This window comes from Corvus hawaiiensis, chromosome 13, assembly GCF_020740725.1.
Source record: "Corvus hawaiiensis isolate bCorHaw1 chromosome 13, bCorHaw1.pri.cur, whole genome shotgun sequence".
NCBI lineage: Eukaryota > Metazoa > Chordata > Aves > Passeriformes > Corvidae > Corvus > Corvus hawaiiensis.
In genome coordinates, this window is record NC_063225.1 from 12,207,478 (window position 1) to 12,277,028 (window position 69,551).

Sequence of the window (69,551 nt, forward strand, 5' to 3'; positions counted from 1 at the left end):
CCCCCGGCATTCAGTCCAAATTCCCGCCGGGGAGCCGGGGCCTGGCAGTCAGCGCCTCATTCCTGGCTCACCGTCCCAACCCCGCGACTCCAGACGCGGCAGGTGCCGGGCAAAGCGGGATCCCAACACCGGGAATTCTGCAGCGCATCCCTGTTTCCCCCTGCAGGCTCCTGTCCCCGCCCAGGACCCCTGGGGACACCGAGGGTGACGCGTGTTTGGTGCTGGCCCCACGGCGGCCGCCCCGCGTGGGAAAAGGGGAATGATTCTCCTCTGTCTCTCTGTCCCGGGAAGCAGCGTTGGGATTTTGGGAATGCTTGGAAGGGCCACCTGTCAGCCGGGGCACATCGGAGCCATCCCGAGCTGTCGGGGACACTCAGGAGCTGGGGACAAAAAGGGGGGACTCAGGGAATTGGGGGATGATCCCTTCCCTGTCCCAGCAGGGCGAGGAAACCGCGAGCTGAGGAATGCGGCAAAATGGGAGCGGGAAGGGAGAAATTAATAATTATCCAAAGCTCATCCCTATCACTGCTCATCAAAACATTCCCGAACTCCATCCCAGGCTCCTTTCTTCTTCGTGCCTCCAGTAAGTGCTTGAACATCCCTTTAAAAATTAAAGGAGGAGGGTTCTGGAAGAGATAAGGGATAATTGCCTGGCTTTGACTCCGGCATTGATGTGAAAATAGGATTGGAATTACTCACTCCGGTTGAAAGGTTAGTTGAAGGTTATTACAGGAAAATTGTTATTCATCCATTTTGCCTGTGCCGCTGGATAGCCCCAAAGATTAAATCCGGGGAGTGCATAATGACCCATCACGGCGGACAATGGTGGGAATAATCTCCAGAGGCTCCCGGGAGCGGCGCGAAGCCTTCCCTGAATAATTCATGGCTCAGCAGCCCTCCCTCCCTCCCCGGCAGATTACACGGGAGTTTTCTTTGGGAAGAGATCATTTAAAGGAGCTTTAAAAACCACCGCGCTTTTGAACGGAAGTGGAATTACCGGCAGCATTCCCGAGGTTTGTTTATGCCTTAATAAATCTCCTTTCCCGCTGACCTCCGTGCCATGGGAACAAAACGCCGCGGGATAAAGGGAGGCTTTGTTTGGGATGGAGCTGGAGGAGCTCCTGTGAGGCTTTTCCTGCTCCAGGCAGAGACAAATCGGAGCGGTTTGGTCACCTGGGAGCAGAAATTCCTGCTCGCCCAAGCCCTTGGCCCCCCGGACCGCTCCCCTCAGACCCTAAAATCCATCAGGAATTATTTCCTTCTTGCCAGGAGGGGATTGATGACGTTTCTCATCCCTGAGTTTCCCAAAGCCCCCTCTGGGCCCCGTCCTGCTGATCCAGCAGCGGTTTTATTCCCAGCTTCCGTCGTCCCTCAGGAGAGATCCGGGATGAGGAGGGTGTTCAGGACATCCCTGGATCCTGCTGGAAAACCAGGAACAAGCGTGGGATGTCACTTCCCTGCCTTCCCACTGCTCCTCTCGTTCCTCCAGCCCCTAAATCCCAGCCTGGTTAATCCTTTAATTTCATCTCCTGGAAGCGCTGTTATGCTTTAAAAGCTGATTGTTCGCTAAAAATCCCAGGATTTCTGGAGGTTTAGGGATGTGGGATACACATCCCTGGCATTGTTGGGAGCTGGGACAAAAATATCCTGGATAATAATTGATATTTACTAAACATGTCATCGTTATCAGATGGAAATTAAATCCTAATTAAAGCTTCTCTGGGCTTTTCCAGCCAGGAGGATGAGGAAGGTTGGCATTGCTGCAGCGGGATGAGCGGGGAATGGCCTGGATTGGGAATTTGGGGGGTTTATCTTGATTTTGGGCAAATTTATCTTCATTTTGGGCAGGTTTATCTTGATTTTGGACAGGTTTATCTTTTGAGCAGGTTCATCTTGATTTTGGATAGGTTTGTCCTAATTTTGGGGAGGTTTATCTTGATTTTGGGCAGGTTTGATTTTGGGTAAGTTTATCTTGATTTGGGTCAGGTTTGTGTTGACTTTGAACAGGTTTATCTTCATTTTGGGCAGGTTTATCTTCATTTTGGGCAGGTTTCTCTTCATTTTGGGCAGGTATGTCTTGATTTGAGCAGGTTTATCCTGATTTTGGGCAGGTTTATCTCGATTTTGAGCAGCTTTATCTTCATTTTGAGCAAGTTTGATTTTGGACAGGTTTATCTTGATTTGGGTCAGGCTTATCCTGATTTTGGGCAGGCTTATCCTGATTTCAGACAGGTTTATCCTGATTTTGAGCAGATTTTGGGGCTCTGAGCAAAGCTGGGAGCAGCGAGAGGCTGCAGATCCTGGAGGGAAGCGCACGCTGGAAGCTGAGGTTTTCTCCCAGCCTTTTCCTCCTCTTTCTCCATCATTTCCAGGCTTCCCCGCTCCATGTGGGAAGCTGGAGATGGCGATCACTCAGTGAGGTGAGCCAGAGCAAATGTTTGCCCGGTGATTCATTCCCGGTGATCCAGGGATGTGCCCGCGTTCCCGGGGGACAGCGAGCCTCGGGAAATGTTTCCCTTCCCCCCCGCAGGATCTGGGGGCTCCATGCGGGGGAAACGCTGAGGAAAGGCCCCGGAGCAGCGCCGGGACACGGCGTGGAGAGGGAAGGCTTGGACATAAAAGGAGGGGTGAAAGGGAAAAGGAGTCACTGTGCTGCCAGTGATGGAATTTCCCTGGATTTGTTCTGGCGCTGTGAGAGAGATCTGCAGGAAAATGTGTGGAAGGGATGTCGGCTCTGATTGTTCCCGCCCTGCGGATGAGGGGATGGCACTGGGGAGGAAAACTCCTGGAGTTCCTGTGGATCCAGTGGGTTGTGAGCTGTGTCCTCTGAAGGATGGGGGACTCCTTCCTGGTGCCACCGACCAGGGAACCACGGAGTCCTGGAATGGTTTGGGTGGGAAGGAGCTTAAAGCGCATCCCATTCCATGGCAGGGACACCTCCCACTATCCCAGCCTGCTCCAAGCCCCGGTCAGCCTGGCCTTGGACACTGCCAGGGATCCAGGGGCAGCCACAGCTGCTCTGGGAATTCCAGCCCAGCCCCTCCCCACCCTCCCAGGGAACAATTCCTTCCCAGTATCCCATCCATCCCTGCCCTCTGGCAGTGGGAAGCCATTCCCTGTGTCCCGTCCCTCCATGCCTTGTCCCCAGTCCCTCTCCAGCTCTCCTGGAGCCCCTTTAGGCCCTGGAAGGGGCTCTGAGCTCTCCCTGGATCCTTCTCTTCTCCAGGGGAACATTCCCAGCTCTCCCAGCCTGGCTCCAGAGGGGTTCCAACCCTCGGAGGAGCTGCGGGGCCTCCTCTGGAATTGCTCCAGCAGCTCCAGGTCCTGCTGATGTTGGGATGCAGAGCTGGAGCAGCTCCGCAGGCGGGGTCTCACCCGAGTGGTGACAATCCCCCCCCCGACCTCTCTGCCACCCCTGACAGGGAATTTTTTGTCCCTCTCTAACTCCAGAGGCTGAGCTCATTCCCAGCCTTCCCTGGGCTGTTCCCTGCAGGGAGCCCAGGCTGCCCCTGGCTCTTGGATCTGCCTTTTCCACTCCAAAGGGGAAATCCTGGAGAAGCTGCAGGGCTCTGTGCTGGAGTGTGGAGCTCAAGTGGCTCCTCCAGCCCTATCCCATCCCAGAATTAATGAGGAAGGATTTCCCGGGGGGCCGGAGCAGGTACGGAGCTGCTCCTCCCTCCCCTCCGAGGGAGAAGGGCTCATTAGAAATAATCCTGGAGTTGCAGGATGTGAGCGAGGACTTTTATGGATTTAACAGGAAGCTCCAACATCATTTTCCACTAAAGCTTGTGTCAATAAGTCATTTTTTAATTATAAGCTTTAATTATCAGCTAAGCTTGGCTTAATGATCTCTGGAGTGATTCCTCCTTCAGAAGCCCGGGAAGGAACTTCTCCTCCTTCCTTTGGAGCTGCTGCTGTTTTTTCCCAGCTTCTGGAAAATCCCACCCCCCCCCCGGTGCCTGTGTGTCGGATGGGATCCTAATGAAATCCAAGCCTCTCCTAAATCAGGGGCTGTCCAGAGGCGCATCCAAAGGCTGTGGCTGGGTTCCACCCCTGGCACAGGACACGAGCCAGGGGGTGATTTAGTGCAGCTCCGGGATCAGGTCACATTCCGAGCGTCCCTCGGAGCAGCTCAGGAGCGCTCAGGTGTCCTGAGAGTTATTCCGGGATTTGGGACATGTGGCAGTGCTGGGGGAATCCCAGGGAGAAGGGGCTGGATGGCTCCCAGCTCCCAGCAGCTCCTTGGGATCTAGCAGATCCCTCATTTTGCCTTTCTTTTGTCTGCCCTCCAGGATCCAGGGCGGGATCCTTCCCATCCTCCAGGGAATTATCCAAGCCTGGAGAAGGAGATGTGGAAAATCAGTGGAGTTGCTTTGGTGGAGATGGGGCTGCAGAAGCTCCCGTAGGGCTTTTCCTGCTCCAGGAAGAGACAAATTGGAGCGGTTTGGTCACCTGGGAGGAAAAGTTCCTGCTCTCCGAGCCCTTGGCCCCCCGGATCCCTCCCCAGCCCCCTCAAATCCATATAGGGCCTTCCCCACTGTCCCAGGAAACAATTCCTTCCCAGTATCCCATCCATCCCTGCCCTCTGGCACTGGGAAGCCATTCCCTGTGTCCTGTCCCTCCATCCCTTGTCCCCAATCCCTCTCCAGCTCTCCTGGAGCCCCTTTAGGCCCTGGAAGGGGCTCTGAGCTCTCCCTGGATCCTTCCCTTCTCCAGGTGAGCATTCCCAGCAGCTCTGGGGCCTCCTCTGGAATTGCTCCAGCAGCTCCACGTTTTCCTTGTGCTGAGGCTGGCCAGCGATGGGAGCAGAGGGATGCGGGGCTGGCAGGGGGGATGCTGGTTTTTCGGGATGTGCTCCCTTTCACTAATGGGTGTCCTCCAGCCAGGCGGGATATTGACTCCATGTCCTGAGGATTTCCGGGATGGCATTGGTGGGGAATTCCAGCTCCAGCCATCCCGGGGGCTCTGAGGGGCTTTTCTCTGTGCTTGATGATGTGGCTGAGAATTCCCCGCGAGGAGGGGGAAGCCGTAAATAAGGTTGGGTTTGGGATCAAAAGCCTTTGGAGTGGGAATGTTGTTAATCCCGAGCTTTCCAGAGGGGCTGCTCTGGAGAGGGGCTGGGGAGTCTGGGGGGGGGTCAGAGGCAGCTCCCAGCTTGGAGTGGGGATGGAGTGGGATGGGATGAATGGGATTGGGGGATGCACAGGGATAGGGGGATGTCTGGGATGAGAGAGGTGCAGGGAGCTGGGGGAATACTCAAGGATGGGATGCTTCCCTCAGCAAGGAAAGGGGTTCCTGCACGCCCTTCCCAGGGTAAACACTTCCCTGGAATGTCCCAGGCCAGGCTGGATGGGGCTTGGAGAGACCTGGGATAGTGGAAGGTGTCCCTGCCCCTGGGACGAGATCAGGGGTGGCTCCAGGATGATTCCAAGGATGCACATGGAGGTGTGGAGGGGAGGAGGGATCGCTGGGAATCCCTCCAGGGAGCTGCCCATGCATCTGGAGGGTTGGAAATGCAGGTGGTCCTGAGTGTCCAGGAATGTCCCTCTAGCAGGGACAGATCCCAGCACCAGCTCCATCGGCTCCCGGCTCCGTCAGATCAGGGCTGGGAATGACAGCGGAGTTCGGGAGCAGGAGTTAACAAGCAGGGAAAAGAGGAGATAAATGGCTCTGGAATGCTCCGGCCCATTCATCCCAGCCACACTCAGTGTACCATGGATGATTCCTGACGGGACTGAGCTGGGAATTGAGCTGTGCTCTGACCTGTGCCTTGGGAAATCCATCGTGTCTGCCGAGCATCCCGGGATCTTCCTGCAGGAACGATGCCTCTCCTCAGGCTGGATCACTCCCTGCAGGAGACAGATCCCAGGGCATTGTCCTGGTGCTTCTTGGCCTCTGCTCCTGGGGTGTCCCAGTGCATCCAGCATGGATCTGGAGTGTGCATCCCACAGGGATCCATAGTGTGCATCCAGCATGGATCCAGAGTGTGCATCCAGCATGGATCCAGAGTGTGCATCCCACAGGGATCCGGAATGTGCATCCCACAGGGATCCCGAGTGTGCATCCAGCATGGATCTGGAATGTGCATCCCACATGGATCCGGAGTGTGCATCCAGCATGGATCCGGAGTGTGCATCCCACAGGGATCCGGAATGTGCATCCCACAGGGATCCCGAGTGTGCATCCCACAGGGATCCGGAATGTGCATCCCACATGGATCCCGAGTGTGCATCCCACAGGGATCCGGAATGTGCATCCCACATGGATCCCGAGTGTGCATCCCACAGGGATCCAGAGTGTGCATCCAGCATGGATCTGGAATGTGCATCCCACAGGGATCCGGAATGTACATCCCACATGGATCCAGAGTGTGCATCCAGCATGGATCTGGAGTGTGCATCCCACAGGGATCCGGAATGTGCATCCCACATGGATCCCGAGTGTGCATCCCACAGGGATCCGGAATGTGCATCCCACAGGGATCCAGAGTGTGCATCCCACATGGATCCCGAGTGTGCATCCCACAGGGATCCGGAATGTGCATCCCACAGGGATCCAGAGTGTGCATCCAGCATGGATCCGGAGTGTGCATCCAGCATGGATCCAGAGTGTGCATCCCACATGTGCTCTCATTCCAATGGATGCATCCAACACACGTGTCCAGCGTGGGCAGCCATGGGAATCCAGTGCAAGCTCCCAGTCCATGCATCCAACCTGTGCATCCAAGGGATGTATCCAACGTGTGCATCCAATGGATTTATCCAAAGTGTGCATCCAGGGGATGTATCCAACGTGTGCATCCAATGGATTTATCCAAAGTGTGCATCCAGGGGATGTATCCAACGTGTGCATCCAATGGGTGTATCCAACCTGTGCATCCAAGGAATGTATCCAACGTGTGCATCCAATGGATTTATCCAAAGTGTGCATCCAAAGGGTGTATACAAAGTGTGTGTCCAAGGGATGTATCCAACTTGTGCATCCAATGGATACATCCAACACGTGCATCCAGTGCATGGAACCAATGGATGCATCCCACCTGTGTGTCCAACACATGCATCCCACCCATGTTCCAGCATGGAATCCAAGCCCTGCATCCCACCCGGAGCACACCCCAGTGCAGGGTCCAACAACATTCCCCCCCCATCCACAGGCAGGGAATTGCTGCCCTCCTGCCGTTTCCAACCTGCCTCCCACCTTTCTGTGCCCGGATTTCCTCCCTGGCTGCTCTGGAGGAGGATTTCCCATCCTTCGGCAGGGTCACGCAGAGGATAACGGCATTCCAGCCGCTCCGGGACGGATGGGGCTGCTGGAGCAGAGCTTCCGTGCCATTTATCCTCTGGATTTCCCTCCTCTGGATTCATCGACAGCACTGATAGGTTTTCTAAATTCTTTCTCTTCCATAAAAAATATTGGACGGCTGCATTGACAGAGCCCCGGGTGTCAGAGGACAAGGAAATATTTCCAAATGGTTTCTCTGGCAGCTGGGAATTCCAGCTCCTGTCGCTTATTGATCTCTAATTGTTTCCAGTAGGAGCGGGAGACAGGAAGATCAATAGGGATGGGAGGGAGTTAAAACCCTCCCGGTGCACTTAACTGTGGTTAGGAACCACTGGAATTCATCTTCCCGGGATTTCCAGTTGTAATTGGAACATTGGGATTGCTTCATGTGCTGGATTCTGTGCAGAGCATTAATTCCCTTCCCAATCTCGCTCCTCACTTGGTCCTGGGGCCCAGGGCGGCCTCGTGGTTCTCCAGCTGCCCTTCTCCACTGCGTTAGAAATTCAGGATCCCCAAACCGGGGGAAATTTTAAAGGAGCAGGAGGATTCTGGCAGCTGGAACTCCGCGAGAAAGAAGGGACAGATAAGTTGAGTGAGGAGAGCCGCTGACACACCAAGATACGGGAGAGGATGCAGGAATGATGAGAGTGGACATCTGGAAAAACCTTGGAGAGGCCAGGAGAGAGGCCTGGGGACCGAGCTGGATTTTCCCGCAGGGAGGTGCCGAGGCTGGGAAGGACAGGGATGCTCTGGGTGATTTTGGGGGTGGTGACCAGGTGACCGCCACGGAGCCGGTCCCCTCCTGGCCACCAGCGTTTCCCTGGGAATTGTGCTCCCCCGGGAGCTCCTCTGGCCAGTGGCGGTGGCGCAGGTGCCGATGGCGCGCGCATTCCCGACGGAAGCTCCCAGCTCCCGGCGCTGCTGTCACCGGGAATCACGGCCCAGCCCTAATCTGTCATTAGCGCGTTCAGCACTAATTGCTGGCAGGGTGCCACACGCCTGTTTTCCCGTTTTAACAAAACATTTATGCATGGAAGATTTAATGCCAGGTATCAAGCATATCATTGTAAATTTACCACCAATTAAACCTAATTAAAATAATTAAATGGCTGCGGAGTCACAATGTGAATGAAAATCACATTTCCTCTCGTGTGCTCGCCCCTCTCCTCGCTGGCCTCGCTCTGGCTTCCTGACACAAATATTTTCCCATTTGGATGCAGGAAGAGGGGATTTCATCCCAACCATAATGCTGGGATTTGGGGGGAAGTTTTTCAATTCCAGGACCTCTGGAAATTTTCCTTTCTGGGGATGAAGGATGGCCAATTTGACAAATCTGTTCCTCGGAGCTTTTGCATATTCATCCCTGCTCAGGTTTTTAATCAAAGCTGCTGCCGGAGCCTCTGCACCACAAATACCTGGGCCATGAATAATGGATGGGATGGGAGGGAGTGGGGGGGAGTGGGATGGAGTGGGATGGGATGGGATGGGATGGGATGGGATGGGGTGGGATGGGATGGGATGGGATGGGGTGGGATGGGATGGGATGGCGTGGGATGGGATGGGATGGCATGGCATGGCATGGGGTGGCATGGCATGGCATGGCATGGCATGGCATGGCATGGCATGGCATGGCATGCGATGAGATGGGATGGCATGGGATGGGATGGCGTGGGATGGGGTTGGGATGCAGGGGGGGAGGGAAGGAGGGAATCTGAAAGGGAGAAGGAGGGAAGGAGAACGGCTGGCCAGGAGTAGGAGGGAGGGAAGGAGAGAGGGAAGGAGGAAGGGAGGGAGCGAGGGAGGGAAGGAGGAGCCCGGCTGCCCGTCCCCATTCCCCGCGGCCGCTGTCCCTGTGTGGTCCCAGCCCGGGCTCACAATGGGCTCAAAGCCCCTTTGTGCTCTGGCTGCGGCCGCGCCGCATTTTAGGCTCAGCTCATTCAAGACCAGCCTGGCAAAGCTCCGATTAACCTTTGCTTTCCCAGGCACGGCCTCATTCTCCCTCGCGGCAGGGTACTGGCACCCTCGGCCCGCCGGGAAGGGCCCGGGAAGGGGCTGGGAAGGGCCGAGAAGGGGTTTGGGTCCCGTCGGATTGGCGCTATTGCTGTGCCCTCTAATTCTAAATAAAGTCCCCACAGCTCCTGGTCAGGGCACCAGGATGGGATCCAGGCACGACCCACTCCAGCAGGACTGGGATCTCCCGGGATACAGCGTGGAAGGAAGCGCCACGTGTTTAACCCTTCTCCCGCCTCGGGCTGCCAAGGAAAAGTGAGGAAGAGGACAGGTGGGACAGAGCTGGGATTTGGGGACAGGCACAGACCTGCGCTCCATGGGCACCCCAAGCGTGGGAATTCTTCCCTGTGCCCTCTGGGATCGCGGGAACACCCAAAGTGCTGCTGCCCCTTCCTCTCCTTCTGCTCCGTGGGTCCCGAGCTGAGGGGACCTTGCTCCTTTTTTATCCCAGGGACGAACATCATCCTCCCGCCATGCCATCATCATCCTCCCGCCATGCCATCATCATCATCCTCCCGCCATGTCGTCATCATCATCCTCCCGCCATGCCATCATCGTCATCCTCCCGCCATGCCATCATCGTCATCCTCCCGCCATGCCATCATCATCCTCCCGCCATGCCATCATCATCATCCTCCTGCCATGACGTCATCATCATCCTCCCACCATCCCATCAGCAGCATCACCATCATCCTGCTGTGACATCATCCTCACACCATGACATCATCACCATAATCATCCTTCTGTAACAGCATGTTATCATCACCATCATCATCCCACCGTGACATCATCATCCTGCCATGACATCATCATCCAGCTGTGACATCATCATCGTTATCATCATCATCGTTATCATCACCATCATCATCATCATCACCATCATCATCATCCTGCCGTGACATCATCATTGTTATCATCATCATCGTTATCATCACTGTTATCATCATCATCATCCTGCCATGACATCATCATCATAATCATCCTCATCCTCCCACCATGACATCATCATCATCCTGCTGTGACATCATTATCATCATCATCCTCGTCCTCCACCATGACATCATCATCCTGCTGTGACATCATTCTCACACTATGACATCACCCCCCAACAACATCCTCCTGCCATGACATCATTCTCCACCATTACATCCTCCTGCCGTGACATCATCCTCCCGCCATGACATCATCCTCCCATGACATCCTCTTGCTGTGACATCATCCTCCCGCCATGACATCATCCTACACCACAACATCACCCTCCTGCTGTGACATCATCTCCCCACCGTGACATCATCACCCTCCTGCCATGACATCATCCTTCATTTCCCATCCCCCAGTTTCTGGGAATCACAACCTTCCCAAACAACACCACCACAGGAGGCCCTGCCCAGGTGTTCCCAGGTGTTCCCAGGTGTTTCCAGCTGTGCCCGGCGGTGCCCCCTGCCCCCTCTTTGTCCCCGTGCCCCCTGCAGCTCCAGCTGCTCCCCCTGGATCAAACACTGGCTTTTCCACGGAATACCCTTTTTTCCGGGAATTGAATCCTTTCGCGTTCCCGAATCCTTGGGCAAACAGAGCCGTTTGTCTCCGTGTTTGCTCATTTCATCCCAAATATTTGCCTGCCAAGCAAACGCCGTCTCCCGGGATGTGTTATTAATGGGATAATTAGGCAGCCGCTAATGAAAAGGATTCCTGGGAATTATGGCAGGATTTGTTTTGGCATTTGGAGGCTGGAGTGCTCCAATCTACCTGAGAGTTAATTAGTTAATTAGTGCTGCTGGAGCACACCTGGAAAAATAGGGCAGCTAATGAACCCTACGGGTTATTTTTCAGGAGCCTGTGGAATGCGTTTTTCCATGGGATATTTGGGAAGAAAACAAAATCCTCCTTCTTGCCATAGGCTGGGAGGGGGGTGGGGTGGAATCATTGGGAAAGGCTCCAATCCCGGTGATTTGGGGTGTCCTGATCCTTTTGGGGTTCCTCTGGTGTCACTTCGGGGGTTTGGCGGGGAGCAGTGGGAACGGCCGTGGATTTTCTGGATCTTTCCTGGTTATGTAACCCCTGCCCGGCTCCCACTGGGCCCCGGGTGCCACTGCTGGTGACAAACCCGCGTGGGGCTGGCCTGCGATGATTAATTAGGAAATTACATTTATATAACCCCTAATCCCCGTTTGGGCCTCACCAGGCCAGCGCACGGCTCGGGAATTACATCCCAGATTAGCTCCGAGCCCGAGAAAACCCCGGGCTGGAATTACTGCCAGGCACACATCGGCAAATTGGACCAATCCGGGGGAAAACGGCCAAAATTCGGCTTTTTGGGGTTTTATTTCCCTTAATTCCCTCCTTGCGCGGGGCCTCCGAGGGGTGAGAGCTCCGCGCAGCCGGAGCTGATTCCGGCTGAACGTGGCCTTCGGTTTTCCCAACAAAATTGCTTTTATCCTTCCCAACATGTGTTCCCAAAGATTACAGGGCTGTAATCCCGCATGGCCCAGTCAGGGGGGGCTTTGGGAGAGTGCTGGGAACGGCGGCGCTGGAATTTCCCCCCCCCTGGCTGGGGCAGGATTGGGAATCCTGGTTATTGAATTAGAAAGAACCTTAAGGGATAAAGGATCGGGAAGGAGGGATTGGAATGCTTGGGGGGATTTGGGGGAGCCAGGCGGTCACAACAAATCATTTTTAGTGTTTTCGTGGATTTGGGGTTTTGTTTTTGGAGGGTTGATTGGAAAATAGGCCGTGGCTCCGGATTGATCCGGATCCTGTCGTTATAAAGGACATGTTTTCCCTGGAATTATGGGGGAAAATTCGCGAGGAAGCCTCGAGGCTTTGGGAATGTTCCATTAAGGGACAAAGAGCCCTGCATGGGTTCCCTGCTCTGAGGAAATTTTGGGATAAATCAGTCCTGGAAGGCACAGAGAATGGAGCGTATCCTTCGGAATGTCCATCAGGAGGGGGTGAAATTCCTAATAAGATTTGGGATAGCAAGGAAAGGACTCGAATCCTATAAACTCCCTCTGCTCCAGGGAGGTTGGGATGATCCAGCAAGGCTGGAGCTGCACCCTCCTCATCCTTCCCAGTGATGGGATCTGGCAGGATTTGGATTAATTCCAGATCTGGGATTTGCCGGAGTGGGGAATTGCAGATCCTAAGGATTCCATTGTCTGGGATAACTTCTGCTGTCCTGGGATAACTTCTGCTGCTCTGGAATGATTTCTGCTGTCCCGGGATAATTCCAGCTGTCCCAGGATGATTCCTGCTGCCCTGGGACAATTCCTGCTGCCCTGGGACAACTCCTGCTGCCCTGGGACAATCCCTGCTGTCCCGGGACAATTCCCGCTCTCCCGGGATAATTCCTGCTGTCCCGGGATAATTCCCGCTGTTCCGCTCCCTAAGAGGATAGTGCGGATTAAATGAAATTGTGAGACACGCTCTACAAATTCCAGCCCAAATCTGATTTTCCCCTGGGAATTAGGGTTAAAACACTGGGAACGGGAAACTTTGCCCTTGGCTACTCCAGAGGGTGCATTCCCAAAGGTGCCATGCAGGATTGGCTCTGGATTCCCGGCTGCTTCCTTGGTGTTTTCATTCCCGGTGTTCCAAAATAAATCCCAAATACCCTTTGGCTGCTCTGGATCCTGGAGGCCTTCGTGCCATGTCCTGGATCCTGCTGGTGGGATAATTCTCCTGCAGCGTTATGGATCCAACCTGGAATGTTGTTGTACAGCTGGAAAATCTCCTCCATTTCCCTGGGATCTGCTGGGGTTGCTTTCCACCTTCTCTTTTGCTCCGTGGGTATTGGGAAAGGATATCCCAACCCATTCAGTGTCCCTCCCCGCCTCCAGAGCCTCAGGATCACCGGGAGCAGCCCCTGGATGTGGGAGCAGGATGGGAGCGACGGATCCAGCAGCAGGATTTGCTCCAGGTGTTTTCCCTCTGCTTTCCTTTGCATTCCAGGAATGGATCAAACTCCAGATAAAACCAGGAAGGTGATGCCAGCTCCCACTTCTGCCTCTGGAAAACAATCCCAGCCTGGGAGCGCAGCTGGGAATCTGGGATGGGGAGAGAGGGATCCCAGCCACTTCCAGGGGGGAATCCTGCACATTCCCTCCATGGAATCCTCCAAAGGGCATCGCAGAGAGATCCAGGGCCAGGGGGGAAAAGCTCCATCCATGGAAGTTTTGTGTTGGAGTTGAATTCCTGGTGCTCAATGGCTGGCCCCGGATCCCTTCCCAAACTCCCAGGCAGCCCCAGGGCCGCTGTTTTTCTGGACAGTTCATGGAGAGGCCGGATTCCTCCCCCATTTCCCGATTTTGGGAAGGGTTTCCACGTCAGCCAAGGAGTTGTGCTTTGATCCCACAACTGCAGAGGCTCCGAGAATGGAAAACAAATGGAAGCAGGCTGGGAATGTTTAAAGGGAAACATTCTGTGAATGAGCCAGCCACGAGCACAGCCAGGCCTATCCCGCGGTGCTCGGAGCAATTTTGGGATATCAGACACCAATGGGATCAGCAAATCCCCCCAGATTCCCTGATCCCACAAACCCCTCACAGGGAGACGGGGTTGGGTTTTGTGGCTGGTTTTGCCCTGTCAGGACCCAAATCCTTTCAAATTCCCCTTAAAACATGAGTGATTGGAATCTGCCCATGAACGCAGCTCCGCAGGGACACCTCCCACTATCCCTGGCTGCTCCAGCCTGGCCTTGGACACTGCCAGGGATCCAGGGGCAGCCACAGCTCCCCTGGGAATTCCAGCCTATCCCAGCCCCTCCCCACCCTCCCAGGGAAGGAGTCCTTCCCAAAATCCCAGCTATCCCTGCCCTCCGGGAAGATGGGAATAAACCCCTGGGAGCTTCCCCATACACAGGCCCACCATTCCCTTTGGTCTCCAGGATTTTCCCCTCCATCCCTGGAAAAACGCCTTTTTGTGAGCCCATATTCCACAGCAGTGACGGCGTTTCCTAGCTCTGGTTTTCCCCCCTGCCAAACAGAGTAAGGAGATTATCCTGCTGCAAATCCGATGGAAAAGATTCCCTTCAAAGTCGCTGATAGAGCTCAATAAATAACGAGCTCCAGGGCTGCTTCCCAGAGATACCAGACCATAAAAAACATTTAAATGTTGTTATTTGAAGTTAAAAACCCCAAAACAGCACCTCCAGCAAACCCCGGGGTTTCCCTCGGTTTTGGGGCAGATCCCAAATGATGGGTCCAGGTTTATCCCCCTCCTCTGGAGGGTGGGCAAAAAAAAAACGTGGTTTAGGGAGCCCATGGGGGTGATTGGGGGTGCTGGGAGCTCCGGACCTGGAGTCCCACAGGAGGAAGAGGAAGAGAAGGAGGAGGAGGAGGAGGAGGAGGAGGAGGAGGAGGAGGAGGAGGAGGAGGAGGAGGAGGAGGAGGAGGAGAAGTGACAAAGAGGAGGAAGAGGAGGAAGAGGAGGAGGAAGAGAAGGAGGATGAGTGACAAGGGCACAGGGCGCTCAGCAGAATTTGGGATCAGCCCCGGCCAGAGCAGGAATCTCCGCTCGGACGCCGGCAGAGGCCACAGGGACACTGCGGGCCCGGGGCCACCCAGCTCGGGGCTGCTTGCCCGGATAATCGATACCCTCCCTCCTTCCGACGTGCAGGAAACGGGGCTTTGGGGCGCCTTTTCCCTTTGTTTTGGCTGTTCCTTTCCCGGGAGGCCGCAGCTCCATTGGAAGCCCGGGGGATTTATGGCCTCTCCAGTTTTATTGTTGATCCAGATCTTTATCTGCCCCGGGCTCATAACTGACATTTAAATTACACTGCAAACAATGAATCAATATTTATGGATTCGCACGCCAATACGAGTTGTCCCGGGATTCTGGCTCCCGGCAAACGGGACAATGAGGTCAAGGTCAAGGCTTTGTCTAATGAGGGGTCGGCACAGACAGGAGCTGCCAGCCGGGTATTGACTTCCTAATAGGAATGCATTTATGGCCGGCATTTAGCCCATGGATTGAGCTGCTGCCTCGTTCTCCCATTCCTGCCATTTTCCCGCTGATAATTGGGGATAATTTCAAGCCCCGAGTCCAGAGTGGTTCCCCCTGCCTGGAAAAACCCGGGAGAAACACCGAGCTCCTCACAGCCCCCTAGTTTTCCATGAGGAAAGGCCCCGAGCTCCTTGGAGGAGGATCAGCACTTGGGAAATTCATCCTGGACTCTGAGAATCCAGAGGAGCCAGGATCAATCCTGAACTCCTTAAAAACTTCCTGGGTTAAAGCCAGGATTATCCCTGCACCCCTTAAATCCTTCCTGGCTGGAGTCAGGATCATTCGTGCACCCCTTAAACCCTCTCTGGGTCGGATTTGGGATCATCCCTGCACCCCTTAAACCCTTCCTGAGTTTCAGCTTCCAATGAGATCTTGCTCCCTTTTCCTACCTGGAATCAGGAGTCAAGGTGGCCAAAAAAACCCCATGGATTTTTTAAAATTATTATTATTACTTTTTAAAGGATTTTTAGGCCCTGTTCCTGTCTAATTCCAGCAGTGTGGATGTGGCACTTGGGGACGTGCCCCAGTGGTGGCCCCGACAGTGCTGGGGGAACAGTTGGAATCGAGGATCTCAGAGGGCTCTTCCAGCTCAAATAATTCCCCAATTCCGTGATTTTAACGATTCTTTATAGCGTCAGGTCCCTGCTGCTCGCTGCCTGTCCCAATTCCCACCGCCGCCTGTCCCTTGTCCCCTCTCATCCCTGGTGGATGGGGGGGACAAACCTGCGCCGGGAGAGCAATTCCCAGCGATTTGACTCCTGGCAGAGCCACGGGCAATGCTCCCCTGGGATTTTACCCCGCAGTCCCTGCCGAGCTGCACCCCGAGTGGGAAATGGGGGAAAAGGGGGATTTAGGGTGGGGGGGGGGGGGGGGGTGTGTTTTGGCGCTGTTTTTGAAGCCGAGTTTATGCCCCTCGTTAAAACCCAGCTGAAAACTTGCAGGGCTGAACGAGTCCCGTCCTCCCGGCCGCGTTTATTTACATTACAATAATCCCGAGCCTGCGAATTGTGTCAATTATTCTTTCCTCGGGGCGAGCCGAGCGTTCTTTGTTCCTCACTGGTTTACAAAAGTGAAATATAGGTGAGGTTTCGGACCTTTTAATCCCCCGATGTAATTACTGCTCCCCGCAGACTCGGCCGCGTTTCGGCGGCGCTGCCGGGCCCAGATTAGACACACAAAGTCCCTGCTCTCCATCAAAGGCTTCCTTATCTGCCCGAGACAGCCAAACAACAAACGAGCCCCAAATCTCGCCGGCCCCGCTGTTTATTTGACCAGGCCCGAAATAAATAAACCGGCCGCAGCCAAACAGGCGCTTTCCCTGAGAACGGGGGCTCGGCAGGCGCCTGGGTGGGAATTTCCAGGAGCGTGAAGAGGGCCCGGGACTACAGTGGGGCTTTTGAAGTGCTTTTTCCACGTTTTAGGAGCCCCAAATGAGGATGAAACTAAAATGACACGAAGAAATAATCCCCCATTCAGCCCTGAAAGGATTATTCTAATTACTTTGATTATTAAAGATCAGACAGATTTTTTTTTTTTCCCTTCTTCTTTTTTTTTTTTTTTTTTTTTTTCCCTGCCAGCACAAGTAAACCAAGCCCGAAATCCAAATCCTCGCTGGGAATTGAGGAACGTCTTAAGTAAACAGCGGGAACAAACGGGCTGTGTGAGGACCCGCAGGGTCCGGCAGCCGGCGCGGGGGGGCCCCTTTGTGCCGGCCTCAATGGGGGCTGAACGCCCCCCGCCCCCGGCCCGAGCGAGGGGCCGCGTCTCGCCGCTTTCAGATGCAAATGCGGGGGGCTCGCCTTTATCCGCGCTCCGAGCTGCCGGAGTCAAGCTGCGCCCGCCTGAATGAACCGGGAATTTATGCTTTAGTGGGATCGGGGTGGGTTTTTCCCCGCTGCCTGCGCCGGGAGGGGCCGCGCAGATGGTGCCGCCGACCCCCTCTTTATCAGCCGCGATTCGTTTAAGGAGTCTGTTTGTTTCTGCTGATGAGGGCTGTTAATTTGCACAGCGGTCTCATTAGGCCTAAACCACCAATTAATTTCTTTTGTTCTCATTAAACGGCTGATTCCGAAACATTTCGGCAGCCACAATGGATGGCTCCGAGCCGCAGCCCCGGCATCCTCCCCGCCAGTCCTGGCAGCGCTCCTGGAGCCCCGGCAGCCGGCCCAGCAGCCCCGGCGTCCTCCGCAACACCCTGGCACCGGCCCCAGCAGCCCCGGATCTTCCCTGGCTACCTCAGCATCCACCCCAGATCTTCCTGGGTACCCAAACATCCTCCCCAGCCACCCCAGATCTTCCCTGGGTCCCCAACATCCTCCCCAGCAGCCCAGACATCCTCCCCAAAAACCCTGGCACTGGTCCCAGCAGCCCCAAACCTTCCCTGGGCGCCTCAACATCCACCCCCGATCTTCCCTGGGTTCCTCAGCATCCAGCCCAAGTCTTCCCCGGGTACCTCAGCATCCTCTCCCACCATCACAGCATCTTCCTTGACTACTCTGCATCCTCTTCAGCAGCCCCAGCATCTTCTCCAGGTAGCCCAGCACCCTCCTGACAGCCCTGGCCCCTTCCCCTGGCATCGTTCCCAGCCCTGCCATCCTCCCCCGGAGCCCCAGCACCTTCCCCGGGTACCCCGGCATCCTTCCCAGGGATCCCAGCATCTTCCCCAGCAGCCCCAGCATCCTCCCAACAGCTCTGCCAGCTTCCCCAGCAGCCCCAGCAGCTTCCCCAGCAGCTTCCCCGGCAATCCTGGCATCTTCCCCGGCCACCCCAGCCTCCTCCCCGGCCTCGGTGGGTGCCACTCCCACATCCCGGCTGCCCTCCCTGCTCTCCGGCCTGATCCCTGCCTGGAAATCCGGGCATCACACGCATCCATCCTGCGCACAGCTGCCACACCGAGCTGGAAAAGGAGGATCCCTGGATCCTGGAGCACGGGGATGAGCTTGCCAGGCAAGCCCCGAGCTCTCCCCTTCAAGTCAAAACCAAGATTTGGGGTTTTTTTGCTCTCTGTTCCGCTCTTTTCCCCGCTCAGGGGCGTGCCCGGGCCGGCAGGAGCTGGTGCCTCGTGTTTTCCAGCCTGGCCACGCAATTCGCAGCCGCTTTGAAGAGTCCTCGACTGTCCCTGAGCGATTTAATGCCCCAAAGTGTCGCCTTTTGTCCGGGAATGCCGCTGGGGCGAGCACTTAGCCCCGCTTGACATTCCTGCGGCTCCGCCGCGCTTTGGGAATTAAACAGCCGAGGGGAGGCTCCGGACCGGGCTCGTCCTGGACCGAAAAATTCCCAATCCAAGCCCCACCAGTTGGGATAACCTTTTTGCCGTGGCCTCACACCAGAACCCGCTGCAATCCAAGCCCTGGGCTCGCTCCGGGGCTCTCCGGGTGCTGCCGGGATTAGTTTTCCCTGGATTCCAGCACATTCCAGCTCCTTTAAAGGCCGGGTGGGAGCACAGGGAGGCTGTGCCCCCTCCTGTCCCCTCCCAGCAGCGGCCGCGGGGCAGGGGGAGCTGGGCCCCGTTTTTCCACAGCGATTTTTCACTTTCTTTCACCTCCGCTCTTCCCGGTGTCAGGAATTCCCGTCCTCTGCTGCCCGGGCCTTGCTCCTTCCCAGCAGATCCAGGGGCTGGGAAATGAAAGAGGAGGAAAGGTGACACTTCCCTGTCCCCTCCCGAGCCCGGGGTGTCCTCGCTGGCCTCGCCCTGGGCGCAGTCCCTGGGTTTGGGTGTTGGTTTTACAGTCACGGCTGCGTTTGGGGATGTGCAGGAGTGGTGGACAAGGAGAACACAGAGGTGCTCCGAGGGCTGGAATTCCTCTGGAGCCAGGCTGGGAGAGCTGGGAATGTTCACCTGGAGAAGGGAAGGCTCCAGGGAGAGCTCAGAGCCCCTTCCAGGGCCTAAAGGGGCTCCAGGAGAGCTGGAGAGGGACTGGGGACAAGGCATGGAGGGACAGGACACAGGGAATGGCTTCCCAGTGCCAGAGGGCAGGGATGGATGGGATATTGGGAAGGAATTGTTCCCTGGGAGGGTGGGGAGGGGCTGGGCTGGAATTCCCAGAGCAGCTGTGGCTGCCCCTGGATCCCTGGAAGTGTCCAAGGCCAGCCTGGAGCAGGCTGGGATAGTGGGAGGTGTCCCTGCCCTTGGAACGGGATGAGCTTTAAGGTCCCTCCCAACCCAAACCATCCCAGGATTCTGTGATAAGCAATAAATCCAAGCCCTGTCCATGGAGCCTGGAATCCTCTGGGAATGCTCCCAAGGACTCCCAGCTCCAAAGCCAGTGCAGGCAGCGCAGTGAGCGAGGGGTCCTCAGCGTCCTCCCAGCGCTGCTTGGAAGCGGGAATTGCTGGAACAGGTTGGGATAATGTTCATTGGTCTTCATTAGGGCAGGAAAGCCGGGAAGGAGCCATAGTGTGGCCCCACAAGGGGCCCTTTCCAAGGATCACTGGGCCTTTCTGCCGGGAATGGAGACAAATGGGAAGTGCTCCGAGATGGGGATGGCACTGCCCCTGCTCCCTGTCCATGGAAAACCCTCCCTGCCCATGGAAACCCCACCCTGCCCATGGAAAACCCTCCCTGCCCATGGAAAACCCTCCCCGTCCGGGACCTGGGGGACGTGCAGGTGGCAGCGCCCTGCTGGGGTTCCCTGGGCACAGCTCTGTCCCCAGCAGCTCCTTCCCGAGGTGGAGATCTTGGAAATGGGCATTTGGGGGATCCTTGGGAGCAGGCAGGCATCTGGGAAAGGGGGACTTGGGGAGGATGTTTGGGAGCAGGCAGGGATCTGGGAAAGGGGAACTTGGGGAGGATGTTTAGGGGCAGGCAGGGATCTGAGAAATGAGGATTTGGGGGGAGTTTGGGAGCAGGCAGGGATCTGGGACATGGGGATTTGGGGATGTTTGGGGGCAGGGACACGCAGGGACTGGCTCATCCCAGCCTGGAGCTGCTCTGCCCCCGTGTCCCTGTGGGATCTTGGGGGTGGGTGGGCTCCTGGACACGCAGGGATATTCCCTGTCCCCCGATGAGGACTGGGAATGCTGCTGCCCCCAGCTCCCGATGCACTGCTGGGGAGATCCTTGGATTCCGAGTCTCGGGCAGGTTCTAGAAGTGTCTCTGGGGATTTGCTGGTGTTTTCTAAATTCCATGAAAAATTTATAGTCAGGACAGAAAGAAAAAAGGGGGAAGGGAAAAAAAACCCACCCGGGCTGTTCTCAGCTGAGCCTCTCCATAAATTACCGGGATTTGCTTCCCAGGGTGGTCCGGGAGTGCGTGCCAGGCCCGCCTGTGTTCCAAGGGGGAGGATCCCGAGGTGAAGTGTTGGGAAAGGGGTGGGGAAAGCTGCTTATTTAAGGAAGGGCTGGAGAAAGCCAGGAGAGGTCCTTGTGCCTGCTGCAGCTCCAGGCAGCTCCAGGCTCGGGAATTCCAGGCTGGGATGTGGTTAATCCCAGTGCCCTCCACTCGTGTGCAGAGCTGGGGAATGCTCGGAGGAATTTTTGAGCTGCTTTTGGGGATTGTGGGGAGCCAGCCAAGGGGATGGAGCTGGAGAGGGATCCGCAGACAGACCTGTGGAGCAGCACCGGGACCAGACCACTCTGAGCCCTGGCCTGGGACATTCCAGGGATCCAGCGGCAGCCACAGCTGCTCTGGGAATTCCAGCCCAGCCCCTCCCAGGGAGCAATTCCTTCCCAATATCCCATCCATCCCTGCCCTCTGGCACTGGGAAGCCATTCCCTGTGTCCTGTCCCTCCATGCCTTGTCCCCAGTCCCTCTCCAGCTCTCCTGGAGCCCCTTTAGGCCCTGGAAGGGGCTCTGAGCTCTCCCTGGAGTTTATCCCGGGAGGAGCTGGGCTGGGTGGGAGCCCAGCATGAGAACCCTGGGCCTGCCCAGATTTTGCTCCCACAGATGTTTTGGGCTCTCTTTCCAGGAAATTCCCTGTTTTCAGATCCCTTTAGCTCCTGTGGAAGAGTCCAGGGCAGTGGTGGCTTCCTGCCGTGTCCAGCAGTGATCCAGAGGGCACAGCCAGTGCCAGGGGTGCTGTGCCATGGAATCCGGGCTGTGCCATGAGATCCTGGCTGATCCAAGCCATTCCCTGCCCCGCAGGTCAGGCGGGGGCTCCCAAACCTGTGCCTGGAGCAGGAGCACGGGCACAGCTCCATCCTCACGGACTCATCCCTGCTGCACCTTTTCCCCTTTCCATCCATTCCCAGAGCCCAGCCGTGGGAGAAGGGATGTGCTGGGAACCGAGCAGCACCCTGGGAGGCTGTCCCATCCCTCCTGTCCAGAGGGGGATTCGAGGGATCCGAGCTCTTTTTCCCAAAAAGAAGGGGCTAGGCACAGGAGAGGGACCCGACCCTGGCCATGATCCCACGGGAAGGGCAGTGCCACCAGAAGCAGCTCCCTGTCCCCCCACCGAGGTACCTGAGACGGAGCCACCCCCATCCAGGAGCACCCGGAGCACTGCAGGGATGTGTCCCCCACGCTGGGGTCCCAGGGAGGAACATTCCCGGTCTCTCCCTGCCCTGCAGCATTCCCAGGGGGTGCCGCGTTTATCCCCAGGGAAGGCGTCAGGCCACAAGTGCGGAGCTCCAAATCCTCCCCAGGGAGCATTAATGGATTACCGCAATCCCCGGCATGTTCTGGTTACACAACAAAAATTGGGATAATATCCCGACTCCCGGCGGCAGAGCGGGGTGGAGCGGCTCCGGCACCGCCTCGAGAGCGGCCCAGCTGCCACAGGGCACTTCCAGCTGCCGGGAATGCACTTGGATGCCTGGGGAAGAGCTCCTGGATTCCCAGGGAGGGGAAAGCGTCCCCAAATCCCGGCCCTGCGCTGTCTGTGCGCGATCCCGGTCCCGCCGGGAATGCTGTGCCCGGAGTCCTGCCAGAGGCAAAGCCGCGGGGAAGGCGGTGGGAGAGCCGGAACCATCAGCAGGTCGGGCTTAGCCCGTCTGGGGTTTAAATGAGGCATTAATTAACCCCCCGCAGGTGCTGTGGGACCACCCCAGGAAATCCCGGTTATCCATCAGCCTGTGTTCTCCTCCTTCAGCATTCCAGGTGTGCCCAGGGCCCATGGAGCAGCTCCTGGGGTGGCACGAGGTGCTGCCCGCGCTGCCACGTGTCCCACAGTGTCGCTGTCCCCATCCCGTCCCAGCTCGTGTCCAGCTTTGAAAAGGTTTGTGTGGGATTCCCAACAGCGGGAGAACCCGGAGCTGCTGGAGCAATTCCAGAGGAGGCCCCGGAGCTGCTCCGAGGGCTGGAAACCCTCTGGAGCCAGCCTGGGAGAGCTGGGAATGTTCCCTTGGAGAAGAGAAGGCTCCAGAGAGAGCTCAGAGCCCCTTCCAGGGCCTAAAGGGGCTCCAGGAGAGCTGGAGAGGGACTGAGATGGAGGGGCTGGATGCTGGGCTGGGATGCTCCGTTCCCTCCCGGCCCTGCCGGCTCCCGAGGGAAGCTCTGCCCTTCCACCCTCCATCCGCTGCATTCCCAGCCTCCCCAAACCGATGGATCCACTGATCCCTTCGGTCCTGGCCCTTTGCTGCCAGTCCGGAATATTCCGTGTCCATCCCTGCACATCCAAGGGGAAGCAGAGGGGACACGGTGCCAGCGCTGTGCCACCGCCTCTGCCACCAGCACCTCGAGTGAGGAGCGCTCTGGGTGCTCTCCCAGCCTGAAATGCACAGAAAGTTTTATGGAAGCATAAAAATCTCCAAAATCCCATTAAAGCCCAGCTGCCCCTGCAGCACTGTAATGCCATTTTTTATCTTTTCTGATTAACACAAAACTGGGATAAACCCAGCCCTGAGCCCCGGGAGCACCCCACAAACCCGGGGACACCCTGGGGGCTCAGCCCTGGCACAAACCCAGCCCTGAGCCCCGGGAGCGCCCCACAAACCCGGGGACACTCGGGGCCCAGCCCCACAGGGTGACCCAGGCACACACAGCCCTGGGGTTGGATTTTCCAGGCAGGGCCAAGCTCAGCCGGATTCCTGCGGGCTCTGGTGCTCCTCGGCTTTCCCGAGGATAACAAGGCGCCTGTGTGCTCCCAATTTTTGTTTGGGGCTGGAGCTGGCTCCGGAGGGAAGTGTTGTGTGAGGGTGTTGTGGAAAAGCCTTGGCTCCATCTGGGAGCTGTCAGGAAAAGGCTGAGCTCAATCACACGTTGTTATGAATAGCAGCGTTTGAGCCTTTAAAACCTTCGCTTTTTTCCTTCTCTTTTTATTTTTTTCCCTTTTTTTTTCTCCCCTTCTTTTTTCAATTTTTTTCCCCCCCTCCTCCAAGGTAAATTCCAGCCGGGATCAACACTCCCCAGGAATTCCCCCGGAGGAAGTTGGCTGTTCACCAACTCATCTTGTAATAAAAAAAAAGTAATAATAAAAAAAGATTCATTATTCCTGTTGAGCCGAGATGAAACAATTCCCTGGAATTAACGAGGCTCATTTTGGCCAGCCAAGGTTTTGCTCCAATGAAAGTTTTTATTGTTACTCAGAAAAGCCAAAAAACCCCAAAGCACCCCCAGGGGAGAGGGGGGGGGTGATAACGGGGCTGCATTTGGGGCTCTCTCTGGGCTGTCCGAGGGCTGCCCCCAAACCCATCCCGACCAGCCCAGCATTCCCAAATCCTGGATGGGGAGCGCCACGGGGCTTTTCCCAGGCAGAAATCAGAGATGCTCCGGGCTCAGCAGGGTGAGGGGTGGCTCGTCCCACATTGGTGGGGACAGAGTTGGGGATTTAAGGCAAATCCAGCCCCTCCCCCCCGAGCAGGTCTGACCGTGGGACAAGAGCCTGGAATGTCAGGGGCTGGTGGGGACAGCCCTGGGAACAGGAGTAGGACTGACAGGGACGGGAATCCAGGGAAATGGGGGATTTCAGTAGGTGGATCATGGAATCCTGGAATGGTTTGGGTTGGAAGGGACATGAAATGATATCCAGGCCCATGGGCAGGGACACCTCCCACTGTCCCAGCCTGCTCCAAGCCCTGTCCAGCCTGGCCTTGGGCACTGCCAGGGATCCAGGGGCAGCCACAGCTTCTCTGGGCACCCTGTGCCAGGGCCTCACCCCCTCCCAGGGAACAATTCCTTCCCAATATCCCATCCATCCCTGCCCTCTGGCAGTGGGAAGCCATTCCCTGTGTCCTGTCCCACATCCCTTGTCCCAGGCCCCAGTGTCACCGGCCCCTCCTGCCATGGCACCCCGTGCCAGCCCCAGGACGGGTTTTTCCAGCGCAGGGCTCCGCAGGGCTGGGATTTGTGCTGCTGGGCTGTTTTGCTTTCCGCCTTGGCTCCGCTTGTTGCTGGCTTTTTTTTTTTTTTCCAGCGGGGAATTAAGCCAAATGAGTTTTTATCCGTTGCTGCCGCTTTCCAGCGGGATCCAGGGAAGCACCAGCGCCGGGAAGAGGAGCACGATGAACATCTGAAGGCAGCCGCCGGTTTCTGCGAGCCTTCGGAAGCGATGCCACCCTCGGAGCAGCGAACAAAGCGCGAGCAGGGGCCGCCCTTCAGCACCGGAGCCTCCCCGCGCACAATGGCCCGGCACAATCACTCATTATAACTCAATTACTGTAATTAAAACGGGTGCGAGGCAGAGGCAGAGCCGCCGAAGGGAGCGGTGCCAGCAGAATCCGCACTCGGCGGCAGCAGCCAGCGACAGCAGCAGCTGAGGGTGTCCCCGAGAGCCGCCGCCATCTGTTCCCAGCCCGCGGTGGCACCCTGGCAACCGCACGGCTGCGGTGGGAAGGGCCGGGAAGGGGCTGGGAAGGACTTCGATGGGGCTGGGAAGGGCTGGGAACGCCCCGCGGTGGGTGGGTGCTGCTCTGCGAACCCCGAAGGGTGAAGTCCTCCACGGGATAACAGAGCCCGGGATAACCGGGGGAAGGGGGATCCCGTTATCCCGGATTCTGTGGTGGGCAGGGATATCCCGTTATCCCGGATTCCGTGGTGGGCAGACGCCGTGGGCGTGCCTAGGGCACAGCTGGATGGGCTCTGCTTTGTTCCTGGAGTGGACACGGCTCAGCCTGGCACAGGACGCACAGCAGGGAACGGGACACACAGCAGGACATGGGATGGCATGGGACACACAGCAGGACATGGGATGGCATGGGACACACAGCAGGACATGGGACACACAGCAGGGCATGGGATGGGATGGCATGGGACACACAGCACGGCATGGGACACACAGCAGGACATGGGACACACAGCACGGCACGGGACACACAGCACGGCACGGGACACACAGCAGGACACAGCCCAGCACGGCTCTGCCGCCCCTGCCCCTTTCCCAGTGCCCCCTTCAGGGACAGAGACCCAGCATGGGAAAAGCGGTTCTGATGCTCCAGGATCAAATCCCTGCCTGCTCCGTGGGAGCCCTTCCATGCAGGAATTCCACGCTCACGGAAGGAAATCACAGACAAAAAGTGGGCAATGCCACAGAAGGTGCCACCTTCACATCCTCAGGCTCTTGGGGGAATCAGTTCCCGCTCGGTTTTCCAGCTGTTTCCAGCTCTGCCTTCCTGGCCTGGCAGCGTGGGCCAAACCCGACCTGACAGCACCTTTAAAAAGCCCTCATGAATTTATCATTTGAAAATCCAGCGTGGGGGCTGGGAATGACTGAATTACAGAATCTGGGAGCTGGCTGACACAAATGGGAATGGGAGAGCCCAACACCCCTCCCCAGCACTTGGAAAAGCCGGAGTCCAACCCCATGGACTGCCAAGGGCAGCAGTTTCCTGGGAAGGGTTGGAAGCGTGGCCAGAGCCGCTCAGGTGCCAAAGGGGCGGCGCGGGGGGTCCTGGGGGTCCCTTCCCCTTCCCTTCGCTCTCCCAATCTTCCAACAAAGGATTCCTTGCAATTCCTATCTTCTAATGGTCCCCTGCGTCAGCCCCTGGCGGCGTGCAGCCTCCAGCCCCAGGGAAACGCAACCCGAGCGCTCCCCTGCCCATTACCGGGAAGCCGAGCGGGCAGAGCGCCGCTGCCGCCCTTCATCCCTCCCTGGCAGCAGGTCCTGTCGTGTCCAATCCATCACGGGAGCCCCGCAGGACCCTACAGCTGTCCTAGCTCACGGCAGGGCTTTGTCTCCAGCAGGGTGCCGGGCCGGCAGCTCGGGAATGCCGGGGCTCGCATCCCGGGGCTCGGGAGCTGCCTGATCCCGGTCCTGAAGCAGCCCGCGGGCAGGGTGCCCCAATCCCAGCCCTTTCCCTGCATCCCCAAATCCTGGCAGGAGCAGAACTAAAGCTGCTGGGTGCTGCCTTGGAGCTGGGAAAGGGAGGGAAGTGGTTTGGGATGAGCCCATCCCACGGGATGGGGGAGAGGCCAAGGGATGAGAACTCCTCCCATGCATCCTGGGCTCCATCCCCGCTCCAGCATCCCCCCCCCAGCTCGGGGATCCCTGTCACGGGTGTCCTGTGCCCCCCAACCCTCCCCCGCTCCTGCCTTTCCCCCCACCTCCGTGAAATTCTGTGGATCAGAGGGTTCAGAGACACTTTGCTTGCGGTTGAGCTTCAGTACATTGACTTTTTATTCTTTTTTTTCGCTTTTTGGCCCTTTTTTACAAAAACCAGTGGTAGTTATTAACAGCTGTACAGATTCTGCTACATACTTTGGTGTGAAGTCGAGAGCCTGGCTCCGGGAGCTCCACCAGCTCCGCAACATGCAATTCCTGCACCTCAGTCCTGCCATTCGGGGAGGAAAACGAAGCAGCCCAGCTGCAGCCCTGGGAGCCTGGGGGACACGAGCTGGGGGTGACCCCAGGGACAGGGCGGAGCCCCCCAGCCCTTCCCAACACAGCCCATCCGTGCAGAGCAGGATGCTCCGAAGGCCACGGAGCCGGGAATGCTGTGCCCAGGGTCAGGGTGCAGAAAGGGGCAGAGCTGCCCCCACAGATCCCAAGACCGACCCCAAAACACCCCTGGGACATCCCTGGACCCCTCCAAGGCTCTGCTGGCCCCAGGGCCAGGGGCAGAGCCGTCAATCTGAGCCAAACCACCCCAAAACGCCTTTCCCTAAAAGCAGCTTTAGAGACCTCGGCTTCTCCTTTCTTGGATCATCAATGCCCCAAACTGATCCCATCCTCCCACCGAGCCACCCTGGGCCTGGAACATTCCCTCATTTCAGCTCCGAACCCTCTCGTTTTGACGGGAAAACCAGGAGTTCCCAGGAGATCTCTCCTCCTTCCCAGCCCAGCTCCTCTGTCTGCCCCGGGAGCAGCCGGAGGGATGGGATGGATCCCTGAGGGATGGGATGGAGGCTCCTGGGAGGGCTGCAATTCCAGGTCCCACCTCTCCATCCTCGTCTCCAAACCATTCTCCCCTCAACCCTAAACTTTTTTTTTCTCCTTTTGGACCAGATCCAACTCGCCAAAAATAATCCATAAAAATGCGGTATAAAAATCCTCTGCCGTGTGCTACAACACAGGTGAGCACTGCTGCTACACAAATACTTTTATTTTCCCGTTAGGTCTTCGTGGGTTTTTTGTCTCTTTTTTTTTTTTTTCTTTTTTTTTTTTGTCCTTTTCAGAACCCTTTAGTACAAAAGGCCTGTGGGGGGAGGGAGTTGCTCCATAAAACCAGAAGACACAAGACCATAAAGCCCACAAGGACCACAAGCAGCCCCCCCACCACACACAAACCCTACTTGTTAGTAAACTTTTTTGCTTTTAAAAAAAAACTGTATTTTTTTTTGTCTTTTTTTTTTTTTTCAAGGTTATCAATTCTAATTCTTTACTTTCATTTGAATACAAAACACGTAAGTTTGCTATTATCTTTCGTGGCTCCCTGAGCTGAATTTTCTAAGCTTTCTTTGAAATCACTCCTCATTTGCTTCTGTCCGAAGACCAAGAAGGGCTTGCGTGGGCTTCCCCTTTTCTTCAAACATCCAAGCACGGAAAAAAAATAAGGATAAATCCATAAATCCATCTATAAAAAACAAACCCCAAGGTGATTGTGTCGATGTCCCGTCAGTAGCTGAGGATCCGAGCGATTCCCCACCATCACTAACACACAACGCACGACAGGAGGAACAACTTTTCACCAGTGGACATCTCTGCTCAGCCTGGATGGCAAAGTCCCCACGGACACTTCCAGAGGGGGTGGGAAAAGGGGGGGAAAAAAAAAAACAACCAACCAAAAAAAAAAACCAAAAACCAACCAAAAAACCCCCAGAATAAAATTGCCACCACCAAAACCATCAGTGGAATACAATTACAGCAGACAAAAATACACAGCTAAGTGTACCGGGAGGGTCCCCCCTTCCCACGCTATTTCCTAGTCCAGTATTTACATTTTTCACAAGTCTTATGTGGGATGCACAAAAAAAAAGTCCCAATAAAAAAGGAGTCCTTGATAGTGCCACCAAAGCCAGACGGAGAGAACCGGAAAACCAAAAAAAAAACCAAAAAAAAAAAAATCCAAAGAAACCCCAAAACCCTAAAACCAAATAAGAATCCGTTTAGGGCTTCCATGTGTGCCAGAGTTGCTGATCTCCAAATAAATCCGAGTGTGGCGGATGCCGGGCGGAGCGATGCCAGGCGGAGCTGGGCCGGGCCCGGGGCCTCCCCTCGGCATTCCCAGAGCATTCCCGAGTGCTGCCGGGGCCGGGAGCTGCCGGCCCGTCCGGAAATCCCAGGCTCAGTAGATGACCTCGTAGACTGTGGCCTTCTTGTCCCCAGAGCCCGTGACGATGTACTTGTCATCCGCGGAGATGTCACAGCTCAGCACGGACGAGGATTCCTTGGACTGGGAAAAGCAGGAGGGGGAAAAAGTCCATCAGGCTGGGTTTCCAGGATCTCCCAGCAGCATCCACACTGGGGGCATCACCACATCCCTCACCCTGATACCGACCCGGCCATCCCAGAGCATCTCCCCTCTCTCCAGGATAACGCGGAATGGGAATCTGGGAGAAGCCCCCATCCCGCACCCTTCCCAAGGTCTCCTACCTGGAAGATGCTCGCTCCGTAGGGCGTCCTCCAGGCGTTGAGCAGGTTGTCCTTCCCCGTGCTCACAAACCACTTCCCTGTGCCGGGAAATCGGGATCAGCAGCCGAACGCTGCCGGTGCCACCTCCCCGCCCCACAGATCCCAGGGCTGACCTTTCCCTGCCCCACAGGCTGCTTAACCTCAGAGATTTGGGAGAAGTGGGAAAACCTGGAGGTTCCCTGGGGAGTCCTGCCCAGCCCCGCTCTGCTGGGACGATCCAGGTGCTGCTTCCCACCTCCGGCGGTGCCCGGGGCTGTCTGCAGCACAGCCGGGATGGGTTTATGGGGATAAACCCCAACTGCAGCATCCATGGGCTGGATCCTGCTGGAATTATCCATGCTCAGCCCCCCACCACTGCATTGAGCACCATCCCTTCCTGCAGCTTGTGGGCATCCCTGTTTCCCATCCCTGGAAGTGTCCAAGGCCAGGCTGGACAGGGCTTGGAGCAACCTGGGATAGTGGGAGCTGTCCCAAGGGGGTGGAATGGGATGAGCTTGAAGGCTCCTTCCAACCCCAAATATTCCATGATTCCACGATCCCCATCCATGAGCGGGGGGTCTGGGGGGTTCTATTGGGAGCTGTCCCAAGGGGGTAGAATGGGATGAGCTTTGAGGTCTCTCCCAGCCTAAACCATTCCATGATTCCATGATCCCCATCCCTGCCGGAGCTCCGGGTGGGAGCTCCTTACCGCAGTAGGCGAATTTGAGGGAGAGGACGCAGCTCTCGTGCAGGTGCAGCTGGTACTTGTCGGGCTTGGTGTGGTGCAGCACCTCCACGTTGCTGCTCTCCATGCCCACCGCCAGCCACTCGCCCGTCGGGCAGTATCCCAGGGAAAAGATCTGCAGCGGGAAGCGGGATACAGGGACATCAGCGGGAATTCACCGCCTGCTCCGCCCACAGCACCCCGCAGAAGGTTGGGATGAGAGGTCCTCGAGGTGCTTCCCAACCCAACCATTCTGGGATCCAGCCATTGCTGGCAAGCCCCAGATGGACGGAGCAGGCTGGGAGAGGCACATCCATAGGTTTCGATGGCTCCATCCCCATGGATATTGCTGCCCTTGCCGAACGGACATAAGGTCCCAGCTCGGCCCCTCCGGATCAGGGAGGCCCTGCTGGAGGAGGCAGGATCCTGATCCCTGCTCCCATCCCACCCTCAGGGCACCCCGAGAACCCTGTCATATCCACAGGCATCCCATGGGAAGAGCTACTTCCCTAATGGCAGCCTAATCCTGCAGGAGCTGGAACAAGATCCAGGGAGCCCCACAGTTCCAGCAGTCCCGGGTCACACCGAAACCAGCGGGAACAGCCACACTCGGAGATCACAGAGCCCTTTTCCCCACAGGAAAAGCCCCTTCCTGCAGTGGGCATGAGCCAGTGGCTGAGCGGGACTCCCTGTTTTCCATGGGGATAAATCCTGTGCCAGCCCATTCCCGGGGCGGTACCTGGGAGGTGAAGTCGTGCTGCTGCAGCTGCCGCCCTTCCCGCAGGTCCCAGGAACGCACCGTGTTATCCAGGCCCCCCGTCCACAACTTGGTACCATCGTGGGAGATGTCTATGCAGCTGGCCCCATCCGTGTGGCCTTGGAATTGCCTTGGGAGCAGAAAAAATGATGGAATTCTGCAAGGGGAGTGGCTAGGAAAAGCATGGAGTTGGGTTCAAGGTACTCAGAGACTATGTTTAGGTGGCTCATCCACACCAAAGATTCCTGGAAATCCATCCAGGAGCATCCTGTGCTGAGGAGCACCAGCCTGGCCAAGGGTTGGGCTGGTTTAGGGATGAGCACCAGGAGATGGTGCAGCATCACCAGAGGGAGTTCCTGGCACCAGCCCAGAGGAACTGTGGCTGCCCCATCCCTGGAATGTTCAAGGCTGGGCTGGATGGGGCTTGCAGCCACTGGGGAGAGTGGAAGGTGGAGGAAAGGGATGTCGATGGGGGAAAGAGGGAAGAGAGAGAAATGGGGTGGGGAAAGAGGAAAAGGGACATCAACGGAGGAAGAGGAAAAGGGACCATGATGGGGAAAAGAGGAAAAGTCAGTCCTTTGCTGACAAAAGGAAGAGGAAAAGGGATGTGACAGGGTAAAAATGACCTTTAAGGCCCTTCCCACCCCAGCCCACGATCCCCAAGGTCCTCACACCCAACCCCCCGGCAGGACACCGGCTGGGGGCTCACCTGACGAGGGTCTGGTTGTGCAGGTCCCACACGGCGATGTTGCCGTCGCTGCAGCACGAGAAGCACACCTTGGCGTCGGGGCTGATGGCCAGCGCATAGCACGCGGGCGCCGACGACGTCAGCTCGGCCTTGATGCGCGGCGTGGGCGACGCCAGGTCCCAGATGGTCAAAGTGCTGGCCTCGCCCCCCACGATCAGCGTGCGGCCGTCCGGCAGCAGCTTGCAGGAGCGGATGTAGTTATCCCTGTTCTGGGGACGGAAGGGACGGTGAGGGGCCGCGGGGGACGGGAGGGAGGAGTTGAGGAGGGGGGAGATGGTGATGGATGGGGAAGAGGGTAGAGGGAAGGGGTGTTAAAGGGGGAGAGGAGAAGGGATGTTGAGAGGGAAGAGGAAAAGGAGCGCACAGGGGGAAGAAAAAAAGAGGGCAAAGGATGGGGAAAGAGGAAAAGGGATGTTGACAGAGGGAAGAGGAAGAGGGACATTTAAGGGGGGAAAAGAGAGATAATGGGAAGAGGAAACAGGGAAGAGGAAAAAGACAATAATGGAGGACAAAGAGTTGGTAATGGGAAAAAGAGAGACAGGATGTTAAGGGGGGAAGAGGAAAGGGAGGGCAATGGGGGAAAGAGGAAACATAGATGGCGATGTGGGGAAGAGATGTTGATGTTAATGGGGAGAAGGTGATGAATGCCATTAGAAGTGGGTGGAGGAGGGGACACAGCACTGGGGACAGCAGCAGCCGCACCCCAGCTCCGGCCACAGCCAGCCCCTCACCAGGCAGTCCAGCTGGGAGATGGGGCTCTTGCTGCCGGGCTGGCTGATGTCCCAGATCTTGACGCAGCCCTTGCCGCCGGTGTAGACGTGGCGGGTGGGGTTGCTGATGGTGACGGCGCACACCACCTCGCCGTGGCTCAGCGTGTTGATCTGCCGCGCGTGCCGCGGGATGCCGGGCCCCGCCAGCGCGTCGTGGGGAAACGGCACCGGCTGCATCTGCCCGTCCGCGCTCACGTGGAACGAGTAGGCCCTACCAGGGTGGGAAAGGGCTCATCTCCAGGGACAGAGCTCGTGGGGACAGCCTGCTGTCACATCGTGTCCCCAGCGCCAGCCCTGGGTGAAGCCCTCCCTCGTCTCCCTCCCGGCCACTCGTCCCCTCCGATCCCACAGAAATCCAAGCGGGGCTTACGGTTTCCCTCCGGGGATGGACGCCAGGCTGGAGGGTAGGCCCGGGGCTCGCATGGCGGGGTGTGGGTCAAACCCGACCTGCCAAGAGATGCACGGACACGGGTGAGGCCAGACCGGGGCTGGGAACAGCACACAGCTTCCCATCCATGACCCCCTGGGGACTTTGGGGCACTTTTCCCTTGCTGCTCAAAGCCAATCGGTATTTCCCCCTGGCAGGAAGGGGAAACAGCCAAAGGTCTTGGGTCTGCAGGAACCAGGCTGGACACGCTCCCTCTCCCCATGTTATTCCCAAGCCCCCAGGGATGGGATCAGCCACATTGGGCGCAGCACCAATGGCAGCGCTTGACTCCTTGTTTTGCCTTAAAACAGGAGTTTAGTGAGAGGAATGAGAAGGGGGCCGAAGAATGGGTAAGGGGCTGAGGAATGGGAAGGAGAAACCCCGATCCAGTGGCACATCCATGTCATCCCTGAGGAAGCATCTCCACCCCCCTTCAACGGTGGCCATTTCAAACTACAGCTGGCTTTGAGAAGGAGCCTCAACCTCCCAGCCCCCCAAAGCCCCCCAAGCCCTCCCCCCAGCGAGAAAGGAGCTAAAAGTGCTACGTACAGCTCCAAAGCTCACCATTGGTGACCGGCCGTAGGCGGCGGCGGCAGCGGCGGCCGCGCTCATCTGCGGGGGGAGGTTGTGCAGCCCCGCGTAGGCGCCGGGGCTCGTCAGGGACCCGTTCATCTCGTGGTGCCCCATCATGGCAAAGGGCGCTGCGTAGGAGCCCGCGATGGAGATGGGCGTCCGCAGGGCCGAGGCTGCGGAGAGACGGACACGGTCAGGGCACGGAGCGTGGGCAGGGCCGGGACATGGGCAGGGCCAGGACACGGTCAGGGCACGGAGCATGGGCAGGGAGCGGGACATGGGCAGAGCACACAGCATGGGCAGGGCCAGGACATGGGCAGGGCACGGAGCATGGGCAGGGCACAGAGCATGGGCAGGGCTGGGACATGGGCAGGGCTGGGACATGGGCAGGGCACGGAGCATGGGCAGGGCTGGGACATGGGCAGGGCACACAGCATGGGCAGGGCCCGGACATGGGCAGGGCACGGAGCATGGGCAGGGCTGGGACATGGGCAGGGCACGGAGCATGGGCAGGGCACGGAGCATGGGCAGGGCTGAGACATGGGCAGGGCACGGAGCATGGGCAGGGCTGGGACATGGGCAGGGCACAGAGCATGGGCAGGGCACGGAGCATGGGCAGGGCACGGAGCATGGGCAGGGCACGGAGCATGGGCAGGGCTGGGACATGGGCAGGGCTGGGACATGGGCAGGGCTGGGACACGGGCAGGGCTGGGACATGGGCAGGGCTGGGACACGGGCAGGGCACACAGCATGGGCAGGGAGAGGGACACGGGCAGGGAGAGGGACACGGGCAGGGAGCAGACGCAGAAACACCCCACGCCACAAGAGTCCAATCCCTGACCCAGCACCACCTTGTCCCCAACCCAGAGCACTGAGTGCCACATCCAGGCCTTCCCTGGGCAACTCCAGAGATGGCCTGGGCAGCCCCTCCCAAGGCCTGACCACCCCTTCCATGAACAAATTCCTGCTGATGTCCAAGCTGGACTTCCTCTGGCCCAGCTTGAGGCTGTGTCCCTTCATCCCAGCCCTGCTCACCCTGTGACTGGACCTCCCTCCTCATGCCATCATCTGGATTACGTCCCCAGAAACCTGATCCCCCCTCCCCATCCCACTGACAGGGACGAGCTGAAGCTGTGCTGGGGACAGTGGTGACACCGCGGTGACACCGGTACCCACCCAGGGGGTCCATGCCGCTGGGTTTGCCGGGCATGGGCCGCAGCCCCGGGGTGCTGCTGGTGCCCGGGGTGGGAGCGTCGTTCCTGGGTGTCGGAGTGTTGGACTTGAGGCCAGGCGTGGAGGATTTGTCGTTCTGGGGAGAGAAGGGATGGAAAATACGGGATGAGCTCAAACTGCCGGGATCCAGAGTCCCCGCCCCGGTGACCCCACAGAAGGGACGTACGTGGCCCAGGTCCTTGGTCTTGGAGGAGGGAGTGCTGCTGGAGGAGGCCACCGAGGCCGGGCTGTTGGGAGCATCCCCCTTCTTCAGCCCGCGGGCTTTGTCCAGGCCGTTCTCTGGGGGGGAATGGGCCGGGCTCACCCGGGGGGTGGCGGGGTCCTGTGGGATGGGAAAAGCATTGGAACTCCCACAGTGGGAAGGGCTCCCTCCAGCTCCTCCTTCAGGCCGGTGTTGGGAAGCCCCTAAGGAATCGCTTCCCACATCCCAAACCCACACCGTGAGCCACCCAGGGCTCACCTCGTTGGAGACATCGACCACCAGGTCATCGCTCTTGTCACCATCGCTGTCCTGGAACAGAAAATGTGTCACACCCCACAGAGAGCTCCAAAAACTGGGGGGGATCCGCCCCCTGAGGAGCCAAACCACCCCAAGAGCAGCCTAAGGACACTCAGGCTGGAGATCAGGGACAATTCCTTCATAGAAAAAGTGGTCAGGCATTGGAAGGGGCTGCCCAGGGCAGGGATGGAGTCAGTCAGGGAAGCAGACATAGCACTGGGGACATGGATTATGGTGGCCTTGGCAATGCTGGGGGATGGCTGGACTCCATGGTCTCAAAGGGCTTTTCCAGCCTGAATGATTCCATGGTTTCTATGCCCCAGCTCACCCACACCACGTCTGGAAAATATCACCCACATCCCACTTTCTCCCCCCAAATCCTGCCCCAAGGTGTCCCCGTGGCCACTGCAGCCCGTCCCTGTCACTCACATATCGGCTCATGCTGTCCTTCTCTTCCGCTTTCCGCTTCTTGGAGTCAATGCTGTAATCCGTGGAGCTCCGGTGCTTCTCGCTGGCCCGCAGGCTCTCCGAGGGGGACACGGAATTATTCTGTGGAGATGGGAAAAGCTTTGAAGGGGGAACAGAAGGAAACAGGACTCCACGAGCAGCAGGTCCCAAGGGGACACACACACGCAGCCGTGTCCCCGCAGTGGGATGAGACCCCGTAGTCCCTGCCATGCCACAGGATCCAGGGGACAGGATCCAACACCAGCCTCGCTGAGGGCCCTGGGAATGCTGTGAGGACGCCCAGGGACACGTGAGCCCCTTTGCTGCAACAGCAGGAAAATGCAGGAGGGGGTTGTTTATAAAAACATCCGGGAAAACCCCCAGTGCTGGGAACGGCAGAGCCCAGCGCCCGTGGCACAGCTCTGCTCGGGGGAATTCTGTCCTTGCTTCAAGCAGCGAAGCCCAGGACATGCTGGCATCCCCAGGAAAGCTCCAGAGCCCAGGGGAGCCGCATCCAGGAGGAGCAAAGGAATGGCTGCATCCCGGCCCTGGAGCCAAAGGACAGCCACAAAATGTCCCGGAAAACCCACATGACCAGGAATGGCAGAGTCTGTGCCTGTGGCACAGGGGGAATTCTGCCCTTGCTTCAAGCAGCAAAGGCAAGGAGATGCCCGCATTCCCAGGAAATGCTGGAAGCAAACATGGCAGCACAATGAGGAGGATGCCTGGTCCCAGTTCTGCATTGCCCGCAGCACAGCCCCGATCCCGCACCACCCTCAGCACAAGGCTGATCCCGCACTGCCCTCAGCACAGGGCTGATCCCGCACTGCCCTCAGCACAGCCCCGATCCTGCACTGCCCCGATCCCACACCCCCCTTAGCACGGCCCCGATCCCGCATCGCCCTCAGCACGGCCCCGGTCCCGCATTGCCCCGATCCCGCACCGCCCTCAGCACGGCCCCGATCCCACACCCCCCTCAGCACGGCCCCGATCCCGCATCGCCCTCAGCACAGGGCTGATCCCGCACTGCCCTCAGCACGGCCCCGATCCCGCATCGCCCTCAGCACAGGGCTGATCCCGCACCACCCTCAGCACAGCCCTGATCCCGCACTGCCCTCAGCACGGCCCCGATCCCGCACTGCCCTCAGCACAGGGCTGATCCCGCATCGCCCTCAGCACGGCCCCGATCCCGCACCGCCCTCAGCACAGCCCTGATCCCGCACTGCCCTCAGCACAGCCCCGATCCCGCACCGCCCTCAGCACAGCCCCGATCCCGCACCCCCCTCAGCACAGGGCTGATCCCGCACTGCCCTCAGCACGGCCCCGATCCCGCACCGCCCTCAGCACAGGGCTGATCCCGCACCGCCCTCAGCACGGCCCCGATCCCGCACCGCCCTCAGCACAGGGCTGATCCCGCACCCCCCTCAGCACAGGGCTGATCCCGCACCGCCCTCAGCACAGCCCTGATCCCGCACTGCCCTCAGCACAGCCCTGATCCCGCACTGCCCTCAGCACGGCCCCGATCCCGCACCGCCCTCAGCACAGGGCTGATCCCGCACCGCCCTCAGCACGGCCCCGATCCCGCACCGCCCTCAGCACAGGGCTGATCCCGCACTGCCCTCAGCACGGCCCCGATCCCGCACCGCCCTCAGCACAGCCCTGATCCCGCACTGCCCTCAGCACAGCCCCGATCCCGCACCGCCCTCAGCACAGCCCCGATCCCGCACCCCCCTCAGCACAGGGCTGATCCCGCACCCCCCTCAGCACAGGGCTGATCCCGCACCGCCCTCAGCACAGCCCCGATCCCGCACTGCCCTCAGCACGGCCCCGATCCCGCACCGCCCTCAGCACAGGGCTGATCCCGCACTGCCCTCAGCACAGCCCCGATCCCGCACCGCCCTCAGCACAGGGCTGATCCCGCACTGCCCTCAGCACAGGGCTGATCCCGTACCGCCCTCAGCACGGCCCCGATCCCGCACTGCCCTCAGCACAGCCCCGATCCCGCACCGCCCTCAGCACAGCCCCGATCCCGCACCGCCCTCAGCACGGCCCCGATCCCGCACTGCCCTCAGCACAGCCCCGATCCCGCACCGCCCTCAGCACGGCCCCGATCCCGCACCGCCCTCAGCACGGCCCCGATCCCGCATTGCCCTCAGCACGGCCCCGGTCCCGCACTGCCCTCAGCACGGCCCCGATCCCGCACCCCCCTCAGCACAGCCCCTTCCCTCCCCTCAGCCCCTGGGAGCAGCAGCAGGAGCACTCCCCGCTCCCGAGCCTGCCAGCCCCGCTAAGCAGCGCCGTTGCTGAGCTGCGCCCGCCTTTCTTCCCCGGCTGAAAAGGAGAACCAAAGCAGTTCATGTTTCTGCTCGGTCCCCACTAAGCAGCTTTGGATAACACGGAGCTCTTTCTTCCCAGGCAGTCATGCTGAAAACCCTCGCAGCTCCCAGAGAATCATGTCAGGCATTTAGAGGCATCGATCCATTCAGCCCCGCTCCTGGCCTGCTGCCAAGGAACTAAATATTTTTTATTGCACAGGCAAAGGCTGGGGAAAATATGAATGACTAACGCTGATTATCGCACACATTAAACCTCCACGGGGAATACCCCGGCTCACAGTTTATGGATTGGGAAGCTGCCCGGCTCTGACGGCCCCCTGCCCGCCGGAGGAGCGGGTTAATGATGCCCAATTCCCCTCTGCCTCCCCCCTCGCAGAGCACTTCCCTTCCCTGCTCTCCAAAGGGCCGTTTGTGGGCTCGGGGCTGGCAGGAAATCGCTGCAGAGCCACAGCTCAGCCGGGCTTTGTCCTGGCAGCTTTTCACACGGAATGCTGGGCTTGGGAAAGACCTCCGGGATCACCGAGTGGGACCTGGGAGCCAGCCCCACCTTGTCACCAGCGCAGAGCGCTGAGGGACACATCCAGGCCTTCCTTGGACACCTCCACTGCCTCCCTGGGCTGCCCCTTCCGACGTTTAACAGCCCTTTCCACAGAGAAATCCCTTCCACGTCCCATTTTGCCTGCACACCGGGGTGGGAGGTTCTGGCTCAGCCCCATTCCATCAGCAGGGCAGCCCACGCCTGGCTCCTGCCACCCCCAATATCCCCTCCATCCCCACTCCCAGGGAATCCATCACCCACGGGCAGCCTCCGGAGTGTCGGAGCCCTCCAAAATCCAGGTTTTGGATTTTGGTTAGGAACTGCTTGAGCTTCCAAGTCCTGCTTAACACGGAGTAATAACCAAACCCATCCCAGATGAGATGACCCCAGATAATGGGAGAGTGACCAGGAATAAACCAGCTTCCCTGACCACCCAAGGATTCCGGGTCTGACCGCGCTCATTCAGTCAAAATGACGGAATTTCCCAAGGCTCTGCCACCAACACAAGGATTGAAATCAAATTTCCAAACCACCACGGAGAAGGCGACTCCACTCATCCCAGCACAGGTCTTCCAGGCAGGATGAGGAATTGTATTGCCTGGTTTATTATTTAGTAAGGCCTGTGCCAAAGGCAGCCCCGGAGCTCCCAGCCACCAGGTGGGTTTTTCAAGGATAAATAAAACTCAGCCGCGCGGCCACCAGAAAATGGGAGCAAAAGGAAGGAATGGGACTTACTGCACTTGAGTCTCGCTCTTCAGGAGATGCCGGGGCAGAGGGGAGGGGACAGCCGAAATAAAGAGACAGGAAAATAAAGCAAGTTAGGGTAAGTCTTAAACCAGAAAAATAAACCCAGAACCTCCTCATGCTCTTAACTCAAACCCCTTAAACTCAAGCCCTGTCTGGCTTTAAAATCTCCCTCCATCCATCTCTCCCATCCAATTCCTGTCCCTTCCTTCCTGTCCATGTGAGTTATCCAGCCAAACATTTTCCAGCTGGAAATGCCCTGAATCCAAAGGGAATGGCAGCAGCCTCAGGTGCCTGTTCCTGAAGCCACCCACCAGTCCTGGGTGCACAGCTCCACATCCAAGGTGTGGCTCAGCCATTCATTTGTCCCCAAACAGCCCTGTCTTCCCTGGAATCTCTGGCCATCCGAATCCATGCAGGAAAAGGAATGGAACTCGGTAACTCCTACCAATAGTTTTGTCTCACTGCTTTTTTTTTCCCCCACCCCAAATCCCCCAGCAGAGCCCAACAGCTTGGACAGGCTGTGGGAACCTGCCCTGCCAACGGGAACACAGAGGGGAAATATCCCAAACCCTCCTGTGCTGGTGGACAGGGGGATCTGCCAGGACAATGCTGAACACTGCTGGCTTGCACCTGCAATCACAGATCCTTTGGTCCTCTGAAAGATGGTCGGATCCCTAATAATGGGAAAAACCACCAAGTTCCTGGTGCCCAGAGCTGGATCCCTGAGCACGGGAAGGCTCTGATGGTCACAAGGAGGAGGAGGATGAAGGCTGCTTTCCCATTAAGGCACAGCTGAACAAAGGCACAGGAACTGCAGCCAGGCTCCACCAAAGGCTGAGCATCATTCAGGGAATTCTGCATCCCTAAAAGTGCAATCCCATGGTCTGAATGCAGCTGACCTGAGGGATAGGGTGGTGGGAAATGAGCCATGACTGGACCAGGGTGTTCCCCCAACATCAGAGGGACCTGGAGCTGCTGGAGCAATTCCAGAGGAGGCCCCGGAGCTGCTCTGAGGGCTGGAAACCCTCTGGAGCCAGCCTGGGAGAGCTGGGAATGTTCACCTGGAGAAGGGGAGGATCCAGGGAGAGCTCAGAGCCCCTTCCAGGGCCTAAAGGGGCTCCAGGAGAGCTGGAGAGGGACTGGGGACAAGGCATGGAGGGATGGGACACAGGGAATGGCTTCCCACTGCCAGAGGGCAGGGATGGATGGGATATTGGGAAGGAATTGTTCCCTGGGAGGGTGGGGAGGCCCTGGCACAGGGTGCTCAGAGCAGCTGTGGCTGCCCCTGGATCCCTGGAAGTGCCCAAGGCCAGCCTGGAGCACCCTGGGACAGCAGAAGGTGTCCCTGCCCTGGATAATGTTTCTCTCCCTTCCACCCGAACCACCCCAGGACTGTGCAGCTCCAGCAGCAGCGGCCCCTCTCACCTCTGTGGTCCAGGTCGTGGTGGTTCTTCTCGTCCTTGACTGCCAGGTGGGCCTGGCTGCCCAGGGCACCGAGCGCCAGCAGCCCCGAGCTGGTGCCGGTGACTGGCGGAATTCCGGGCGGCTGGAGCCCCGAGGGATGCGGCGGCAGCTGGACCGGGGGCCCGTGGGCGGCGTGGGAGAGGTGCTGGGCCTGGAGCTGCTGCTGCTGCAATGAAAGCACCAGTGAGCCGGGGAGGGGGCGCGGGAGCGGGGATCGGGGGCGGCGCCGGGAAGGGACATTCCCGGGGGATGCTCCCGGGAGTGGCCCCACTGGATGCCTGCAAGGAGAAGCCCCGTTAGCAGCAGGACAGAGGTGTCCAGGGACAGTCCCCAGGACACAGCACGCACGGCACACCTTCTGGGATAACCCTGCGTTCCCGGAACACTCATCCCTGTGGACATGGTTAGTTTGTAGTAAAAGGAAAAAAAACCCATCCAGGAATCCCACCCAGGAAGCAGAGAGACTCCGTGGCTGCAGGGCAGCTGCTAAACCAGTCAGGGAGAGAAAATTCCAGCACCCAGGAGCCTCCCAGACAGCTCAGGACAGGGAAGTTCTGTTCATTTGCTCGGGAGCAGCTTCATGGGGAGAAGGAAATTCCACACAATGTCCTGGTCCCATCCCAGGATCCTTCTGCTCCCAACCCCTTCCGACATTGCTGGGCATGGATAAGTCCTGCAGGATCCTCCATTCCCACCATGGGGCTGGACATAAACCCCCACATTCCCTGGAGCTGCAGCCCAGCTGGGATGGCAGAAAGCCCCCCAGCTGCTCCCAGGTTTTTTTGGGAGTGAATCCCAGCCCTCCCAGCACTCATCCAGCTATGGGAGAGTCACTGCCTGCTCCAGTTCAGCTGGAAAAAACTGAGGAAAGGAAGGGAAAACCGGACACATTCCCTAGTTCAAACACAACCTTGGAAGAAAACCAGCTGCAATCCAAGGAGCCACTTCCGAGAGTCCCCAGGCCACCCCTGCTCCAGCCAGGAGGGTTTGGAGCTGGTGCTCCTGCCTGGGACCCTCCTGCCTGCAGCCACGGCCCCTCCAGCGGCATCCCACAACTCCCAGGGAAGCCACGTTTGGGCATCTGACCGCAATGGGAATCACAGGCTAGGGACACCCGGAACGAGGGGACACCCAGAACGAGGGGACACCCGGGCTGCAGCAGAGCTCTCCGGGTCCCCACAAGCAGCTTGGCTCAGGGTTTCTCCGGGGCACTCCGAGGGGCAGGGATGGACAGCAGGAGCTGCTGGCACAAGGCCCAGCCCAATGGACACCCCCAGGCATGGAGGGCTCCGTCAGTGTTCCCAACAAGGAAACTCCTGGCACGTCTTCCCCAGAGCTGCAGAAGATGCACCCAGGTGCCCCTGGATCCCTGGAAGTGTCCAAGGCCTGGCTGGACGGGGCTTGGAGTGCCTGGGACAGAGGGAGATGTCCCTGCCCATGGCAGGGGTGGCACTGGATGGGCTTTAAGGTCCTTCCAACACAAACCATTCCAGGATTCCACGATAAGTTTCCCCGCACCAAGTCCAAGTTTTGGGGGAACAGCTCCTGCCCATTCCCGATGGAAAGGCCCATTCTGGGCAGCAGCAGGGGCGATGTCCTGTCCCACTCCACGGACACAGCAGGACAGAGCAGGCCCTGGCTGGGTCACCCACCCCTTCCAGAGCTGCTTTCTCATCCTTGTGGGATGGAGAGGGAAATCCCCATCCAGGATGAGATTCCAGGCAGGAGCCGCAGGCACAGGAGATCCATGAAAGCAGCTCCTTCCAGGCAGCTCCGAGATCCCAGCTGGAGCAGAGGCCACACGGAGATGGCCTTTAGGCCTCTGTTGCAGGAAATCCATAAATCCCTGTGCCCTCAAAAAGCAGGAGCTGGTTCTGCCAGCAGGATGGGAAGCATCCTCAGGATGGCCATTCCAGGAGTGTCCCCAAAGCAGGACGTGGAGCAGAGCTAGGGCTGAGGGGCACACGGTCAGAGCCTCAGCAGCTCCTGCCGTGCAGTGCCAGGACCACTCCTCCGGCACCAAAACAAGCAGAACAGATCCCTGGCTCTTCCCATTCCAGTTTCCCGGAATTTCCACCCATCTGAGGAAGAGGCAGGGCTGGCCATTGTAGCAGAGCATCACCCCAGAGAATGGCCCCTTGTGGTTCTCCAGCGCCTCCAACCATTCCCACATTCCTCTCCTGGGAGCTCTCCAGTGGTGCCCATCCCTGGAATACACCAAGATCCAATGTTTTATCCTCAGCAATCTCCAGCTTCCAGAAACAGCTGCACGCTGTAACTCATCCCACGAGTTTTCCACCCAAAAAACGGATGTGGCCTCATGCAACGGCAGCACTCCATTCCCGGGACGTCGATGGGAATCCCAGCCCTGGGATAGCCCAGGGGACAGCACAGCCCCACCACGAGCGAGACAGCAGCACCCAGAGGAGAAGAATCAGCACCCGGAGTGGCTCCAGCAGAGCCGAAAACTGGGATTTCTTCCTGGTTTTTAGGCTGCCAACAGATAAATCCATCCATGGGCTCGGTGAGCTGCAGGAACGGCCCCGCACAGGATGTGGGAACCAAGGCCGGGACACAACATCCCTGGGGGCCCAACACAACATCTCAGGGTGGTTTTGGTTTTCTCCCCTCTGGCAGCGGGAAGTGGAAAGCAGAATCCATGTGGGATGTCCTGAAGCCTCGTCCCTGTGTCCCCAGGGGTAGCCAAGATCCCAAAGCAGGGCTGCAGAGCTCCATCCACGTCCCAGCTGGATCATTCCCACGGCAAGGAGAGGAGGATGAGCCAAGGAGCAGATCCCGGGGTGGTGCTGGGCATTCCCAGGCTGCCTTTTCACCATCCTTCCCGTCACTCCGCATGTTGGTGTCACCCCTTGGAGCAGCCGCTGCACAGCCCTCGGGAATAACATCCTGGAGACTCCACGAGGGGGACAAACCCCAGCTGGCACTCGGTGGCACAGAGATCCTGTTTGCTCCGAGTGTCCTCTGCTGGAAAGGTCCCTTCCCTCCCATCCCTATCCCAACCCTGTGTTTGAACACCACCGGCTGAGGGTTTGCTGCAGCATTCCAGGGATGGGGAGGCTCCTTGGGAACCCCAAATCCCCCTGCACAGGGAGCCAGGTCCTGGCGGCCAGGTGACACACACAGCACAAGGATTTGGAGCAGCATTCCAGGATCACGGACCCTCCTGGAGCAACTGAGCCCATCCACACCTCAGATCCCTCAGGATGCTCCTCTGGGGCTCCCATGGAATTCCAGCATCAATAGGGCTCCTCAGGGAGTGATGTCCCCGATATCCCAGGACAACAGGAGGCTGCGGATGACAATCCTGCAAACCCAGCCTGGGGTGACTCCGGCAGCGGCCTCCAAGTCGTCGCTCCTGGGGTCCCTCAGCGGTGCCAGACAGGGATGGGGAGATGGGAAGAGGTTCCAAATTTGGGAGGAAGGCTGGCAAGGAGTGTCTGGTGGCGGAGTGGCTTTAATTGGATTATGTCCATCACGCTCCATGCCTTTGTTCCCGATTTAATGGTTCAGCACTTCAGTTCAGTGCCGGCGTTAAATTTAGTGACGGAGTTTAATCATTTCCAGGGAAATCATTTCCAGGGCTACAACCAAATCAAGGCTCCATTTCAGCCGAGCCTCGAGCGCGGGAGCTGCGAGACAATGGCCCAGATGCATAAAATTACCGGTTCTTGACCTCAAAAGGGGCAAAAAAAAGAGCTTTACACCCTTTGGGGGGATTTGGGTGTTGCAGCTCCTGCACCGGGGTGTTGGGGCAGGCTGGGGACAGCGGAGCCACCCAGCAATGGCTCCCCAGGGACACCGGGACACGCCCGGCACTGAGCAAACCAAGCCAGGGATGTGCCCACGTGAGCAGCCCTACAGAAACAACCTGCTGAGGGCAGGGCGAAACACCAGATCCTCTGCACTTGGGGGCTCAGGGGCTGCAGCTGCCATCCAAACCAGCTCCACGCTCCGGGACGAGCCTGGAACCGTCTCTACGAGCCATGGGAGGCCATGGAACCACCACCACCTCCTGCCAGCAGCAACCCTGCAGTAACAATCCACAGCGTGCACAGAGGGGAGGAAAAAACCACCAAATCCTCTGGATTTTCTGCTCTGGGAAGCACTGGAGCAGGTGCAGGAGCACAGACCCACCACCTAAATCAGCTCCACACCTCTGGACTGAGCTCCGCCCTCCTGGACAAGCCACGGAAGGCCATGGGATCACTGATCAGCCGCTGCCAGCACCGTGTCCCTCCCTGCCCAGCCACCCCGGGAGGAGATGCCCATGATTCCCACTGGAAGTTCGTCAGGGAAGCGATTAAACAGCTGGGCTGGCTGCTTAACGACAGCAGGGCCTCGCTGTGATCCAGGGAAGCAATTACCTCGGGAATGGGGGTCGCAGGCCTTGCTCATCCCCCTTAATTGAATTCCAATATCTGCTCCAGCTGCCCAGGCCCCGGGCTGCTGCTTCCAGCAGCTCCATCCCTGCTCCATCCAAGCCCACCTGGAATGGCTGAGGAGCAGCAGGAGGCTGGGCATGGCAGGGTGCAGTGTCACCCCAAAACCCGGCTCCCATTCCTACGGCACTTCCCGAGTGCCACCAGCCCCGCCACGAGGGATCCGGCTGCTTCCTCATTCCCAAAGGCTGCAGGAGCCCGGAGCATGATCCCACACTTGGTGACACCCATAAATACAGGAAAATGGACGGAAAAACAAGTTAAACGCAGAGGATTATAAAGATCCCTGAAGTTTAAGAAGTGCAAATAGTTATTAAAAAATAAAAGTAATTATAAGTGAGTATTTTCTGGGAAACAAAGGCAGAGGAGCTCTGGAGCCACCTGCCCAGGACGTGGATTGGGAATTCCAATGTCCCGGGGTTCGCTGCGGGACTGAGACAGTGACAGCAATTAAAGGAATAATTAAAGCTGTTAATTTTCCATCAGAACCCCTCAGTCTGTGTGGGAAAGGGTCAATGCATGGAACAACAACTCCGCCAAGGGCACAGCACATTCCACACCAACAGCCCGGCAGAGACGAGCCTGGCCTCAGCGGCGGCGGGAGGCTCCCATCCCAAATCTCCCCAGCCCCACGGGGAACATCCAATTGGAATCCCAGAGCTGCCAGGGAGGCGGCAGCTCCCAGCCCTGTCCTGCTGGGTGCCGGATTGGGGCCATTTCGGGGTTTTGGGATAGCCAGGAGCTGTGGGGTTGGGGCAGTTTTGGTGTTTTGGGATGGCTGGGGACTGGGAGCCGCCCTCTTTGCCCTCCTGAGCGCAGGGTTGCCTCTGGATATGGTAAATGATAGGAATAAAAGGGGAATACACACGGTGAGAGGCAGATTGGGAAGTCCACGTACCCCGATGATAGCATTCAACTCCGTCATTGTCACTTGCTTGGCACGTTCAACAGCCTGGGCCACCTGCTGTTGGTGCTGCGGGGACAGAGGGGCCAGGTCAGCCACAGGACCCCCACAGACACGGTCCCCCCTCTTTTGGGCCCTATTTTGCCTATTTTTCCCGATTTTTTTTGCCCTATTTTGGCTGCAGCAGCCTGGAGGTACCTCCTGGCTCTGTGGGGCGAGGCAGCAGCTCCTCCGGGAAAAGGGGGAGCCCCTCTCAGCCTTTTGGGCTCAGTGCAGCCCCCCAGATGAGCAGAGCCCCTGCAGGGCCCAGCTCCGCCCATCCCAAGGGTTTTCCAGCACACAGGCAGGATTTAAACCCCATTTCTCACACCCCCAGAGACCCCAAAGGGACCCAGCGCTGCCTGCGAGGAGGAACCCTGGGAGAAGCTGCATCCCCTCAAAGAGGGTGTGGAAAAGTCCTTACCTCTTGTGACAGAAAAGGCATGATCTGGGCTAAAATCGTGTTCAGTCTTTTAGCAATTTCTGTCTGGAAAAAGGGAAGAAGAAAAAGCAAAGGTCAGCACCCACCAGCCTCCCACGGACGGGATGGCACGAGGCTTCCTGGCAGCAGCGCTGGCCCCTCCTGTCCCATCCCACAGATCCCCTCCTGTCCCTCCCCTCCTGTCCCATCCCACAGATCCCCTCCTGTCCCTCCCCCCTCCCTGTCCCATCCCACAGATCCCCTCCTGTCCCTCCCCTCTCCCTGTCCCATCCCACAGATCCCCTCCTGTGCATCCCCTCTCCCTGTCCCATCCCACAGATCCCCTCCTGTCCCTCCCCTCTCCCTGTCCCATCCCACAGATCCCCTCCTGTCCCTCCCCCCTCCCTGTCCCATCCCACAGATCCCCTCCTGTGCATCCCCTCTCCCTGTCCCATCCCACAGATCCCCTCCTGTCCCTCCCCTCTCCTTGTCCCATCCCACAGATCCTCTCCTGTGCCTCCCCTCTCCCTGTCCCATCCCACAGATCCCCTCCTGTGCCTCCCCTCTCCCTGTCCCATCCCACAGATCCCCTCCTGTGCATCCCCTCTCCCTGTCCCATCCCACAGATCCCCTCCTGTCCCTCCCCTCTCCCTTCTCAGCCCCGCAGGTGGAAGCAGCAGCTCCCAGCAGAGGCACTGGAAGCCCCTTCAAGCTCTCCAGCACAAGGACACATCCCTGCTTCCCTGGGACACTTCCATGGCCTTCCCACCACAGGATGAGTGTCCTGGACCAGTCCTGGCAGTGTCACACCAGCCCGGACTTCAAGAAAATGTAGCCAGGCACAGCTCCTCAACCTGGGAGCAGCTGCTGCTCTCCAGAGAGGCTGGATGCCAGGAAATCCAGGGTTTGGTGGCCCTCTCCATCTCCACCAGGGCTGTGGTGGGTGTTTGGTTTCTCCAAAAGAAACCTTGGCAAAGCCAAAGCCACCTGCCCCGTGCAGGGAGCTGAGTCCCCACCAGGGCTGCGGGTCTGCTCCGCTCCCTGCCCACGGGTGGCATTCCCTCTGCCACTCTCACATCCCACTCCAGAAACAACCCAGATCCACCAACACCTGCCAGGTGCTCTCTGTGGGAACAATTCCCTGGGGATAACGCTTTCCTGCAGGGATGACCTGGAGGGGTGCCGTCCCTGGGACGCTCCCGGCGGCATGGCCGTGTCCCGGCTCCAGGGACGCTCCCGGCGGGATGGCCGTGTCCCGGCTCCCAGGGGTTAATTCCGGCTGCTCCTGGCCGAGGCAGCTGTGAAAACAGCTCCGGCTCCAAGTCAAACACGGCCAAGCGGCCGCGAGGATCCAGCGCCACAACAATGGCCGGAGCCGAGCGCTGGCACGGAATCAAACGCCCCGAAATTCCTTCCGCCAGCCCCAGCAGCTCGTTATCAATAACACAAGTGATTAACCGGGAGAGCTCCGGCCTCCTGCTGGCAAGGAGCCTCCTTCCCGGGACAGCCACAGCCACCCCCTGCTCCCAGAGCCCCCCTGTGCTCCCCAAATCCACCCCGAGGCTTCACCCTCCTGATCCCACAGCTCAGCTCCCCAGGACAGGTCCTACAGCACCTCTGGGTTTTAAGCCCAGTCAACCCAGGCTCCACCTGCTCTCAAGGAAAATCCCCAAATATCCCAGTGTGGACGAAAATTCCCAACGGACACTCAGTCCTTGCTGTGAGGAGCTGGGAGCTGGGGATGGCTGGGACACACTGCTCTTGCTACAGGAACAACCCAGTGAGCACAACCAGCATTCCCAGCATCACCATAAGCAGGGAGACACTGGGAAAATCCTGATCTCCCCCAGCCTGGAGTCACCCCCATGCAGGGAACCACCCCACAGACCTCAGAGCTCCGGGTCCTGCTCCAAGGGGAGCACAGAGCCCCCCAGGGGCTGCAAAGCCCCAGGAATATTCCTGGCCATCCTCTTCTCCAGAAGCACTCCGGTGATTGGGTTACACCTGATGCTTTTCTTAGCAATTCCAGAGGCAGGGAACGTGCTGGCACACCGTGCCAAGGCAGGAATGGCTGGAAGTGACCACGGCTTGGACTCAGGTACCCCGGCCACAGCCACCAAGTCACCAGGATCGTCACGGCCCTGAGCATGAAGATGTGTGGATCCAGCAGGCAGCTGGGGGATCATGGAATCCTGGAATGGTTCAGTTGGAAGGGACTTCACAGCTCATCCAGTTCCACTCCCTGCACCTTTCAGGAGCCCAGGTTGCTCCAGCCTGGCTTTGGACACTTCCAGGAATGGGGCAGTCATAGCAACCAGTGTCCCACCACCCTTCCAGGGAAGGATTCCTTCCCACTATCCCGCCTATCCCTGCCCTCTGGCAGCGGGAAGTCATTCCCTGTGTCCTATCGCTGCAGTGACACTTCGCTATCGTGACCCCTGTCCCCAGGGCCAGGCTCTGGCCAGCACAAGGCTTTCAGCACCCAACACTCACAGACCACCCGACAGCTCCTCTGCTCCCACAGAACCGGGCCGGGAGCTCCGAGTGCTGAATCCAAGCTCAGCCCCGGCGCCGTGGCCGGAGCAGCTGGGCTGGCACCACATGTGCCACCGGCCACCCATGGTGCCACTGCCGTGCCCAGCCACAGGAAAAGCTCCTTCCAGGCTTTTTGGCACTGGCACTTTGATCAGATTATATTTAGCTCCAGCTCCATTAAAGATTTATTCCTCCAGCTCCAGCCATTGGATTCGGGATGCAGCAAGCGTGGCTGCGGCTCCGGGAGCGCTGCCCGGCCAGCTCCCGGGTTCTAGAACAAATCTGATCAGTGTTTGAGGGGAAAACAGCAGTGCCAGCACCAGCTTCCCTCGGCTGCACCCTGAGAAAAACACAGCATCCAGCCAGGCTGATTCCATGGAGCAGGAAGGGAAGGAGCTGGGTTTTCCCCGGACGGCCCTGACCAACAACACAAGTGAGGCTTCCACCTTTAAATCCAAAACTTCCAAGCAAGATGTGAAGCCAAACTCCCCGTTCCACACAGAAAGAGACTTCCCATGTGGGATCCGGCAAGCACAGAGATATTGGATGTCCAAAATATTATGTTTACAACCGTGAGGTTTCCTGTGAACATGAGATTCAATCGTCTTTAAATATTTGCTCACTTTCCCTTTTCCCATTCCCCGGCACATTGAACTCCAGTTGTCCCCATTAAAACTTTAACCGGGAGGGAAAAGGATCCTCTGGAACGCCGGGAACAGGGGAGGGCTCCATGCCCGAAACCTTCCCCTTCACGGGGCTCATTCATCACCTCGCCCAGAGCCACGGAGCCCCCGAGCTGCTCCTGCCAAGGAAAGCCTCCTTTCCCACCGCGGGTTGCCATGGCAATGCCGAGCTCCGCATCCCCTTCCGCTGCCCTGCGTCTTCCCTGGACCAGGGCGGGTAAAACGCCCGGAGGGGGGCACGGGGAGAGGCTCCCACCCACCCCAACACCTGCGGGAGCCAATCCCGGGATACTCCCCCCAGCACAGGGGTGCTGATGGTTGTTAAAAAGGGCAAGGAGTCGGGAGAACCTGAAATCCCAACTAATCCCCCCTCACTCCGTGCCCCTGCCAAGAATCTGCCCTGCTCCCTGCCCAGAACCTCCCGGGTGGGGTTTCAGCGGTGGGGAGGGCGAAACCAGAGAAAACATCTGCACCGGTGATAAATCAACACTGGGACCACTTGGCCCCGGCTGAGGCTCCTGTCACCTGCTCTTAAAATGGCCAGAGCCACCAGCAGCATCCGAAGCACTTGGGGACACAGGGAGCTGCTCCTGGCAGCCGTCGGGAGCTGGGATGGGCTCGGAGCGGCAGCGGCTCGGTGTTAAATAGCTGGGGCTGGCAGTGCCCAACAGCTCCAGCTCCCTGCACTCCCATCTCTACAGCTGGATGGGCCAGAGGGAATTTAAAAATAACCCCCCAGATGTCAGTCATGGGAGAAGCAGAGCAGCCTTAAAATGACCCAAAATCTGGGAGTGCAGAGCTCCAGGCTGGATCCAGGGGGTGGGGGTGACACCCCCAGACAGGGCTCTGGGCAGTGCCAAATTGTCTCAGCTTTGGATGTCCATGAGGCAAATGGGGACTGCAGGGATGTCCCAGCCCCAGAGTGACCCCCCAGGCTGATCCCAGCACGGCACAGGACTGGACACAGACCCCTCCTGGGCTCCCTGTTCCTGGGAAGATGGAGCTGCCTGCAGGAACCAGCCCCACAGGCATCACTCTGCAGGGAGCATCCCAAAAAACCCTGCACAGGCACCCCGAAACACCTTGCACAGGGCATGCCCAAGACCCTGCACACCGCACCCCAAATGCCCTGCAGAGAACACCCCAAATACCCTGCACGTGTCACACACCCCTCAATCCATCCCCCAAATGGAACAGATTCTCAGTGGGGAAGGGAATCCCACCAGGCCATGGCAGGTGGAGCCTCAGAACAGATTTTGGGCCCCACCAGCCCCAAGTCCAGCCTGCCCTCGCTCCTGGATTTATGCAGCGGGATGAAGGATGGAGAGAAGGTGCTGAACACAGAGCACTGCCCTTCCTCCTCCAGGAAAACACCCCAAAACATCCATATTTCTATCATTAACTCCAGCAATCTCCAGAGGTGGAAGGGAACACCAGAATTATCAAAGGTCCTGCAGACACCCCACCAATCCCACCCTGTGCTCAGAGCGTTGTCCAAACGTTCCTGGAACTCTGGCAGCCTTAGGAACGTGACCATTCCGTGGGGAAGTACAAATACATCTCTACACACGATCACTGCATCCCTACACCCCCGGAAATGGCGTTGGTGGGGCTGCCAAAGGTGATGGGAGCCCCATCCATGGGATGCGGGAACACAGCACCAGCACCATCCCACAGCTCCCACTCGCAAGGCCCCAACTCCCTCCTCTTCTCCCAAGCACAGCTCCCTCTGCACACACCCCGCAGTGATTTTCATAAGGGTCTGCACCCCACAGCCCCCTCCGGGCGCCCCAGATCCCCCCCAAACCCTCCTCCCTGGTGGAGGAGGAGGAGTAAATCACATGAGGCGTGAAGCACCAGCAGCATTTGTTGAAACCAGGATATTGTCTCTTTAAGCACATGAAAATCAGGCCCTTGAGCAGTGTGGTTCTCACTCGGGCGCACAATTATGGGTACTTTCAGCTGTCTACCACTATTTCAAGTGCTCTCTCCAAGCGGGCTGTCAATGGCATGTTGAAAGCTATTTGTGGCTGCTATCGTTATTAGCAAAGTGGAGAGCCTGGCTGATGAGAATTAAATTCAGGGCGGGGGTGCGGAGGGGCAGGACACAACCCCTCATTAGGGAATTACCACCAGCAATGGGGTACAGCTCGCTGAGACCCCCAAAACACAGCCAGGACCCCCCCTGAGTCCAGAATTCCCTTCTGCCTTGGGAGGCCTGAGAGCACAGCTCACAAATTACTCGGCTTGTGAAGTATTTAGCAAATTATTACCTGGCACTCCTTGCTAACGAGCACGACAGAAAGGATATTGTGTTCCTAGAATATTCTAGAAACACACAGAAAAAAAAAAGCTGCCTCTCTTCCCTGGAAGTGTTGGGGGCTTTAGGTTTGTTCCAAGCATTAGGCAGGAAAACAAGAAGTGCTTCAGTAGAGAGTTCTCAGCCATAACAAGAAATCAAAGGCCAGCACAAAGGTTCTGTCCTCCGAGGTGTCCCGTTTCCCCACGCAAAATGAGTTTTCCTTTTGGAATGGTTATTGCTCTCGGCAATTATCCACGGAGATCTGCACAGAAACAATGTGCAGCCGACAGGGGAAGCAAAGTTTCTTTTGGAAAAATCAATTAACCCGAACAAAAAAAAAAAAAAAAAAAGAAAAAGAAAAAAAGTTTTGCCGAGGTTTCAAAAGAAAACTCCTGATTGGAGTCGGGTTTAGGAAAGCTGAGCCCGGGGAAGGAGTTGAGTTCAGCAGGAAGACTGATGTAAGGAGCGATTCACTGCAACCGACTGGAGAGTCACTTCCTAAATATTTCCTTGCATATGGAGTTGTTTATGAAACTCCATTTTTTTTCCTAACGAGAAACAAAACGAGAAGAAAGGAGGGGGGGAGGGCAAAAAAACCCCCAGCCCCACACGCAGCCACATATGCACACACTTAATATTCAGCGTGGAAGAGATAATCTGTTATATAAGCCCACAGACAGACAATCCCCTTTTGCTTAAAGATGAAGTATCCATCAATGTTTGTCTGGAGCAGATGTAATCACAAGCAGTCAAGTCTGGAGGGCAGGACACTGCATGAATAATTCAAGCACTTCAGTCTACTTGATTGTGTGCAGATAAACACAAGTCAACCGCTAAACAGGTCAGCTGATAAACTTGTTTGTTCAGGACCAGCCACCCTCAGCCAGATGCCAGCACGACCACGCCGCAATTAGCGGGATGCCTTGCGGGATGCCTGGCGGGGGGATGCTGCGCCAGGGATGCCTTTCAGGGGATGCTGCGGCCCCAAAGAGGGGGAAAGCCCTCCCCGGGCCCCCGCTGCGGCCCGGCACTCCCCGCCCGCCGCTCCCGCTCGCCCCATTTTCGCCTGGAAGCGCAGCCAGGGCTGCTTTGTTTGCTCCACGTTGCTGTCAATTACAGAACGAGACAGCTCCAGCTTCCCCAAGTTCCCGGCAGCGGGCACGCAGCAGATGTCACCGCGAAGGGCCCGGGCAGGCGCGGGATGCCGCTGGAATCACCCGCACAGCACCGAGCACAGGGACCGCGCTGGGCCTCCTGGGCTGCCAGCACCGGGGAAGACCAGGACGGCGAGGGACCGAACCAAACTGGGAATTCTGAGGCTCCTCAGTCACCCCCGAGACCCCCACGGCACACGGAGGACGGGGCTGCTCCATCCACATCTCCCAGCGCTCACCCCGCGCTGCCAAAGCCCGCCGATCCCTCGGGATGCGCCCATAGGCCGGTGGAAAAACGCTCAGCACGTCTTGGGAACGGCAGCCTCCAGCAGGTGAACAAGCCCAACATCCCGGGGCGTTATTCCAGCATCTCCCAGCACCGAGCGACCAGGTAGGAAGACGGTGGGGAGAGGAGAGCCTCTGCCCCAAGGTCAGGTCACTCCAGAGCCCGCAGGCATTGCTGAGGCGGCTGCAGGCTCCGTGTCCCTCTGGACACCCCAAAGCCGTCCCCTCCTCGGCGGAGGACACCCCGGGCCTACCCCACAATCCTGAATTTTGGGCTGTTCCCGAGCACCCCAGGACAAACCCGCCCAAGGTTCCCCCAGCTCGGGGGTCCGGGCAGCCCCCGCACAAAGACACCTGGGCCGGGCAGCGGCCCCGGAGCGGGAAGTCGGGATTATCTGCGTGGAAGGAGATATTTATAAAAAACTGAAGACTAAGCAGGAATTATTTTCGTTGCCCCGTGACTACAGCGCAGAAAGGCAAAGGGAAGAAGAGAGGCGCATTCAGAGACGCTGCTTTGCATCTCATCAGCGCCCAACGAGCCTCCTCAGAGGAGGGCGATGCCGCTATTAAGCCAAACCACTTTGGAGTTGAATGGGGCTGATTTGCGAGCGGCAAAGTTGATGTCAACTTCTATCTGCCTTAAGTTCTTAATTAGAACTCCTTCTAAAACCAGTAAGCAGCAGCAGCACAAATAATCAGGTCTAATCTCAATAATAACTTTATTCCTTTAAGTTTTACCATCATGTGCGCAGCCTTTAGGCTCTTTACCGATAATCTTATCAAGGTAGCACACCACATTCTGCTGGGGCCTTCTCTATTTTTTCCTTCAGGCAACTTACATATTAGAGGAGACTGGAAGGGAACAAAAAAAAAAAAACAACAACCCAACCAGCCCCAAACATTGCTTCATTTCCCCAGATGCAAAGACAACTCCGTGACATTGAGCAACACACGGTGAGCTCTGGGAGCCCTGGAGATAATTCCCTGCTCTGTCTCACGCTCCGGCAGGGCCAGGAGCAGGGGATGACCTTACAAACAGCCCTGTTGTACCCACAACACGACCAGAGGCGAACACAGCACATATCAGTGTTTTCCAAGCCTTGGGAACTCGCTATTCCAGGTATTGACCTCCCAGCACGGGAGGAGAGGCTGTTCTCACCTCTCTGCACAAACACTCAGCCTAAAACCGAAATTCCTCATGAATATCGACAAAATAACCCCACCAAGTGCCATCAACCTGCGGCTGCCAATTTAACAGCCGGGCCACGGGATCCCACCTGGAGTCACATCCCTGCCTCCAGCACTTATTCCCTAGTTAGTGCAATCAGGGCCGATTTTACCTCAGGTGGAGGAAAAGGGCAACAGGAGATCAATTCAATCACAACTTCCCCCCTCGAAATTACTCACCTGTTTGTGCATTTCAATATTCAAACCGTACGACATTTCGTAGTACTGAGGAAGGAACAAAAAAATAGAAATAAATTCAATTAAACATGAGAGCCAAGGAGAATTTGAATTCAATTCACAGAAGGTATTTGCATAAGGTCATTACCAAAAAGCATCCTGGGCAAAACTGGGCTTAAAGCACGGGTAGCCAAGGAAATTACACCTTATAATAAGCAGATGTTTATGGGTTTAACTGGCAGGCACTTAACGAGGGGACACTCCTTTTGACTCCTGTTTTCTCCTCCTAAGCTACTTAGAAAAACAAAGAGGCGCAGAGCTGGGTGACAGGCGTCTGCTCAGCCCTGGCAGAACAGGTACAGCCCGGAGTCTGGCCAAAAATCCAGCTTCTCACCGAGGGGGGGGGCGGGATTTGTTCCCCCCCCCCGGGATCAGGGGAGCTGCTGGGAGCCCAGGGAGCCGCCGGGAAAGGGGGTGCTGGATCCTGCTCAACCCATCAGAAACCCAAACGAGCCCACCCGGGGGGCCCGTGATGCAAATTTAGCTAAAAAAAAGAGCGTTTTGAGGCAACAAAAGTGCCCATTTCCCTCGGGAAGGATGAGTGGGGGGGGCTAGGGGAGGGGGAGCTGGGATGGCTCCCGGGTGGCCTCGGGGGCAGCAAGGGGGGGACCCCCACCGGCACCAGGGAGCTCCCCCCGAGCCCGGGGTCGCCGCTCCAGTCCCCCCCCCCCCCGACCCCCCCCACGGCTGCAGGAGCGCTCCAAAGGGGTTAACAGGAAACTTGGGATTGCGCTTCCAGCCGTCTGGGGCCCGGAGCGCCTGGCACCGCCGCCCCCCCGCCCCGGGGGTCCCCGGGCAGGCACTGCCCGTACCGGGGGGGGTTCCCCCGGTCCCCCCCCGTCCGCAGGCTCGCAGCTAATGACATTTGCAGGCTGATCCGAAATCTGATTAAAGTCTCTCACCATAACGTAATGGCGCTGCATTTCGGTCTTCTCGTTCGCCAGCTTGTCATACTCCACTTTGAGGCTGGGGGGGGGGGGGGGGGGGGGAGAGCGCACGGTGAGACCCCGGAGATACGGGGGGCTCGGGGCGGGGGGGGCGGCCGGGGGTCCCCCCGGGCTCACCTGTGGTACTGGGCCTGCAGGAACTGGAACTCGTCCTTGATCCGGTCGCAGGACTCGGCCACCGTGAATTTGAAGCCCGGCTGGCCCGGCTGGTGCGGAGCCTGCGGGAAGCGGCCGCGGGGGGTTACCGGGGGGGCACCGGGGGGCGAGGGGGGGCGGGAGGGGGGGGGCACCGGGGGAGACGGAGGGAGGAGAGCGGGGGGTGGGGGGGGGGTGCGGGATGGGAGTCGGGAGGGGGTACCGGGACTCACCGGGTGCCGGCCCTGGGGGTACATGGCCGGGCTGGGGCGCGGTCACTGGAAGCAGCCGCGCCGAGCCTCGCTACGGCGATCGCGACGTGCGGAGCTGCCGCTGCTGCCCGCCGGCCTCGGAGTGCTCCCGGAGAGGCCGAGAACTGAACAAAGGGACGAGAGGAAAGTCCGTGCTGGGGGCGGAGGAGGGAGGGCGGAGGGGGTGGGGGGGAGCGGGCCCGGCCGGTTCCCCCCCGCACATTCCCCCCCCCCGGCCCCGCACCGCCGGGGAGGCGCCCGCGGAGCCGAGCCCAGCCCCGCAGCGCCGGGGCCAGGTGCCGACCCCCCCGGCCGCCGCGCTCCGCGGGCCTCCGCTTCCTCACCCCCCCCCTCCTTCCGGCACTCGCTGGCGGAAAAAAAAATAAAGAAAAATCACCCCCCCCCCCCCAGGAAAAAAAAAAAAAGAAAAAAAAAATAGATCAAAAAGCCACAGCGACAACAACAACAACGCGGCGGCGAGAGGAGGGTCCCGCGGTATTCCTGCGGCCGGGAGAAGGGGAAGCAAAGCCAGGAACTAACGCCGGAGCACGACGGCCATGGAGGAGAGGAGGAGGGGGAGGAAGGCCGTACACATCCGACTTCCCGGGCGCCGCGGACATGCGAGGTGCGAGCGGGTCCCCCGCCCGGGGGCGGCCGTTCAGCTGCGTCCAGCCGGGATCGCCGTAACTCCGGGAGCCATCGCGGAGCGGGCGCGGAGCGGGGCAGCAGCGCCCGAGCACGCGGTGCCGCCACAGCGCCCGGGCGGAGCGGGGCGGCGGGCGGGGGACAAAACCCGGGCGGCCTCTCCGCCGCCGGCCAATGGCGGAGCGCCGCGCCCACGTGGGGCCGGCGGCGGCGAGCGCTGATTCGGCGACGCCGGCGTGACGTCACAATGGCAGCTTGTGTCTGACGGAGGGGTGGCCGCGAGCCGCGCCCACCCCGGGCCCCGCCCCGCGCCGGCCCCGCCCCGCCCCGCGCCCCCCGGCCCGGCCGTGACTCGGGCCCGGCGCTGCCGTAACCCCGCTCCTGCGGCCCGGTTTCGGCTGTAAAACAAACACAAGCGCTTTGTCACCGTAACGCCTCCGCTCCGCGAGCCGCCGCACCGAGAAAACGCTCGGTACGAGCCCCCCCGTACCGGCGGGCGGCGGCAAGGCCGCGCTGCCTCCCCCGGCGGCCGCGCGGCCCCTTTGATGTGTCGTGAGGGCCGCGCTGCTCCCCCTCCGCACCTCCCCTCACGCCTGAGGGGGTTTAACGAGGAACACGGGTAATGGCGTTAACGTCAGGCGTTCCCGCCGCGCCCGGGGGACACCCGGCTGCGTCCCCGGGGGGGACCCCGCGCCCGCCGCAGCGGAGCAGGAGCAACGCCGGTCCCGGCGGGCCGGAGGGAGCGGGGCCGGGGCAGCCGCGGCCCCACGGGCGGGCCGAGCCCGGCCCAGCGCACAAAATGGCCGCTCGCCCGCGCGTCAGACGGAGCCTCCGCCCCACGTGGGGCCGCGCGCCGCTCACCGCCCATCCGCCAATCACAGCGCGGAGCGGGCCGCCGCTCCAACGCTATTGGCGGGGAGGAGCGGTGCTGTCAATCAAAGCCACGAGGGGCCGCCGGCGCGCAGCCCCCGCCTGCCGCCCGCCCGCCATGGCGGCGTAATTAGCCCGGGCCGGCGCTTCCTCCAGCTCAAACAATCTGTCACCGCCGTGCCGGGCGGGCCGCGGCACCGCCGCGATCTCTGCGGCAACGCCGCGGCTCGGGGCTTTCTCGACAAGAATGAAGCGCCGCAGCTCAAATAATAAACAAGGGGCAAAACGCCTCGAAATCCCGCCCCGCTCCTCGTTCCCCGGCGTGGGGGGTGCGAGCGCCCCGTTGACCCCCGGGGTGCGGGATGGGGGTGCCCCGGCCCCCCCGCCCGCCGCTAATTGGGCGCGTTCCGGTTGTTGACGTGACGAGCGCTGTCAGCGCCCGGCGCTGCCCATTGGCTGCCGCCTCCTGGCCCCGCCCCTGCCCCACGTGGGGGCCCCCGGCGCGGCCGGCGCGCCGCAAAACGCGGTGCGGATGCAGCGCGGAGCGGAGTCACCGCGGGGCCGCTGCCCCCGCGCCCTTCCCGCCTCCTCCGCCATTCCCGGCTCTTTCTAATTCCCTGATTCTGCCTCATTTCGGCTTTTTTTTTTTTTTTTTTTTTTTTTTTTTTTGGCTTTTTCTCTGTCGAGGCGGCAGCTCTTTGCAAAGCCCCTGCACTCTATGGGGAGCATCGGGGTGAAGTTGGAGGATCCACTGGGGCATCCACAGGGGCACCCATTGGGATGGACATTGGGTGCCCATAGAGGTGCCCACCGGGGTATCCATCCCTTGGGGCATCCACAGGGGCACCCATTGGGATGGACATTGGGTGCCCATAGAGGTGCCCACCGGGGTATCCATCCCTTGGGGTATCCACTGGAGCACCTATTGGGATGTCCACTGGAGTCCCCCTGGGGTGCCCATCGAGTGACCCATTGGGACCCCCATCGTGGTGCCCATCAGGGTGCAAAGCCCCCCCGGCAGGCAGATCCTGGGAGAGGGTGTGGGATAACGTGGGAGCACAGCCCTCCGAAGCGCACGGAGCAGGAGCAGCTCCTGGAGCCGCCAATGCCAGAGAAACATGAAAATTAACGTGAAGGAGCAACGCTGGAACTCTTCGTGGTGGAACCGGTCCTTATTTCTCCTGCACAGTGCTCCCTCCAGCAGCTCCTGCTGCCGAGGGCAGCCAAGGTGACGGAGATTTAGTGGGGGAACGTGTCCGGAGCTCCGGGTGTCACACACTCCCATCGGTCCCAGGAGATCCCAAAGCAAAGGCAACAGCACCTGGAAATCCTCCCCCTGGGGAGGGACTCGGGAGTGGGACACACTGCCCTTCCTCAGCACTCTGCCCTTCTTCCCACCTCATCCTGGGCTCATTCCCGGCAGGAAAGAGGGGATTGTCCCCTCTCCCCTCAGGTGAGGCCCCACCTGCAGAGGTGCTCCAAGGGCTGGAGCCCCTCTGGAGCCAGCCTGGGAGAGCTGGGAATGTTCACCTGGAGAAGGGAAGGATTCAGGGAGAGCTCAGAGCTCCTTCCAGGGCCTAAAGGGGCTCCAGGAGAGCTGGAGAGGGACTGGGGACAAGGCATGGAGGGACAGGACACAGGGAATGGGTTCATAGTGGAAAAGTGGAGATTTAGATGGGATACTGGAAAGGAATTGTGCCCTGAGAGGGTGTGAGGCCCTGGCACAGGTTCCTAAAATAGCTGTGGCTGCCCCTGGATCCCTGGAAGTGTCCAAGGCCAGGTTGGAACAGCCTGGGATAGTGAAGGTGTCCCTGCCCATGGCAGGGCTGGCACCGGATGAGCTTTAAGGTTCCTTCCAAACAATTCCAGGATTACATGATTCTGTACAATCCTCACTCTGTACCCACTGACCTGGAAAAGCAGGAAAAGGGGGCAATTCCCGTGGTGGGGCTGAGCCAGACTCTCTGTCCCAGGGACTTTCCAGGGCCAGACTCAGGGGATGTGAGGCCATGGGGAGAGGAACAGAAAGCGGCGATTTTGCACAGAAAATTCACTTTATTGCTCAAAATAGAAGCCATTAGCTGGGCTCTGCCCCTCCCCCTGTGGTACTTATGGACAAATTCTGATTTTTACTTAATGGTTTCCCTGAAAAGGTTGTAATTTTCTTCCCATTCCCATCGAGCCGCAGCTCCAGCGCCGTTGTGGTGAACTCCAACGGCCAAGGATGGCTCCTGTTAATTGATATTCCTCATGCTGGGACCGCACTGAAAGAGGAGATGTTTTATTTTAGCTTATTAAAACTCACCTGGTTTGGGGGAAAAAAAGGAATCAAAAGAACAATTAGGGGTGAAAGGAAACGTTCTGGCTCATATTGATTTAAGATCTGCTTAAATTGATATTTGCACATCCCAGTTAGAAACCCGTGATCTTTTCCCAGAACTTATTTTTCTCTTTCTGAGTTGGGTTTTCTCTTTCTGAAGGATCTCAGGAAAAGCCTCAGTGGGAGCAGCCGCTGGCTCCTCTCCCAGCTGGCCACGAGGTGCCTTTGTCACCGTGAGTGGGGACACCGTGTCCCGCCTCTCCAGGAGGGTGGAAACACCACCCGGGGAGGATGGGGATGAGGCCTTTGGGGACACTCAGTGGCACCCAGTGCCACCATTACGGCGCCTTGCAAAGGGCAGCTTCCCATGGGATCGTGTCCCCATGGAGAGCGGGAGGCATTGGGGGTTTCCGGGACAATGTGGCGATCCCTCCCTTAGGATGTCACGGCTCCAAGGGTGGCCCTGCCCGGACGTGCCCCGTTCCTGGTGCCCTGTGAGGTGGCACAGCCGGGAAAGGAAGCTGGAGATGTTCCTTCCCCTCCCCACGTCCGGGGAGAAACCTCGGGCTCAGCTTGTGGGCACGGGGTGTTGTGACACTTTGTGACACCGTCCTGTCCCCAGCAGCCTTTCGGGGAAACTGTCGGAGCTGCCCTTCCCCTTCCCTTCCCCTTCCCCTTCCCCTTGGCCTTCCCCTTGCCAAAGCTCCTCTGCGGGAGCAGCCGCTGTCCCCATCCTCCTGCGGCCCCTCCCTGGCACCGCCACCCCCGGCCCCGGTGACCCTCGGGGGCGTCCACAGCCCCCCCAGCCCCCCCGATGGAGCTGTGGGACACAAGGGAGGGAGAATCCCTCAGGATGAGGGCAGGCACAGCCCCAGCCACCCCCGGCCTCCTGCGGGACACAAACCACCCCTGACTGGACCCATCTTTTCCCAAAATCTCCATCTGCCGTGTCCCCGTGACTCTGGGAAGGGGCTGCGGGGACGGAGGCGATTCCCGGCCGCACACACGTGTGCACACAGACGCCACACACACCCGCACCCACGTGTGTCCCTTGTGTCCCCTCCTCCCTCCCCGGCGCAGCCGAGCTCGCCCGGCGTGACGGGAGCCGCCCCAGAGGTGACTTTATCGCTGACAAGCCGGTCCCAGCCCCGGTCAATGGTGTGTGTTTACACTGCAGGTGACATTATCTGCCCTCCGCGCAGGGCAGGACCCTGCCTGCCAAATTCCCTTCAGCTTTCAAGTTTATCTAAACAAGGATTTCGGAGTGGGAAGGCAGCGAAGCGCTCGGGAACGAGCAGCCCCGGCGAGCCCGGATATTTGGCTTTGTGGGGAGCTGGGCTTTGTCTGCTCTTGGCAGCGAGGTTTTCCAGCCCCCCCGGCAAGAGAGGATGAGAGGATTCAACCCTGCACCCCTCTGGCACCGGGGCTCTGCGGTGGTGACCACAAGGATCAGCAGCCAGCAGCACCGGGAAGCACCGGGATGCACCGGGATGGGGCTGGAGCAGCACGGCCTGGTGGGAGATGTCCCTGCTCGTGGCACGGGGATGGATGAGACCTTTGGGGTCCCTTCCCCGCCCAGACCATTCCAAGAACCGGTGACGTCTCCAGGCGGCTCCGGGAAGAGCGGCGGGTGCCGGTGTTGCCACAACAGGCCCCGATTGCCGCGGCCTTTCACAAGCAGAGCTCCGCTGACCTCGCCCTCAGCCGCGGATCTGCTTGAGCAACGCCAGTGCCCGGCCCAGCCCGGCGCCTCCGGCTGCTGCCGCACGGCCAGGGGGGCCCTGGGGGGCAGCACCCCGGCTCGGGACCCCACAAAACCCCGCCGAGCCCGCGGCAGGCTCCCAGAACCGAAACCAACACTTTTCTCCCGTGTGTCCCTGGATTTGGGACTGGGGGGTGAGGAGCACCCATGGGTGCACTTGGTGCTGGGGGGAGGGAGAGCGCCAGGACTCCCCTGGTAGCAGAGGCAGCTCCAAAGAGCTGGAATTACAAAGTTCTGGCCAGGATGTTGGGACAGCGGGAGGAGGGATTGTGCCCGGGACGCACCCTCGGGACCAAACCCAGCAGCTCCAGTTTGGGTTGGAAGGGACCTTAAAGCCCATCCAGTGCCACCCCTGCCATGGCAGGGACACCTCCCACTGTCCCAGGCTGCTCCAAGCCCCGTCCAGCCTGGCCTTGGACAGTTCCAGGGATGGGAATGTCCAAGGATGTTAAATCCTCCGCAGGGAGGTGGGAGAGGAGGCCCGGTTTGGCTGTGCCCTTGACATCCCCCTCATGCCCCGCGGCTGGAGCCAGGTCACTCTGGGATCCTCACGGACGCTCCTGGGAGCTCCTGGACGCTCCTGGACGCTCCTGGACGCTCCTGGGTGCTGTCCCGTGCCCGCCGCCCCCGGACCGCGGCCCGTGATCCTGCAGGCTCACCTGCCCTCCCTTCCCGGGGCAAACAGCTCAGCCCCGGGTTTTGCTGAGCACTGTCTAATTATAGATATTATATTGCAAATGGCTTTTGGGCCTGCTAATGGTATTACTGGTGTTATTCTTCTACTTGTTAATTATAACCAATTTGTTTGGGATGCCTTCCCAGTTTTCGGCTGTAATTGCTCTCCCCATTCCCTGACGGCTGTGACTCAGCAGAAACTCCGCAGTTTCGCTCAGGGATGAGGTTTCTCTTTGTCTCTCCTGCCAAGCGTGGCTGCAGACGCTGCCTGAGCGGCGTGGCTACTGCTCCCACCGCGCCGGTGGCCGCCGGAGGGGCCGGCAGGGATGCGGGATGCCGGGGCCGGTACCCACGCGGGGTTGGAAGGGGGACCACGGCAGCTCCGCGTCGCCCTGAGCGACCGGGCTCAGGCTCGGGATGCTCTGGAGGAGCCGGCTCAGGGCTGTGACCCGTGAACCGTCCCAGGATCCCGCCTGTGAAATCCCAGCGAGCTCCGTGTGGCCAAAGGCTTAGCCCGGGGAAGGGGGGAATATGAAAGGGATTGTTGTCTTTTTCTTATTGCTAAATTCTTAAGAAGTTTGCTCTTCTCCTCTGGCCGGCATCAACTGCAGATAAGTTATTTGGAAAGCGAGTATTTCAGCAGAACAGCCGCTCAAGTAGCCTAATACACACATTAGAGTCTATTTGCACTTAAAAGAAGTGGGAGGTATTAAATCAGCCCCTGGCCAGATAGGCATTGTATAAACAAGAGCTGTTAACTCCTACTTGATAGCGATGATAGCGAGGGAAAGCAAAACAGCCCTGCAGTGTCACCACCGGCCTGACACAACTTGTTGTAGGTCTGGGCAGAAAAAGAAAACAAACCCCTGCGAGTTCATGGCTGCGGGAGGGCGGCCGGCGGGGGGATGATCCCAAACCCTCTCCCGGCCCGGGAGCGGCTCCCGCACCCGCGGGGAGTTGCCAGCGGCCGGACAAGCGGTGGACGCGCTCATGGAGCTCGGGACAGGGCGGTGACCCCGGCCGAGCCCTCGGCATGGGGGGTTTCCATCCTGGATGCCGCTGCAGCGGCGCTGGGCCGCGCGCGGGGCCGGGGAGATGCTGCTGCCGCTGCCGAGGTATTAATGAAATTTATGAGTCAGAGCGAGCGAAAGAAACTGTTTTCAGCTGACTTCACTCACCACTTCCTCTCCTCGCCTTCGCCTCTCCCGGCAGCCCACTTATCTTTGCCTGGAGCGGTGCCCACCGCCCCTGCCCGGTGCCGCTCCCGGGAAAGGCCGGAGCGCTCAGCACCGCTCCCGCCGCAGAGTTCGCTCCCTCCCTCAGTCACTCAAGCGCTCTCAAGTTGTTCTCTGTGGCTAATCAAATGTCAAAACAAGCTGCCCCTGTGATTTGGAGAGCTTTTAAACAGGAAGACATTCACCGCTGAGACACCAGAGCGCCGGGCTCTGCCGGCAGCGGGAGCTGCCCGAGCTCAGCGCCGCTCCTGGGAGCTGCTGGACTCTTTGGGGTCTCCCTTTCCGGGGATTGTCACTGCGGAGCTGGTAGCCCTGATCCCACGGCTCGCCCAAAACCAATGCTGCTGTCTCCCATGGGATTGGGGCTCCATCCATCCATCCATCCATCCATCCATCCATCCATCCATCCATCCATCCATCCATCCATCCGTCCATCCCCTGGTGGGCAGCAGCAACACCCCCATCCCTGTGTCCCACTCTTGATTCTTACCCACGGTTTATAGCCTGACCCTAAACCAGGTGCTCTGGGGCTAAAGCAGCGTCCTCAGCTCTGTGCCGGCTCTGCAGCGCTGGAGGATGGAGGGGACCAAACCTCAGGCGACAGCCTCAGCCTCGCTTCCCACCCCAAACCCTTCCTAAGCTCTGCGTTTGCTGCTCTGCCTGAGCTCTTGCTCAAACCTCCCCACCCAGCACCCCCGGGGGCCGTGCCACCCCAGCACCCCCCGTGCCCTCTGTGGGGCCGGGAGGCGGCTGTGCCCGCTGCCACCGCGGGAAGGACGCCGGGAGCAGACAGGCAGCGGCTTTGTCCCAGCGAGAGGCGGGGAGAGCGCCGCGGGTTTGTTTTTAGACAAATGAATGGATTTCAGTGTTTGACCAACACCGCGGGGAATGCCAGGCCCAGGGATTTGGCAGCTCTGGTTCCTGCGGGAGGGAGCAGCCCGCTGTCCCAGCTCTCCCGGCTCTCCCCTCTCTCCCTTCTCTCCCCTCTCTCTCCCTGCGCTGTTATTTTATTAAATCATTAAAAAACACTTCTTTAATAGCTCCAGAAATAGCATTTTTCATGTGGCTGGGGCTGCTCCCACCTGGAACCGGCACAAATCCTCCCCTCTCTCCCCGCTCTCCCCTCTCTCCCGGCGCTCCTGAGGGCCGCGACATGCGCGGGGCCGTTCTGGGAAAAACGCGTGGCAAGGGAAGATCCAGCAAATCCTCGGGACCGCCGCATCCCGGAGGGCTTTGCCTGCCAGCCGGGAAGTTTGCGAAGGGCTTCACGCTCTCTGGAGCCAGGCAGGGCAGTGCCTGGAGCGGCGCGGCTTTGGGAGGGATGCAGGAATGGCTGCACCATCCCTCCCGAGCCCGGCCTCGGCGCGGCCTCGGAGCGGCCCGGGAGCAGCCGTGCCAGCCCCACGGGAATGCCAGGAGTTTTCCGTGGAGGGCTCTGGCACAGGCACTTCCCTGCTCCGGTGCTCGGCGTGGGGCACAGCTCAGCCCAGCCTGGAGTGGGAATTCCCAGGGGAAAAGCCGTGGGAATGACAACCCTGCGCCCCAAACAGCCCCAGCCTCGGAGAGGGCAGGGCCGGGAGCTGCCGTGACCGGGGCCCCGGGTGATGCTGCCGAGCCCGGCCTGCGAAACGGCCCCGACCAAGAGCCCAGCCCAGCTCCCGCTGAATCATCGGGGATAGAGGCAATCACCCGCCTCTGGAAGGGCAGCAGCTGCTTTTCCCTGTGGTATCTGGGAGCAGGTAGGAGTCAGGGCTTTCCAGTCAGTGTAAAATTACAGGATCATGGAATTCTGGATGGTTTGGGTGGAAAAGGACATTAAAGCTAGTCCCATTCCACCCCTGCCATGGGCAGGAACACCTTCCACTGTCCCAGGCTGTTCCAAGCCCTGTCCAGCCTGGCCTTGGACACTGCCAGGGATCCAGGGGCAGCCACAGCTTCTCTGGGCACCCTGTGCCAGGGCCTCCCCACCCTCACAGGGAACAATTCCTTCCCAATATCCCACCTCACGTGCCTGGGCTGTCCCCCCACAGCCCGGTGCTCTAGGCCTGGAATGTGGGTTTGGGAGGCACCACCCAGCACCCAAGTGGTGTTTGCTGCTCCGCTTGGCACCGTGGGCAGCCCCTGCTCTGGAGCTGCCCCAGTCTGGGACAGATAAGGGAGTTACAGACCAGCTCTGAGGGGTGACGGAGCTGTTTGCAGGCAGCTCCTGGCTCTGCCCAGCTGGGATTCCAGGGCAGCCACAGATACCCCAGAACATTCCAGGTGCTCTGCCCGGCTGAGACTCCAGGGCAGCCACAGATACCCCGGAACATTCCGGGTGCACTGCCCTCGGAGCCTGCCCAGCTCCCAGCCCAGCCAGGTGAGACGTTCCAGCTCTGCTCCGGTTGTGTAACAAGCCCGGGGCTGAGCCAGGAGCCCAACCCACACTCCTGACCCGGCCACAGCTCGCCCACGGCGGGCACAGGCTGGGACACGCTCCACTCCGAGCTTCCAGGTGCTGCCCTGCACAGGGAACACGGGAATGCATCCACGGGACTCCCTCTCCTTTGGACACCTTTGATCCCGGCCTTGTGGCTGCCCGCCTTCGTGCCGTGGGTGCATTGAGTGGGACAAGGATCCAGCTCTGTTTCATGGAATGCCAGGATGGTTTGGGATGGAAGAAACCTTAAAGCTGATCCCGTCCCACCCCCCTGCCATGGGCAGGGATGCCTTCCACTATCCCAGGTTGCTCCAAGCCCATCCAGCCTGGTCTGGAACATTTCCAGGGATGGGGCAGTCACAGCCTGGGCTGGCAGAAGGGGTCCCTGGGTGGACAGGATGGCCTTTGAAGGTCCCTTCCAACCCAAACCATCCTGGGATTCTGGGATTCCAAGGGAAGAGCTGCTCCTCCCTGGTGCTGAGGCGGCCGCTCCGAGGGCTCTGTGGGTCACATCACCTCCTGTTCTGGCACCATCAGCCCCTCCAACAGCTCTGTATCCTCGGTGCCCGCTCACTGAGGGGGTTTGGAACCCAGCTTCCACGGCCCCCAAACCCAAGGGAAAGAACAAAGCATCAAATGATGCCCCTGGAGCAGGAGGAATTCCTGCTTGGATGGTGAATGTTCCTATTTCTTGCTTTAAGAGAGGGCAATGAAAGCTGCCCGAGCCAGCGTTTATCAGGGGTGCCTGCAAAGGGGCACCAGACAGCCCCAAATAAAGCCCCAAATAAATGGGATTATGGCCCTGCTGTTCCACCTTCGGATGCTCCCTCACCCCGTCCCTGTGGGTGAGCTCCGAGTGACCGTCGGAGCCGTGAGGAGCCTTCCTGGGCCCCTGTCAGCTCCATCATTATGGACATCCCAGGCTGCCTTGGAAAACCCTTCCCGGATGATGCGCTGGAGGAATCCGGTCTGGACATCAGAGCGGCCTCGTTCCCGCACTGTTATTTTATTAAATCATTAAAAGGCACTTCTTTAATAGCTCCAGAAATATCATTTTTTCATGTGGCTGGGGCTGCTCCCACCTGGAACCGGCACAAATCCTCTCGCAGGTTCAAAGCCGTCTGGCTTCTCCTGCTCCGCCGGGAATTAGGGATAATTGGAACGAGCGCATTCAAAGGAGCGCGAGGTCGGCGGGGCTGACACCGCGCGGTCCCTCCCGCCGAGCCCGAGCCCCCGGCACCGGCACCGGCCCGGCCCGCGCTGCCGCAATCCCGCGGGATGATTTATGGCCAAAGCCCTGGCGAGGGACGGCAGCCGGGCCGAGGACGGCCCCAGAGCCCGCAGCCTGTCCCGACACGCCGCTGCTGGGGCGCGGAGATTAAAGGCTCCTGCTCGGCAGCGGGGAAATGCAAATGCTCCTGGAACGAGCTGTTAATTGTCAAACCGCAGCATTTCGGGGTAATCATCCCTTGTGCGGCTCAGAGCAGGCCCGGAGCTCCTCGGGAATGGGCTCCGGGACAGGAGGATGTGTCTTGTTTATGGCTGCGGCGGATGCAAAGGAGTGGGGAGAGAAGTGGGAATGGGGGGAAAAGGGAAATTGGAGAAGTGAGAAAGGAGAGCGGCCGGGGGGACAGCGCTGGTGGCCGTGGCTCAAATCCCATGGGGATCCCATGGAGAGGGAGACCTTCTGATGGAGACGGAGGTGGGGCGGGGGCGGAGAGGCTCAGCCTGCTCCTGGGAAAGGCTGATCCCATTGGGAATGGCCCCGGGGATGGCACGGAGGCTGTGGAGGCTCCAGGACCTCTCCCCGAGGCCAGGGCTGATCTCAGCCCATTGTCACCACGTCCAGCCGCGGCTGTCGCTGCCCCGGAGCTTTGAGGCCCCATCAGGAGCTGCTCTGTCCCTACCCTGCCCTCCTGGGGCTGAGCCCCGGTGTTTCCTACCGGGAAGAGGAGGGAGAGGTGTCCCAACCCAGCAAGAAGGGACCCCAAAGCCACCCTGGGACAGAAACCTTCAAACTCCCCCAAAGGGCGGCCGTGGCCCCGGCACGGCAGCCCTCGCCGGCACCTGGCGGGTCCCTGCGTGAGGAACACCTTCCAGAGCATCGGGATGGTTTTCTTCCCTGGCTTTGGGAAGACAGAGACCCCCCCGGGCGGAGAGCGGCTCCTTCAGAGCCGGGTTTCAACAACCAGGAACTCGTGTGTGTCTTGGACTGGAATCCAGTGCGGCTGGGGCCATGTGCAAGATGTAATTTAAGCTCCAGCTCCGGGCCCAAATGTTCTCCAAGTGCGGAGGTTTTGGCACCGAGGGTTTGGTTTGGTCCCAGCTTTCATGGCAAATTGAATAATCACAGGAGGGGGAGGAATGGGGAGAGAGCAAGAGAAAAAAAACCCCAACAATTCTCGACAGTTCTTCCAAAAGTGGAAAGAACCAAAACACATTTTGGCTTCCTCAGCCCTGAGCCGGAGTTATTTCCCTCTAGATCTGGAGCAGCCTTTCCAACAACCTTTTTTCAATTTAGCTTTTTATTAAAATCAAGCCGTGCCCTGGCAAATCCGTGCGGAGCTGCCTCCTGCCACGGCCGTGCCCGGCTCTGCAGCTCCTGCTCGTGCTCCTGGCACCCCAACAAACATTCCCGGCCCTGCTCCCGAGGCCTGGGGGGGAGCGGCTGCCCGGCAAGCACGGCCAGAGACCCCCGGGCACGCATTTCAATCGCCTACTGTTGTGCTGACTTTCTGGCCTTGTCTGTCTTTTAATTATTCCCGTGTTTACAGTTTGCTGCGGCTTACAGGATTTTTCCCCTCAAAAGCCTGTTTTCCTGACAATTAGCCCTGCTGGCTGGAAAAGCACGGGTGAAGAGCTGGAGGTGGAGCTCAGCACCAAAATCCAAACCTCCCTCGTCGCTCCGGCCAGTCCCAGTTCAGCACTGGGAGCAGCCTTGGTTCAAGAGCGGGCTCAGGATCAGCCCAGGCTCAGGTTGGACGGGGCTTGGAGCAGCCTGGGGCAGTGGGAGGTGTCCCTGCCACGGCAGGGGTGGCGTTGGATGACTTTAAGGTCCCTTCCCACCCCGACCATGCCAGGATTCCACCATCCCCCCCCAGCACGCACCTGCAGCCAGAGACACCCCAGGTTCAAAGCCCAGCTGTAAAGCTGCCCCTGCGTCCCTGCAGGGAGAGTTTTGGGGTGCCAGGGGGTGTCGGGCACCAGCAGAGCCCCTCGTTAGGCAGCGCTTTCCCCGGAATGAGGCGGGGGGTTGCTGTTAATCAGCTACAAACGATTTAAGTCATTGGCCCAACCGCTTCGCTGCTGCTTTCGCGAGGAATTAGGCCTCCATAAAATCAAGCAGCATGAATCTCCGAGATTTACACGCTGCTTTCTTAACAGTTTTCAGTATATTTCAATAGTTAATAAAACTAAATGCTGCTTTGTGTAAAAGGTAATAGATTACAGTCGGGGGGGTTTTACTGGCACTCAGTGTGTTCAGCCAACACCTCATACGTTCACCTTGGAATCCACGGAAAGCACTTTGTGCAGATTAAAAGCAGATTTATCACAGATGTGCCTCAACA

General features: G+C 58.9%; 1 protein-coding gene across 11 annotated transcripts; it reads right to left on the reverse strand.

Annotated features, from left to right (window-relative positions):
* Positions 1-26,756: 26,756 nt before the first annotated feature.
* Positions 26,757-56,818, reverse strand: TLE3 (TLE family member 3, transcriptional corepressor). Of its 11 annotated transcripts, none has more exons than XM_048317644.1 (21): positions 56,597-56,818; positions 56,039-56,181; positions 55,788-55,888; positions 55,626-55,689; positions 54,667-54,711; positions 46,304-46,366; positions 45,835-45,909; positions 40,438-40,639; positions 39,001-39,017; positions 35,374-35,493; positions 34,906-34,956; positions 34,612-34,767; positions 34,389-34,521; positions 33,204-33,385; positions 32,583-32,659; positions 32,174-32,423; positions 31,404-31,651; positions 30,677-30,824; positions 29,923-30,073; positions 29,196-29,272; positions 26,757-28,995 (listed from the first exon to the last, which is right to left on the reverse strand). In XM_048317644.1, exons 2-21 carry the CDS (start codon positions 56,060-56,062, stop codon positions 28,888-28,890), a joined length of 2,292 nt encoding a protein of 763 aa, XP_048173601.1. In that variant the 5' UTR covers positions 56,063-56,181; positions 56,597-56,818; the 3' UTR covers positions 26,757-28,887. The 11 variants fall into 11 exon arrangements, with proteins under 11 accessions (XP_048173601.1, XP_048173599.1, XP_048173600.1 ...); XM_048317642.1 differs by having other exon boundaries at positions 33,189-33,385; XM_048317643.1 differs by having other exon boundaries at positions 40,438-40,642.
* Between the last annotated feature and the right edge of the window lie 12,733 nt (positions 56,819-69,551).

Excerpts from the sequence above, each read along its gene's own strand:
- TLE3 (XM_048317635.1), bottom strand. The coding sequence starts at position 56,062 with ATGTACCCCCAGGGCCGGCACCCG. Across the intron at positions 31,652-32,173 it reads TCTCCCAGCTGGACTGCCTG|AACAGGGATAACTACATCCG; the intron begins GTGAGGGGCTGG and ends TTCCGTCCCCAG. Across the intron at positions 29,273-29,922 it reads CCTCAAATTCGCCTACTGCG|GGAAGTGGTTTGTGAGCACG; the intron begins GTAAGGAGCTCC and ends TTCCCGGCACAG.